Consider the following 56,187-nt stretch of genomic DNA (forward strand, 5'->3'; position numbering starts at 1 on the left):
CCTTCAAAAATAGCAGTTCTGGGTCAAATTTGATCAAACTGTTACATGGGCATGTAGAGAACATTCATATGACACACAGGAACATGAATTTCGATTTTTAGAATTTTCTGTGATTTGTAATTGATCTTGCATTTTCATGCATATCTACATATAGTAAAAGACTTCAATTTTGTACATAAGCTGATTTCAAATTGGCATACATGTGACTATTTGAAATTGATGTTTGTTTCTTTTTATCTTTCCAAGACTTGAGCAGGAATCTGGATATTATTTCAACATGAAGTACTTCAAGGAGGAAGTGCAAAATGGGAACTGGGATGATGTTGAAAAATATCTTCGTGGATTTATTAAGATTGAAGATAAAACTGAAGATTCCTTGAAGATTTTCTATACTATCAATAAAGAGAAGTACCTGGAGGCGTTGGATAAGTAAGTGCAAACAATAAGAATGAAGCATATTTGTAGTTTTTTTTTTTTTGAAAACTTGGTAGTAGCTTTGTAGTTACATGATGTGATTTTAATTGCCACATGTTAATGTTTAAATGGAGGAAGTCCCTATATTATTGTTTCTATTTTGCTAGGGAGGATAGGGCAAAGGCAGTTGAAATCCTTAACAAGGATTTGAAGGTGTTTTCTTCTGCTGAGGATTTACGTAATGACACCGAACTCCTAACTGTGGAGAATTTCAGGTAGCCCTATTGACTAAAAAAGCCCTGCAAATATTTTGCTGAAGCAAGCATTATTATGATAATTTATTTCTTCTGTTTGTTATTAGGGAAAATAGGGCTCTTTATGGGTATAAGGATTGTAAATGGGAAAGAGAAAATATGCTTGCTCAACTCGACATGTTAATTAAATTACATCCTCTATTACGTGACAAATTGGAGTTTCCAACTATGAAGAGCTCCACGTTAGTCAGTCTTATCAATCAGAGGTGATTTAATTGCTCCATTCAATTTTTATATGCATTATTAATACTGACTCTCCACTATACACTCCACTATGTAGTAGTATCTGGTTTGGAAAAGCCTTGTAATTTCTAATGTTTGTTCTATGGCAGCAACAATTGCAATAACCATGAATGCAAGAACACCAGCCTAATCCCCAAGAACAACACCCGTGGGCAGCCTAGTGGTGCACATGGAGATGAGTTTACTGAGATCAATCAACCAGCTCAATGTATTACTGAGATCAGTCAACCAGCTCAATGTCACTCGTTAAACCTCACAGAAAACTTGGGTAATGACAAGGTACTTATATGCAGTACTAACATGCAAACCAATCATTTTGTTATATATCTGTAATTTTGTAATTTGTTTCATGGTTCATGGTTAAGCTTTGTTGATACTTGTTATTGATATTGCTTATTGTATTTTCTTGATCTTATTGTATAGATTTCTGGGCTTGTTTATGCAAATTCTGGTGTTGCATTGTTGGCTTTAGCATCAAATGCCTATCATTTACTTTGGGAATGGCCTGGCAATAAGCCCAACTCAAGAGGACAAGTAAGGGCAACTTGGCACTTTTTGCTTTGTTGTACTTATGATGCTTCTGTAAAGTGGAAGAGCATAGTTGAGTATGATTTTTAAATATTAATGTAGGCTACAACAAGTGTTTCTCCACAGCTGTGGAAACCACCTAAGGGAATTCTTATGGCAAATGATGTAAAGGGCAGGAATCATGAAGACGCAGTGCACTGCTTTGCTTTGTCCAAAGAAGATGACCATGTTGTGTCTGCTTCAGGAGGAAAGGTCACATTGTTTAACGCGAGCACATTCAAGGTATTTGTGTTTTTATTTTGTTCGGTAGTGCTTGTAATAAATCTTCCTCATTAACTCCATTGATGTTTCGAAGTGAACGTGCCAGTATAATAATATCATTGTAGGCCGGTATATTTGTACCAAAAACAAAATAAAACTAAAGATATACCATTGATTTCAGAATCGATGGTATAAGTGAAATTTTGTTATCTGTTATGCTATCATTGAAGATATCTGAGTAATGTTTAACATGCAGCCTTTGAAAACATTGATGAGTCCACCACCAGCAGCCACATACCTTGGATTTCATCCTCAAAAGAACTACAGAATTGCCGTAGCGATGGAAGATTTTACGATTCGAATTTATGATATCACTGATGATGTATGCTAAGATCAACTTCAACCTTCCTAATTTCATCTATAGTTCTTAACCATGTGAGTATAAAAGGTCGATAATTTGTGTATGTACCTTTTCAGAAATTTTTGGAGGTACTCGAGAACGGTCACTCAAAGAAAATTACTGGCTTAGCCTTCTCAGGTGTACTAAATATTCTCGTCTCCTCTGATGCCAATGCTGAGGTTTACTCTACATTTTTATTAGACTAAACATGTGCGCGCACTTTAGATATCTTTTTTATGCCATATCTTTACAAGTGTGTTTATTATTGTCACAGATTCAACTATGGAACGAAGACACTTGGAAAAAAATGAAGAAGAGAATAGCTATGCCTATGCCTTATTCAGGAAATCCAAAATTTGGAAACTCAGCTACAAGAGTTCAGTTTGATCGACTTCATGTCGATGTTCTTGTTGTGCACGAGACCTTCATCGTTATTTTTAATGCCACTAAGCGTGAGTTTATTGTTCAGGTACTTCTCTTGCCCCTTGCTAACTGCTGCTTGTTAAAAAAAAACAAAGGCCTAACTTAGAAATGTTTTGTTTTTTAGTGGCTGCTGCCACATGAGAATGATGCCCCAGTCACATATGCCACATACTCCTGTGACAGTCAGCTGGTATATGCCACTTTTAAGGATGCCACTGTGTGCATTTTCGATGCTGAAAAACTCAAAATCATATGCCGGATTCTTCCATCTTCTTATGTTCCTCGTAATCTTAGGTACAGTTAGTGTTAAAGTGTGATATGTTGTCAATGCTACTTTTTTTATTTGTCTTTTGTATCTGAGCACAGGGTTTGACTCATTGTTCTTTGTTTCTAGTGCAAATGTGCATCAGTCTGTTATAGCCGTGCATCCCTCTAAACCAAACCAGTTTGCAATTGGTCTAACTGATGGAGGCGTGTATGTGTTGGAACCAGTAGAATCTGAAGCAACATGGGTCGCTGCTCCACCAGACCAAGCCTAAAATATGATTGTAATGACCCTCCCCTCCATCTTCCCTCTCTCTCTCTATCTAACAAAAATTTAGGACATATGTAAATAACCTGGCACAGATTGGGATCACAGTTGTGGTTAATGACACCGCAATTATGTTGTCTATTTTCAGTTTTTGTAATTTTATTGGTTGGCTCGGCGGGGGTGGTATTTCTGAATTTCTAGTCAGGTAAATCTCATATATATAGCATAGGAAGAATAATTTTCTTTGATTTTATTTCATTTTCCAAAATTTGTGTCAGTTCATACTCCAATAATCTAATGTTAAGTGAAGTGTCAAGCCAAGATTAACTTACATAGAGCAAAAAAAAAGGCCCGTGTCATGCTATTGTACTGGTACATCTGATATGTGCTATTGCAGCATTTGACAGTTCTGAACCCGACATGAATGGTATCTGTACCATAATGGTGATAATAAATTTATTACTACTATCAGTATTAATGACAGTAACTCAAATTATAATGGTGATAACCTACCTCATATTTGCATCAGGTTTTAGCGGGACAATCTACTCATCGGTGGTCTTATTGGGCGTCTGTTATGGGACCTAGTTCTCAGTGATGACTCTTACTTCATGAGAGATTTTTGGCTTAAAGTACTTTGACAAAATGTTCAATTTCATGTCTTTAGGCAACCCGGCTTTCTAGTTTTTTTAATTTCTTCTATAGGTGCTTTTCTGTTTTCTATCATTCTAGCTGGTTATGTGTACGATGCAGTTGCATTGATGGCTCAAGTGACACTTGTTTTGGACCAAATTGTTTTAGGGTAACATTTTTTGTATTGGCTGCCCGTTGTGCTCTTAGTACAGTTTTGAGCGTGGTCTTAACATTTTTTGTATTGGCTGGCCTTCTTTCTTCCCTTGCCAGCTTCCAGCACTTGTTTACATAGTTTCATCTCAGCAATATTACTTTCTGCTGATAAGATGACCATTTTACCCTTCTTCCTTTCTTTTCCCACATTTACTTTACCTTGACAATTTCTTACTTCAGCCTTTTCATTGACCAGTAGAAGCCAAGGGGAATGAGAATTGCCAAGTTTATGACATTTATCCCATTTTCTTGCTACACTAGCAACTTTAAGACTAATTTACATTTCTATATCTCACAAGTTCAGGGAGGCAGCTTTGGTTTAAATATATAATAGGTATGTTTGTTTATTTGCCTGTGTCATATTACTTGTTATTCCAGGAAAGAATAGGTTAGTATTAGGTATTGTTATTGCCTTTTGTGGTTTTTAGAAGGCTCTTGCTGACCTATAATTATTTTTCTATTTATGATTTCAGCTTATATTGTGGTACTGTTGGTGCAAGAACCAGCTGGTTCAGTACAAAACCCTTAGATTTTATCATCTGTGAGATCTAGAAGTAGTTATTTTCCTTTCTCCATCCCTATATAACTTGCCCTAGCATAAATCAACCCAGATACGATAGTTAAAAGCTACTAATTGCTTTTTAATGCAACAACTTTGATTATGACAGTGCCCTTGGGTTTGGCTTTTGGGCACTTGATGCCCTGGCTCTAGTTCTGATACTTTTGTGGAACATATGAGCTACTATTTTTCTTTGAATTTTTCATTTCATTTTCATGTAATTATGCTGTCTCACCAAACCTTGCAATGAAAGGGTTGGAAAATTAAACAGCTCATTAAGCATTTAGGTTAAAGCACTACTGCATAACTCATAATTAAGCTTTCTTTTTTAGGGTAAAGCATTGTTGCATACTCATAATTAAGTTTCTTTATCTGTGAGCGGTTGGTACTGATTGTTTATAGAAAAGTAAAAAAAAAAAAAAAAGGAAAAAGAAAAATGATAGATGTGTCTACATTTGCAACTGAACTGACGCATAGAATAGCCCCTGATAAGTTGAGCCGAAGTTGTTGTTTTCTGACATTAGATAGACCAAATGCTGGTTCGTTGCCAACTTAATTGGAGTTAAATAATCTAAAACAGTAATGGTTGCAACAGGCTCCACTTCTTTGGCCAACTTTGGGGCCAATTAAGCTTTGTAGAGATAGGAGGGAAGATGGAGATTAAAGGATCTGACGAGGGAGGAATAGGTGGAGGAAGAGGGGTGTTGATAATAGGAATTTCAGCCATGGCGTTTGCCTACGGCTCTGATACCATGAAAACGTTAATTAGATAAATGTGAGGATGAGAAGAAATGAATTTTATTATTTCTCAATTTCTATATGTTCTGTACAGAAGCATCCTATTGCTTATATAAAAAGCGATCTAAGCTGTGATACATGGACAGCTCATGCAATCTATTATAAATGGTAAATATCAATCTAATATCAATCTGATGGATTGTCATTTAAAAGCTCATGCAATCTATTGTGAAGCTTGATCTTCTGTGGTAGGGTTGTTGTGCATTAGTGTTGTAATAAGTGTACTACAGTACTAGCATGTTCATTAATTGTCATAATATATGCAGTGATTGCCTTGCCTTTCTCCACTGATTCTTCAGAACAGAGAATTAAATTTATATAATTGGGTAAAGATTTTAACAAAGCAGTTTTTGCTTCATGCAGCGCACAAACCATATACATCCCTGTTGGTGACTTGATGGGTATATATTATGAATTGTTATCATCTAGCTGATAAAATCCTGCATATATATATATATATATATATATATATATATATATATATATATATATATATATATATATATATAGGGTCTGTCTAAATTGCTGCTGGCAACATTTCAGCAGAGGTGCTGCCGGGGCTATATTTAGCCGTGTGATGTCTAAATAACAAATCCAAACCGTTAGATGTTTAATCTATATTATAATCTACTTGGAGACCAAATTTTACATTTTTTGGAATTTTTTTACTATATATTAAGCTGGTTTGAAAACCGCTGATTTAAGTAAATTTCTGCAGCATTGAAATCAGCGGTTTTCAAACCAGCTTAATATATAGTAAACAAATTCCAAAAAATGTAAAATTTGGTCTCCAAGTAGATTATAATATAGATTAAACATCTAACGGTTTGGATTTGTTATTTGGACATCAAAAAATAGAAAAATGGGCGGCGGCACCGCCGGCAGCAAATTAGCCACAGCCTATATATATATATATGAATAATTATAACAATCCCCCCACCCTTGTCCCCCCATTTATCCCCGCACTCTCTCACTTCCTTAATTGTCATATCCCCTCACTTATTTGGCTAAAAATTTCCATTTATCCCCGCATTAAATTAGAGTCATTTAATACCAATCCCCGCATTAATTATGCTTTCCTCTAATAACAATTCCCGCATTAATTATTCCTTTAAAAATAATTTCTGCATTAATTATACTGTTATCTAATAACAATCCCCGTTAATAAATGTTTATTTGTTATTTCTGAAAAGTATTTTATCCATGTAACATAAAGTATTTATCCATATAACATAGAGTATTTATCATTATGTCTGAGAATATTTATCATTGATGTTTACTGTAAGTTGCAATTATGTTTGAGAAATATTTATCTATGTAACATAAAGTATTTATCCATGTAACATAAAGTATTTATTCTTATACATGAGAGTATTTATCATTATGTCTAAGAGTATTTATCACTGATATTTTACTGTAAGTGCAATTATGTTTGAGAAATATTTATCTATGTAACATAAAATATTTATCTTTGTAACATAGAGTATTTATCCATGTAACATAGACTATTTATCATTATGTCTTAGAGTATTTATCATTGATGTTTTTATTGAAAATTGAAATTATGTCTGAGAAGTATTTATCTATGTAACATAAAATATTTATCATTATGTGTGAGAAGTATTTATCATTGGGTGAGGTGATTGTTTATTTAATGGTCCCCAATTGTGCGGGGACAATCCAAAAAAAAAGGAAATTTTGTGCGGGGATAACTGACGAGTATTTATGAGGGGATTGTTTATTTAATGGTCCCCAGTTGTGCGGAGACAATTAAAAAAAAATAGAAATTTTGTGTGGGGACAATTAATGGATTGATTTATTCAGTCATAAATAGAGATCATTGCATAGGGATTAATACTTTGAAAATTCAGGATAAATACTTTGATGCTTCAAGTTAAATACTAACATTTTTTGCAGAGTATTAATGATTGAGCGGTCCCCCCATGACTTTTTTGGCAGTTAGTGCGGGGTTTTTTTGCGGGGATAGACCTGCGGGGATTTTTATCATGATCCTATATATATATATGAGTTAGGCTGGGGTGCTATGGATAGCATAGAGGCCTCTATGCTACGGCTCAATATTCGAGTTTTCAAAATCCAAACGGTCGATCCAAACCGTTCATCTTATTCTCCATATTAATATCTGCTTGGAGACCAAATTTTACATTTTTCTGAATTTTTTTACTATTTATTAAGTATTTTACAAAATTGTTGATCCAACGGTGGCTGCACAAAACAGTAAAACCGTTGGATTAGCGATTTTCAAAGTGGCTTAATAAATAGTAAAAAAATTCAGAAAATTATAAAATTTGGTCTCCAAGCATATATTAATATGGAGAATAAGATGAACGGTTCGGATCGACCGTTTGGATTTTGAAAACTTAAATATTGAGCCGTAGCTCGGGAGGCCACTATGCTATCCATAGCACCCCAGCCTAACTCTATATATATAATTAGAAAGGATGGCGCATATATATATGTCAAATAATGAATCTACTTTGAATTTCTCCAAATACCGGGACCGGGATTTCTAAATTTATAGTAAGACAGCCGCAATGGTAGATGAATAACTATATATATGAGGAGGTTAAAATGCACCCTCCCTTTTGTGCTCCTAATGTGCACCCTCATCTCATATCTTCATTTTCAAAGTTCAAATAGTCGATTCGAACCTTCCAACGTGTTCTTCATATTAAAATGTGCTTGGAGTCCAAATTTTATATTTTTTGAAAAATTTTACTATTTTTTTAGAATTTTTGAAAACATCACTTTTGCTGAATTTTGTATTATTGTTTAGTTTAATCAAAAATTCTGAAAAAATAGTAAAAAATTTCCAAAAAATGTAAAATTTGGTCTCCAAGTACATTTTAATATGAAGAACACGCTGGAAGGTTCGAATCGACTATTTGAGCTTTGAAAATGAAGATATGAGAGGAGGGTGCACGTTAGGAGCACAAAAGGGTAGGTGCATTTTAACCCACCTCTATATATATATATATATATATATGAGGAGGGTTCAAATGCACCCTATCTTTCAAATCCTTTTTCTCTGTTTTCAAAGTCCGAATAGTCAATCCGAACCGTTAGATGCGATCTATATATTAAGATGTGCTTGGAGACGTCCAAATTTTACATTTTTTGGAATTTTTTTTTACTATTTATTAAGCCACTTTGAAAATCGCTGATTTTACATTTTCTGGACCATTGGATCAGCGATTTTCAAAGTGGCTTAATAAATAGTAAAAAAATTCCAAAAAAATGTAAAATTTGGTCTCAAAGCACATCTTAACGGTTCAGATTGACTATTCGGACTTTGAAAACAGAGAAAAAGGATAAGGTGCATTTGAACCCTCCTCTCTATATATATATATATATATAGGACTTGGCTACGGTGCTATGGGTAGCTAAGAGACCTCCCGTGCTACGGCTCAATATTCAACTTTTCAAAATTCTAACGGTCGATCTGAACCGTTCATCTTGTTCTCCATATTAATATATGCTTGGAAACCAAATTTTACATTTTTTGGAAATTTTTTACTATTTTTTTAGATTTATTGAAAATCGCTGTTTTTCAGACAAATCTGGACCATAAAAAACAGCAATATTCAATAAATCTAAAAAAATAGTAAAAAATTTCCAAAAAATGTAAAATTTGGTCTCCAAACACATATTAATATGGAGAACAAGATGAACGGTTCGGATCGACCGTTAGGATTTTGAAAAATCAAATATTGAGCCGTAGCACGGGAGGCCTCTTAGCTACCCATAGCATATTAGCCAAATCCTATATATATATATATATAGAGTTAGGCTACTCTGCTTTGCAAAGCAAACAGCCATCCGTGCTTTGCATTTTGATCCCTTGGATTGTCTTCAAGATTCGTGCAAAACCAATCTGATCAGATTAAAATCTTTCGCTGAAAATTAAAAGGGGGGCGGAACTGGACCCTCCAGTTCAGAGGATTTCGACCCCTCTTTCTTCCTCCCGTCCCCTCCCTTAATTTCTTTCTCACGCGACCAGCCAGGAGGCGATTTCAGCGGCAACCAGCGTCTCTCACCCGACCCAGCGGCGACCAGCGAAACTCCCGCGGCTCTCCCCTCCTTCTGTCACGCGACTCACTCTCCTTCCCCCACCATGCACCTAGGGTTTCGGTGACAGCGGCGATTTGAAGCCTTGATCTGAACTCTAGACTATGTTGTAATTTTATTCTCTCTAGACTATGTTTTAATTTCAAGATGTTTTCATATGCCTTGATCTGAACTCTAATATTCTGTTATTTCAGAGGATACGGAAATTCTACAAGTTATTCTACATTGATGAAATATTCGGAAATTTACATACTGCCTTTAAACTGACTTACTTATTTCCCTTTTAAAATAAAATCAGGGGCCTTTTCCACTATATATGACTTGCATCCATAAGAATTTGAATTATTAGTTGTTGTTAAACAGATGCATGTATTGTAGAAGGTAAACTACCTTCCTGGTGCATTTTTCATAATTGTAAGGGCCTAACTGCTTATCTTTCAATATCCAGTGTGTTACCAGTTATATTGTTTATTTCAATCTAGACGATTCAAAAGCATGAGCTACAAAAATCATTCTATTTTCTACAATAGAGAATAAATGATGATAATTTGATTTCCTTCAATGTATTGAAGTTTTGGTTTTTTTATTAATTGTTAAGCTATCAGCTTAAATAATTTATGGTTTGAAAAAAGGGCATATAGGCTTATAGCTCATTGTATTTTCCTATCTAAGTTTGCTGAATATTTTTTCTCATATTTTTTTTAATGAATACAAAAACAAATGACAGGTACGAGAAAAACGTTTTCATCTATGGGATGCAGTCATAACCTGACAGATAAAGGTGAGGAGCTATAAGAGATACAACACCAACTACCAAGTCATCCACTGGAGAAAGAGTAAGAGATTAACAACAAACAAATATGGTTGCCTGGCACCTGCTCCATGATGTCACGACGGCAGTGCTATTGGGCAATTAAAATTTGTTGCTGCTGATTTTGTTTAGCTATTAGGTTGCTTAGGAGGCAATTTTGCTGAGGGTATTTTGGAAATTGAGTTGTACATGCATTTGTTGCTAAAACATGTGATCTGACTATCTATGTGCAATTTTTAAGAGGTTTTTTACATGTTTTCTATTAAGGTGGTACAAACTGTGTATTATGATTTTTAAGTGCATGTCAGATTGTTGTATGTTTCTCAATTGAAGAACATTAACTTTATAAGGGCATGTCAGATTCGTTTAGAAGAACATTCAACATGCTGTTTAAGCATGTTTAAACTTGTATTACACTGTTTTTAGCATGTTGTTCCAAAAACCGTGAGCATGTTATATTAAAAACTGTTTTGTAAATTTTTACATTAAACATCCTCAAAGAACAATACACTTCAAGAACAATATGCATGATAACATAATTCAAGAACTGCTATAAGCATGTAGTAGGGCAAATTTATCATAACAGAAGGGCAATTTTATAAAAATAAGAATACATCACGATTTTGCTAAAAATAAATAAACATGTACATCACAAGTAATTAAAGAACTGTCATAAGACACATGTAATCACAAGATCCACAACACACTTGAAATAATTATTGAAATAATAATTCCATACATCATCATCTAATTAAACATCAAGCACTACAGGAAACTTTAACAACAGTATCTTCGATATCTTTTGCAGAGGGTTCGACACATCTGCATCCCTTCGTTGTTGATTCTACTTTGACTACTCTTATTGCCTAGTCAAGTAAAAAGATTGTTATCAAAAGAATATTACAATTAAACCATGCCTTTGTTCTAGCTTGAACTGTTAAATGGGCTCTAGTAATATTACCCCAACCAATTCTAAATAATGGCAATCAGAAATGTTTTTTTCTTTCGCAAGGTTCTAATACAGTGGCACGTTGAATTCCACATAAAGCTTAATTTTTTTCTAATTAAATTTGATCAATTCAAAAATCCATATGGATGAATAAAATTTATTTTTTTCTAACTAAATTTCATCAAGTCATAATAAGGGCAATCATCCATTTGTACCAACTCATATATACTGGTAACACACTGTACCAATCAAACCTTCAACCAAACCTGAAGTTTCTAATTCAACCATACTCGCAATGAAATTTGCAATGAAGTTTACAATATAACAGCATTTATGAAACCCTAAATAGGATATTTTATTTCCTATATACCATCAGAACTATAGGGCCCATTAGATTGACGTGTAGACGTGTAGACGTGTAGTGGACTAATTGATCTATAGATCTTCTTGCCTTGTCAAAACATGGGCACAAAATGAATTTCCTAAATTATCCCAAGCACACAGTAGCATACTGTCAGCCAATAGAGACAAATTTGCCAAAATATGGAAGAATAAACCTCAATTATCGACAACTGTAGAAACAATATGAATATTTACATAAACCCCAATTAAATACTATCTCCTGAAAAAAAATAGAAAGGAAAAAATCAACAAGAAAATTACCTCTTCCGATCTCTGAGGTGGCGCCGAGAGAGTAGGGTTGTGAAATAGTCAGGTTGAGGTTTCCTCTTCCGATCGGTGGCGTCGAAAGAGTAGGGCTTCAAATCGCCGCTGTCACCGAAACCCTAGGTGCATGGTGGGGGAAGGAGAGTGAGTCGCGTGACAAAAGGAGGGGAGAGCCGCGGGAGTTTCGCTGGTCGCCGCTGGGTCGGGTGAGAGACGCTGGTTGCCGCTGAAATCGCCTCCTGGCTGGTCGCGTGAGAAAGAAATTAAGGGAGGGGACGGGAGGAAGAAAGAGGGGTCGAAATCCTCTGAACTGGAGGGTCCAGTTCCGCCCCCCTTTTAATTTTCAGCGAAAGATTTTAATCTGATCAGATTGGTTTTGCACGAATCTTGAAGACAATCCAAGGGATCAAAATGCAAAGCACAGATGGCTGTTTGCTTTGCAAAGCAGAGTAGCCTAACTCATATATATATATATATATATATATGGTCTAGCTAATTTGCTGCTGGCAGCATTTTAGCCGGAGGTGCTGCCGATTTTTTTTTATTTTGTGATGTCCAAACAACAAATCCAAACCATTAGATGTTTAATCTATATTATAATCTACTTGGAGACCAAATTTTACATTTTTTGGAATTTTTTTACTATTTATTAAGCTAGTTTGAATACCGTTGTTTTCAGTAAATTTCTGCAGCATTGAAATCAGCGGTTTTCAAACCAGCTTAATAAATAGTAAAAAAAAAATCAAAAAATGTAAAATTTGGTCTCCAAATAGATTATAGCATAGATTAAACATCTAACGGTTTGGATTTGTTGTTTGGACATCACAAAATAAATAAAACGCGGCAGCACCGTTGGCAGAAATGCTGGCGGCAGCAAATTAGCCACAGGCTATATATATATATATACTAGTATCATACCCGTGTTGCAACGGGGACATATTATAAAAAACAAATATATCAATGAAAATAATAATTATCTAAAAATTAAAACACATGTTAATAGAAAATTTATATAATTCTATATTTTTAATTAACTTTAACCGTGATCTCTGATAACAATTTGATGATGTGATGATTTTTTATTTTTAAGTACCAATGATATCAAATAATAGCTCTATTTGAATCTAATATCAAATATCATACAACAATCCAATATCAACATATAATATGATATCAAAAAACATAAATAAAAAGTGTTATCGTGTGTATGTATAGGATATACACACACACATATATTATAAGAAAAATATATATTCACACACACGTTCCAATTTATATTCTTCTTTGTTTCCAATTTAGAACACACACACACATTGATATATTCTATATCGAAAATATATTCTAAATTGCCCACACCAATATGTATAGAAACAAAGAAAGAGAAATAAGGAAATAAAAAAAATTCATTGTGATCCGTATAGAAACAAAGAAGTAAGGAAACAATAAATAAGAAAATGGAAGGTGGAGTCTTTTCAATTGAAGAGGAGAAATATGGAAAAAAAAAAGGAAAACGGATAAATATATCGCTAAATTTTAGAATTTATTCAATTTTAATTGTAACGTATCGTGTGGCAGCATATGTGATGGGTATGTTTTTAACTAAATTTAGACTTCTATACATAAAACAGATGCATTTAATCAAAAGAAGACAAAATATGTAATTGGAGAGCTGAGATCAAATCCGAAGTTTCATCTCTCAATCGTAGCCGTTGGTAGATCGGACACCCAACGTGCTTAATAATAGAATAGAGATATATATACATATATAGTAGCTGAGGATGGCAATGGGCAATGGGCAATGGGCCGGACACCCCTCTGTCTCTGATCTATTTTTGGATTCCTCTCCATATATTCAGGGATGGCAATGGGCTGAGCCCACAGGTATTTTACTAAGCCCATGTCCAGCTTGCCCGTTAAAAACTGATGGCCCACCTACTCGGTCCAATCTGATGGGCTTGAAAATCTATGCCCGGCCCTCCCATGGGCCTTTCCTACCAAGCCCATGCTTGCCCGTCCTTGCTTGTCCCAGTCCATGGGCCTACCTAGCCCGCCCATACCCAGTGGCTCATCCATATTCAACCACATCAAATGAACCGTACAAGAAACAAAACAATTCGTAATGTGATTTTTCTAATGGAAAAGAAAATAATTCATAGTTTAATAACAAACAACAATGTGATTTTGCTACTGGAGCAACAAAATAATTTATATTTTAATAGCAAATAAAAATGGCTAGTCTGCTTATTTTATTTAACATAAAGGCTCATGGGCTGCATATGGGCTTCGACATAAGCCCAGACCTGACCCGACCCGTCTCTAGGCCCGTCCTTACCTGACCCATCACAGTGTTGGGCCGACAAGATAAAGGGCGGGCCGGGTGAGTAAGACCGGGCTGTCGGGCCAATTGGGCTTTTTAGCCATCCCTACAAATACTTCCTCTAGCCTTCATTAGAGCCATTCAAAAACCAAAACTCAAAATTAGAAACATAATTAGTCGCCATGGAGTATAATTAGCCAGTATAATTAATTATGTCACCCCTAAGTATATATAGTCCTATCTGCTTTCATAATATTTTTTTTTTCTTTCAAAATAGTATCTTGTAGCTCCTATATATAGGTACCAATTTAGTTGGCCAACAATACCCCTTCATTTTATTTTTATTCAACACAAATCATAAACGTTGGTGTCTATACAATTTCTATTTTTAATTTGTCCTATATATAGTCGGATATTATTGTCTGTAATTAGTATTTTCTATTTTTTTCAATCCTTGATAACCAAGGCATTCGCGCTTATGTATCTATAGATATATATATGCTTTAATTAGGTCATATATATGTACAAATAATTTTATTTCTTGTTAAATACCAGTATATTCTGATAAAATGCAATTCGTCCCATCAATAGTAGAAGAAAGAAGAATGGTAGCTCTTAAGGATGCTAAAAGTGTATCATCAAAGTGGCCTGATTTACCAGCTGATTTGCTCCGCCTCATCTACAGAAAACTCTACGATACCTTTGACTTCATCAACTTCCGTGCTGTGTGCAAATTGTGGCTTGCAGCTGCTCCTCTCTTTGAACACCCTGCTCAATTCCCGTTTATCCTCGAGCGTGAAACTTTACACAGCTCCGAGTTAAAATTGTTTTCGCTTGTGAGCGGCAAGACTCGCAGAATTCAAGTGCCTGAAGCTTGCAACAAGTCATTCTTTGGACAGTCTCAGGGGTATTTGGCGACATTTAAAACTGGAGCCAATTATACTGATACCTCCGAGCTGACCCTCCTTAATCCATTCACCAGGGCTGAGGTTCCCCTCCCTTTCCACGGGTTCAGATGTTATAGGCCCCTCCATGTTGGTGCTGATCCTATCCAAAATTCAGATGATGTTGTAATATATATGAACACAGACATTGCATGTCGATTTGTGGGGTTTTGGAATAATGAAGACAATATTAATGGATGGTCTTTAAAAGGAAGTTTTAATATCCGTGCAGAAGCGTACAACAGAGGGAGGCTATTTTTCTGTAACTTTGTAAATTCTAGCATAACAATTTTTGAATTGACCACTGGAAACAAGTTAGAAGCGAGGCTTCCCTATAACGACTTCAGAAAAAATGATTTCTATAGCCTAGGTGAGGGAGCTGCAGGTGCTTTCCTTGGAATTCAGCGACACTTTCGTCCATGCCCTGCAGAAGAATATTTGTCTATGGAGATATGCTGGTTTGAGGTGTACCAGCTTTGTGAAGATCCTCCATCATCTCCATCATCTCCATCTCCATGTTGGGTAAAGCTGAGTGACATGAGCGATCTAATCATATTTTTAAATGAAGATACTAGTGGTTTTTGTTTACCTGCTAGTGATTTCGAGGGAGTATTTAAAGGCAACTCCATTTACTTTATCGACTGGCATCCTACTGATAACACTAGAAAGTTAATTGGTCTTTATGAGTTGGGAAATCACAGCTCTCAAGTCATGATCGGTCAAATTGAATCAGAAGGGACCTGGATTGTGCCTAATGTCTTCTAATGTCTTCTAATGTCTTCTAGCTCTAGCTAGCTAGTGTCTAAGATTATTAATTGTATGTTATGTTATTGTATTTTGCCACATTAATTATTATACTAGAATTAAAGTGTACTTTGTGAAGTCCATCGAGTTAATTAGTGTTAAATTAAAGTCTTTTATATATGCGTCTTAATTTCTAATCAATTGATCCAAATTTTCATATTGCATTTGCAGATTTGCTGCATATATTATGATATATAGAATCAGATTTATTTATTTGTCAGTGTCTGCATTGCCAGTAGTATAAGAATCAAGATTCGCAGTAGTATTTTATTCTAACGGGCCTAATAACCATTACAAAAATATACTCCTAAATATAATCTACGTACCCAGTTCTCCTTTTTTTTTATGCACCTTAAAGTCCATTTGGATATTCTATAATGCATATTTTGCTTAAACACATTTGCATATATAATACCCAACACATATATACTTGTCTTTTTTAGTATAAAACAACAGCTCACATCACAATGTGGCATTTTTTAATAAAATTAAACATATTTTGACAGTTATCATATACTTGTAGCTCCTACTAATGTCTAAATTCATATGTATTATGAACTGTTAATTGGATTCCGTAATTATTCAAGCCGAATATTTTGCATAATTAATAAATATGGCCGGCCTATCGAACTAATTAAATAAACAATTAATTGTAGTCTAAAAGGTCCAAAAAGCTCAACCTAGTTACTGTCAGAAAGCCCAAAATATTTTCATGAAATTTTTTATCTTCGTACAACTCTAATATCGATTTTTGTCAAGGCTTCAATATAATTGAATTAAATTATCGACACTTAAAAAAAATGAATAATTATAACAAACTCCCCACTCTCATCCCCCATTTTTCCCGCACTCTCTCTCTTCCTTAACTGCCATATATCCCCCCACTAATTTCATGGTTAGTGGGCACGGGTAAAGGTAGAGGTTGGCAAAAACCCGGGTCGGGTATACCCGCCCGTACCCGCCGCCCGGGGTACCCGTGCCCGAGCCCGGGTATGGGTCGGGTACTCGGGTACGCGGGTACGGGCAAAAACCAGACCGGGCCCGTTATTTTGGACCAATATCCGACCATACCCTACCCGAGTTTACCCGTACCCGACTACCCGACTACCCGTACCCGTATACCCGAGTACTGTTCATCCATTTCAAAATTCAAAAAATCTGAATTTTTCCCCCCCAAACCAACAAAAAAAACCAGAAAAAATAGGAAAAAACCAGAAAAAAAAAACCAACAAAAAAACAAAAACAAAAAAACCAGAAAAAAAAAACAGCAAAAATAAAAAAAAAACAAAAAAAAAACAGCAAAAAAAAAAATACCCGTACCCGTACCCGCCTTACCCGTCAAGGGTACACGAGTAAGGGTATAGGACGGGTAGGGTATGGTTTTTGAAAATTATACCCGCCATACCCGTACCCGTATACCCTTGTACCCGAGTATACCCGTACCCGTCCTGGGTATACCCGGGGTACCCGTACCCGCCCGAGTATAAATACACTAGGTAAAGGTACAACGGGCGGGCATTGGTTAAATCTGGTTCGGGTTAGCTCGGGTTTGTTCCAAAAAAAACGTGACTGGCCCGTTTCATACCTGTACCCGTGTATACTCGGGCTCCGGCACGGGCGGACCGGTCCCGGTCCCGGCTGACCCCCAGTGGGTATTGTCAAACCTCTATGTCAATTAGAAGGGAGTTTTCAATGTGAAGAAATTTACAGAGAAGAAGACGAGATGGAGCTCCGGACGGGTCGAGGGAGGCCTGTGGAGAAATTGACGGAGACAGAAAGAAGAGGAGGGGAATGAGAGAAGATGGCAATGGAGAGAGGGGAAATTGTAGACGGTATAAGGATTGGACAGGTGGCGAGGGCGAGAGGCGACAATGTAGTTTCATTTCTGGGAGCAATTGAAGAGACGGAGGAACTGTTGATTTTAAATCAGACGGCACAGAGTAGGCACGCGTGACTGACGTCACATACATTCAAAATTATGGTATTTATAATACCCTAAAAACAAATAAAATTAATGAATATGCCTTTGATTTATTTTTATTTTTTAAACTGCCCTGATCGTCTAGCTAGGGGCCAGTGGGGCGGGCCCCCCCCCCCCCCCCCCACTCCCCCCCACCAAGTGGAGCAGTCAATCTTATTTTTTTAGATCTTAATATTTTCATTTAAGTAATTTTGTGGAGTTTTAATTTTTCTTGTTTAGAGTGTATGCCAAAAAATAAAGACATTTGATATATTGATGAGTGATGTTGTAACTCTTTATAACTTTGACTTGATTTGTCAGTTTTATATCACAAGTCTAAAGATAACACTAATTAAAGACTTGACTTTGATTCTTAATAATTTATTTTATTTAAATATACACAAGAAAATATGGTTAGATTGCCTCAATGGTATTAACTTCTTTATTTATTTATTTTTTAGAGAATAATTGGAGAGTGAGAAAGAGAATAATTGAATTATTTGATTATTGTCAACATATACCATTTGCTTGACTAATCAAACGCACACAATAAATAGTAAATGCATTTTAAAATAATTATATGGGTAATTCTTGAATAATCTCTTAGGCTTTTGAAAAAATCTAATACTGGTCGTTGTATGTCTACCGTTGATAAAAAAAACTTAAACTGAATTTTTGAGACACTAAACGACGTTTTTTTGCAATTCTGATTTTGTTGGGTGCCCAAAAAAGAATCCCGGGTCATGGTCCTGACCGTCTCATCCCCCCCTTTCCGAATTGGAGTCATACTTGCAAATCCAACTTTCCTAGCCAAAGTTATGGTTGTTTAAAGTTTTTTTTTTTAAATGATGCTTTCGTGCAAAAACACCGATAACGCACCGATGCTTTATGCCCCGCTTAACAACAGAAGAAGTGCATCGATGTTTCATTGCCAAAACATCGATGATGCACCCATACTCTCTAAATGGTCATAACTTTATTATTGCCAAAACATCGATGACACACTCATGCTCTCTAAACGACCATAACTTTAAAATGCATTTACTATCTATTGTCTGTGTTTGCTTATTTTTTTTAATGAATTATGGTTTCATTTATTATTCAAAGATCATTGAAATTATCTATGATTGTTTAATATATGTCATTTACATGGTAATTTTTTTTTTCAAAATTCAAAACCGTCTCCTCTTAGATTTCACATAAACTTTTTTTATTGATGTTTTCTATGAATTATGGTTATATTTATGATTCAAAAATCATCGAAAGCATGAATTATGGTTATATTTATGATTCAAAAATCATCGAAAACATGAATTATGGTTATATTTATGATTCAAAAATTATCGAAAGCATCTTGTTTGAAATAAAAAAATGGTTATATTTATAATTTAGAATTTTGTTCTAAAAATTATTTAAATGAAAATATTAAGATCTAAAAACAAAGAAAAAAATAAAGTTGACATCATTGAGGCAATCTAACTATATTTTCTTGTGTATATTAGAATAAAATAAATTTGTAAGAATCAAGGTTAATTTCTTAATTAGTGTTGTGGGCACTTGATGCCTTAGGTCCTAGTTCTGATACTTTTGTGGGACATATGAGGTACTATTTTTCTTTGAATTTTTTATTTCATTTTCATGTAATTATGCTGTCTCACTAAACATTGCAATAAAAGGGTTGTAAAATTAAACAGTTCATGAAACATTTAGGTTAAAGCACTGCTGCATAACTCATAATTAAGCTTTCTTTTTTAGGCTAAAGCATTGTTGCATACTCATAATTAAGTTTCTTTATTTGTGAGCAGTTGGTACTCTGATTGTGTGTATAGAAAAGTAACAAAAAAAAGGAAAAAGGAAAATGATAGATCTGTCTACATTTGCAATAGAACTGACGCATAGAATAGCCCGTGATAAATTGAGCCCAAGTTTGTTGTTTTTTTTACATTAGATAGACCTAATGCTAGTTCGTTGCCAACTTAATTAGAGTTAAATAATCTAAAACAGTAATGGTTGCAACAGGCCTCCACTTCTTTGCCAAAATAAATAAATGGATCTCTGGATCAAATTAACTTTCAGGCATATTATTAAGATGTGATCTAGTATTTCTGAAAGTAATAAAGTGAAGTAATTATAATATGTTTGTGTTTAAAAATACTCAGACAGTTATGCCTTGTTCTGAAAATTTTGTCCCATCCTATCATATTTAGTTATTTACTGGATACATTTCAGCAGTGCAGTACGGTTAGCTACATGAGTAATAGTTACAGGGGATCTGCGCAGTGAATCAGTAAAAGTAAAAGAGACATTGAGGCGTGGTGTGGTGTAGTGTACTAGTGTTGCTCACATGGACCTGATCTGATCTTGATTTAAAAGGTGTTGAGACCTTTTGTCAATAGTGCCCCACATTCGATCACGGGCACTTAATTTCATAATTAATTTCGTTTAATAAAATGATAAAATCACTTCTTCGATCGGTTCTTCCCGGCCCATTGAATATTGATGGAATTAATGTGGATAATTTTGTCAATATATATCTAACAGGACGCAAAATGAAGGCACCGTAATCTCAAAAAAAAAAAAAAAACTTTTGCGCATGCCTAGCTATTCATTGAATATTATATTGATGGATTCTTTAACCAAACTGTCCCATATATATATATAGGCTAATATCAAAACGTTTGCACCAACCCCTCCCGTGCAACCAAGTCATTTTCCGATTTGCAAAGTCCAAACGACCGATCCGAACCATTAGATGTTTAATCCATATTGAAATGTTCTTGGAGACCAAATTTTACATTTTTTGCTATTTTTTTGCTATTTATTAAGATGGTTTGAAATCGCTGTTTTCCAGTGGTGCAGAATTTTAATAAAAACAACGATTTTCAAACCATCTTAATAAATAGCAAAAAAATTCCAAAAAATGTAAAATTTGGTCTCCAAGCACATTTCAATATGGATTAAACATCTAACAGTTCGGATCGGTCGTTTGGACTTTGCAAATCGAAAAATGACTTGGTTGCACGGGAGGGGTTGGTGCAAACGTTTTGATATTAGCCTATCTCTCTCTCTCTATATATATATATAGAGAGAGAGAGAGAGAGAGATGGGCTATGGTGCATTGCAATGCATGGAGGGATTTGTGCATTGGACCATAAATCTAAAATTCAAAATCCAAATGACCGATCCAAACCGTTCATCTTGTTTTTCATATTAATATGTGCTTGGAGACCAAATTTGACATTTTTCTGAATTTTTTTACTATTTATTAAGTATTTTACAAAATTGTTGATCCAACGGTGGCTTAACAAAACAGTAAAATCAGCAGCCACCGTTGGATCAACAATTTTGTAAAATACTTAATAAATAGTAAAAAAATTCAGAAAAATGTAAAATTTGGTCTCCAAGCACATATTAATATGGAGAACAAGATGAACGGTTTGGATCGGCCATTTGAATTTTGAATTTTAGATTTATGGTCCAATGCACAAACCCCTCCATGCATTGCAATGCACCATAGCCCATCTCTCTCTCTCTCTCTATATATATATATGTTTTGTCTTATTACCCCAACATAAAATAGAGATACATTCAATTAAATGACCAACATATGTTGTCTTATTTTTTACTAGTACATATTAATTTTCACAGTAAATGCAGCAGGCACCGGCGCACCTTCTCAGCTGTTAGCACGCTTCTTCAGCTTCTGAACAAACTCCAGCAACCCCTCATACGAGGTGCCACCTGGTGCCGCTGCCCACCGGGCTTCCTCTCCGACCAAATGTGCCGTTACCATCAACCCTTCATCAGCCATCATCTCCTTCACCTTCTCCGCAATCTCTTCCCCGGTGACAATCTTCTCCTCGCCTTGCCAGCTCCAGTTCTCCGGCCAAATACCGAGCCTGCTCTTCACCACCGGAACTGTACATGTCGGGCAATATTAATTAGTCACACTTAAAAACAATCAATCACACTATGGGTAAGCTGAGAACATGTCGGAAAGATGGCGAGACTCAGCCAATGACACGGTGGGGGAGATGGAAACCATGCTGACTTTACATAGAGAGGAGAGCGAGGCGGCGAGGCGGGAGAACGGGATCAGATGCCCCATTCCGGCACTAGGTATTAGCACCACATGAGGTGCATTGAGCATATTTTCTAGCAAAGCCATTGTGTATCCGGTTATTTTTTATTTTTTTGGTTTGTGAGGTTCTGTGAATTATGTTGTACGTACCAGTTCCTGCCGGGATGCTTATAAAGGAAATGAGATGCATCATTAATTGCACCGCATGCAGTAATAGAAAAGAGAGGATCGGAATAATTAACCAATAATTTTGTGGAATTAAACGACGTTGTCAGGAATTTAGTACGGTGCTATTTAAACTTTTAATGCTTGATAATTACATGCCGTCTGTCTATCTTTCTGTACGTTCATCTAGCTATAGCTAGCTTGTCTTGTCATTTGTCAAGGTAGCCAGCTATCTAATATATAGTTATCCTCAGTTATCAATTAATTAATTAGCTAGGGTCTAGGGATAATAAAACTGAGGTCATGTTTTTTATTATTGGTCACTATCTTGATGGGGATCTGAATCTGATCAAAACATATATGCATCAAGGAATTAATTTGTCAAAACATTAATTTAGTAATTAATAAATTACTGTCTTTGGCTAAATTAGCTAGGCTAGCTGCAAGTTACATTTTGCCCAAGTGAGTCTATTGAAATTGAGAAATATATATTATTCCTGAAATATATCGTCGATCGGCAAATTAAATATATATATTTTATGTCTGATGTACGTACGTAGTTCGTAATTTCGTATATCTCATGCGGCCGGGGTTTGAGCTAGTTAGCTAGTGTGATCATCTTCTAATACAATTATATATTATATATATATTAAGATCCATTAATTTTTATTCTTGTGAATCATGTGATCTTCAGTATTGTCAACATGGACATAATAATTTGTTCGGATTGACCACGTCTCTCTTGTATGTTGTATCTAAAAATTGCACGTCCCAAAATTATAATTCTCCTCTGGATATATATATATATATATATATATATATATATATATATATATATATATTCTCTTCTCTTTCCCTTCTCCTCCAAATTCCTTTTAAATTCATATCGTTCTTAGTGTGTATTTAAAAATGTAAATGAATCAAATCATATCGTACGTAAAATAATTAAATCGGAGAGAAGTTTAGTATGAAATAAAATTGTGTGATTCTTATATACACTGATATTCTCCATACAATCAAGCTTAAAAGGCTTTTACTTCAAGCGAGTGAACAACACAAGGAGACTGATTAAAGACGAACTCTGTTATTACCCACGAATTATCGAGTAAAAGCTTAAAAGGTACAAGTTATCTGTCGATATTTTTGAATTCAGCACATAAAGTGATTTTTTTTATCTCTAATTTCTAAAATTTTGAGTTATTTTCTGTTTTATATTAGTTTATATTATGTACCATGCACACATATCAATACCAATTTGACTGGTTCAATATTTCCATCTGATTCAATTGTTCTTGCTTAGATAGGTGTTTTTTTTTAAGTTAAGAATTAGCTTAATTTTAGTTATAGTCCTTGAATTAATTAACTAGATAATTGCAGCCCGATAATTGAAATTGAAGATGTGAATTCTTTTCGGCCATTTTTATTAATACCCTCTAAAAAAAATTAAAAAATAACCTCACATCCTAATTATTTTCAAAACTAACCCAACCGCCAGGCCCACGAGCGGCCCAGTAAATTATCAAACCGCCTAGCCCTCGGGCGGTCTCCTGGAGATCAAACCCCCCCCCCCCCCCCGCCCCCGCCCCCCGCCTCCCGCCTCCTAGGGATCAAACCCCCCCCCCCCCCCCCCCCCCCCTCCCCCACGGGCGGTCTCCTTAGGGGACCAAACCGCCCCCTACGGGCAGGTGCCTATTTAACCCGATTTTTTCTCTCTCCTGTCCACTCCAACCATTCTATAAACTGAAATTTTACTGTTTGAGAGAGAGCTCCAAGCGATTTTACTGTAGCAACAAGTTTTTTTTTAGTTACTGTACAATTACTTTAATCCTTACAAAATTATTTTTTAAATGTAGTTGATATGTTATATTTCGATTTGTTATGATTATGCTATAACAAATGAGTTATTTTTGTTTGAACAGATACGCTTGCAAATAAAAATGATGGAATGTAAAATAGAAAAAAAACATAAAAGCCAACATGAAATATAAAATAAAACAATCCCAAACATATAATACTACAATCCCAACGTCAAAATACTACAGTCAGAACTACAACATAATAAAATAACTCTGCAATCATTTTCGTTTTTTTTTTCTGGAGGGATCCCACTTAGGAGTCGCTACACCTTTGTCATCCCGGTACGGCTGCACGCGCCTCTGTATCTGTCTCTGCGGACTCACATCTCCACTCTCCTCTCCCATATCCTCATATCCTCCATCCGGACTCTCTGCATACATGTGCTGGGTACCTGTACTGGTTGTCCATGGATCAAATAAACCAGCTGACTGCGCATCGGCCGGGCCTGTATGCTGCTCCCATGTATCTTGCTCCCAGCTTGGAGGATAGGTGGCAGGAGGCGGTGCGCCAAATAATGCAGAGACAAAGCCATCTGCAGTCTGAGATGCACTCCCACCGGCCTCATAGTCGTGCTCCATCTCCACTCCATATCGTGGTATGTGGGAGCCAATCACCTCTGCATCTGTATCGAACGGGGGTAGCTCATCCAACGAGGTGCTCCATCCTAAATTAAAATAATGTTAGATTTGCTACATACAAAGAACTCTGCAATAAATAATATAAAGCGGTAACTAACCGGGCCAAGCTCTACCGGCACTCCATATTTATTTTTATAAGCGTCCCATCCTTGGGTATTCAACTCCCAATTGTGGAACGCCCAACCTGAGTCATCATCTGCATAATGGAAAGCTAACTGAGTTAGAACAAATTATTCGAGGAAAATAAAACCATTATGTGTGTCCTACTTTTAATATTAACTTGTAATTACCTGTAGGAGGTAGCGGCATATCATGAGCTTAGATGGCCTCTGATTGATAATCCAGATTTTGTGGCCTCTGGTTGATGTTCTCCCCAGCATCACGCAGCATGCCAACGAGGCAGCCTTCAAAACCGCCTGTCTCCACGATTGGTGCAGTGTGCTCGAGCATTTGGCATCATATATATCGCTAAGCATCCTTCGCCATGCACACCAGGCTGTGTCTAACTCCTCTCATAGCTGTCAAGAGCTGCACACACCATGATTATAACAACAGTAAGAAATTAAAATGTGCAATTTTTAATTAAAGCATGTTTCAATTGTACTTACCGCGCGAGCATTGATCGGACCCCATGACATGTAATTACTAGATGAATCCATCAGTCTACGTCGAAGGATGTCGCCATAATGGCCCGTAAGGTAGACTGACGGCATGCCCCATCTCTGGTACCAGACGGCATATCTAAAATCCCCGGGACCAGCACCCACTGACGCTATCGATGGCGGACTCCATAAGTGCTGCTCCGGATGTCGAGCCCAACCGTACTGCAAGATGAAATGCAGCCTCACCATAAGCATGACATCATTCTGTATTTATTATCAATTTGTCAGACTCAAATCATGTCATTTTTTTAGTACTAATTACATTAAGTATAACAATCACGTACCTTAATAGATGCCAATGAGACACGGTGCTTAACATGATAGGTCCATAGAAGAGGACTAAATGTGTCAGGATCATCCGGTGGATCCATAGTCCCGGCCTGAGACGACGTACCAGTTGTATCCTCATATGACGACGGGCCCTCTCCAGTCGTATCCACCGAGGACGTGCTCGCTACAGTCGAATCCACGACATCTGGACCCGCTGCAGCCGGATCTGCTGCAGGCGCAGCTCGTACTCCCCACCGTCTAGCCCTGGGCATACTGCATTTACAAAAAAATATATATTAATCAATCACAACTTAAGCAATTCAACAGTTATGGACAATAAAAACATATGATTTTTTTCTAAGATTAAAAAAATACAATTGATTAATAGTTATAAAGTATTAATGAATTTTTTTTATTGACACCGATTTTACAGTATAAAATTATTATTATTATAATATAACTATAATATTGATCTTGTAGCTTATTTTTTTAACAGTAAAACTATAATTTATTATAACAATATAACTATAATATATTATAATATTATTATAATAATTAATAATATGTATTAACAACATAGGATATTAATTATACAATTATAAATTAATTATATAGTTATATAATGTTAATAATAATTAATAATATATATTAACAAAATACGATATAAATTATATAACTATAAATAAATTATATAGTTATATATTGTTAATAAAATACTAATTATATACTATTTATATATTAATAATATCTATAATTATCACAATATTATTATAATAATTACTTAAACTATAATTATACAACATAATAATTGTATAATTTTTAATCATAAATCCTAACTCTAATTTTTTATTAACATCCCACAATTCAAGCAATTCGAGAAATTCAACCGTAAACCCTAACCCTAAATTTTTAACCATAAACCCTAAATCTTGAAGGATGATACCATTTTTCATTTTTAAAGCAAATGTGAGGAAACTTTTGTCATCTTGAATTGGTCAATTAATTTTCTATAATATAATTTATTGTATAGAGATTATACATTAACATTTCATAACATGCATGCAAATATATCAATGTATGTCACCAATAAGATGCATGCAAGCATTAATAAGATGAAAAAAAAAACATAAGATGCATGCAAATATTTTACAACATTTTATAACATGCATGCAAACATTAATAATGTGAAAAAATTTATCAATGTTGCTGTTGTCACCAACTATAATTATTTCTACTCGGAAATTACCAAAATTTGATTATAATCAACACCTAAATCATGAAATGAAGAGGGATCAAATTCTTTTACTTATTTTTTTTGTTTTTATTATATATGTCACCAACTAATCGAATCTAACAATTTAATCATAATTATTAATTTAATCACAATCACAATTACATTTAATCGAATTCAATCGCATTCAATCACATTCAATCACATTCAATCGAATCGACTCGAACAATTATATAACCTAATCACATTCAATCATTGAATCGAAAACTTACCCGAGAGAGAGGGAGGAGTGGCAGCGACGGCGTGAGAGGCATGGTGGTGAAGGTGCCGACGAGCGAGGGAGAGGGAGGGTGGCAGCAGGCCGAGCAAGCGAGCGAGTGAGCGAGGGGGCTGCCGGGCAAAGGCAAGGGTGGCCGGCCGACTGGGCTAGGACGGAGGCAGCTAGGTTTTTTTTTTCTTTTCTTTCTTTGTTCTGGGCGGGACGAAGGCAGAGAGGGGGTCAAGGGAGGGGAGGAAGGGGTTTAAGATCTGGATACCAGACCGTCCGGGGGGGGGGGGGGGGGGGGGGGGGGGGGTTGGTCTGCAAGAGACCGCCCGTGGGCCTAACGGTTTGTTTATTTACTAGGCCGCTCGTGGACCTAGCGTTTAGGTTATTTTTGAAAAAAAATTAGGATGTGAGGTTATTTTTAAAATTTTGTTTTTTTAGAAGGTATTAATAAAAATGGCCGAATTCTTTTGAACTCAGGAAGGGAAAAAATAAAGAGAAATTAAATAGATTAAATGCCACAGATTTAAGAAGTAAAACAAAGTATATAATACTATAACAAAGAGAACATAAATGTGCAACTATGCTTTGTATAAAATGCAGCAAGCACCGGCGCTAATGCTTCTATTTTATTTTTATTTTCAAGAAAGTTGTAAAAGAAGAGAAGACCAATATTTATATTTAACAAAAATATCACAAGATTATAATTTTAAAAATTGTAAAACCCGAATTGAAGTCTTATATGTGTCTATCTAATCAGCTAGCTAGCTGATCCATATTTTGATATTGCATTTGCAGATTTGCTGCAATATGCATGATAGAATCATATTAATTAGTAAAAGTTTGCATTGCGTGTTGTAATAAAACAAAATTTAATGTGACATGCATGTCATATTTTTTCCTGCCATGAATAAAAGGGGTTAGGTGATTAGGTCTTGCAAACTTTTATTCATGGAAGGAAAAAGAAACGCATTAAATTTTGTGATATAGAGGGGTTAGGTCTTGCTGTCGCTGACCTTAATTAATTAACAAGGAAAACGCATGCATATATAAATAGAGACATCCGAATTATTCATAGATATCTTAACCTCCTGAGTCCTGACTTGTACTAATATATAAATTCATTTGTATTATGAACTGTTAATTGGATTCCTTGAGTATTTAATTTAAGCCCAAATGCTTCGCGTACGTAATAGAGTAGACCTATCTAACTAAGCAAATAAACAATTTCGGCCCAAAAAGCCCAAAAAGCTTTGAAATAAATTTTTTTGATTTGTTTAAAAAATCTTTAACACTTATTACATTCTGTATTTATTTATTTATTTATTTATTTTTAAAAAAATATGAGGTTAAATAAAAGGAAAAGACATTAAATTTGTTTATCTAAAGCCCATTTGATGTTATGAGGTTGGGAATCCCTGAGATAGGAAAAGCCCCTAAAACCTCTCATTGTCAATTTGTCATAGGGCATAGGCTCATAGCACAGTAGATAGATAACACTCGAGGCAGCGCACATGGCGGCGTTATCAACAGACCTAGCCACCGTCTTCTTCGGCTTGGCCCGGTTACGCGCGACAGCGCCGATCGGCGGCCTCCGTTCGCACCTCCTCCCACTTCCCCGTACTAGCATCTCCGTATCATCTCGTTTGCACCTCCACACAGCCGCCTTTCCTAGACAGAGACAGAGGGCTGTTATCGGACCCCACCGGCGGTTTGCCACGTCAGTAGATGCACGGCCTACAGAGGAGGATGAGGATGAGGATGATGAAGATTGCTCCGGTGTGGAGGAAATGATGCCACCTGACAATCGCATCCCTGCTACTATTATCACTGGATTTCTTGGTTCCGGAAAGGTACAAGGGAAAACAAATTCACCCCATAATTTATTTATTGATACTTCAATAATAATTAAGGATGGGTCAATTTGTTTTAATTGAGTCGTAAAACATCAACTATTAGTCAGGAAAATCAAACACTTCAGTCATTTTTATTAAAATTAGCTTATACTTCTAATACACAAGCTATATGCATCACCAAGCATTGCTGTTTATGTCGCGTAGCGGTTTCAAAAAATGTTTTTGCTATTTTTATTTATTTATTTTGTTGACAGACTACTTTGTTGAATCACATCTTGACTGCCAACCATGGGAAGAAGATAGCTGTTATTGAAAATGAGGTATCTTTTACTTCTATACTTTGTAATTCTATTTTTTTTTTTTTACTTGGGTTCAAAAAGAGGCAAACAGAGAAGCTGGGTTTTAAGTTTATATAGCTTTAGTTTTCCTTTTCCCTCATTTTCTTTTGTTATTTACTGGCTCTCACTTCATTTTTTTTTCCTCTCTCATTGTATAGTATGGAGAGATAGACATTGACGGTTCATTAGTTGCGGCTAAAACCACTGGAGCTGAAGATATAGTAATGTTAAACAATGGTTGTTTGTGCTGTACTGTAAGGGGTGATCTTGTTAGAATGATTGATGAATTAGTTGCTAAGAAGAAGGGGAAGTTTGATCACATTGTAATAGAAACTACAGGTATTGAAATTAAGGATTTTATTCCTCTTTTGTGATTAATACACATCTTTAAGTATCTGAGGGCCATATCAAGAAGGATAGAGTCAGATGTAAAACTGAATTTTGAGTTTTGTTTGGACAAGGTTTGATGATCAAGCATCTATGTTTCTAAGTAAACAGTAGTTGCTTAGAACACCTAATTCTGTGCTTGCTTCTGTTCTTTTAAAGTATTCAGATCCTTGCTCATAGTTTACTGTCATTTAAATTGATCACAGGTCTAGCTAATCCGGCACCTATTATCCAGACATTTTATGCTGAAGAAAATATTTTCAATAACGTTCAGTTAGATGGTGTTGTTACTCTGGTTGATGCAAAGCATGCCGATTTCCATTTGGATGAGGTGAAACCCAAAGGTGTGGTGAATGAAGCTGTCGAGCAGATAGCATATGCTGATAGAATTATCGTCAATAAGGTACTTTTTGTTATATTAACTCAGCATACATCTCTTATTTGACCATAGTGCAAATAAGTAAAGCCTGAGAAAAAGATATTGGTACATGCATCTCTAAATCTATACTGCAACTGGTTTTGTGTCTTCGATTTTCTCATGTTCAGTTCAGAAAATAAAACTTTTTATGAGAATACGTTATGAAGTTCCTTGGTATAATTTCAGTGTTATCTTACTGGTTATATTTTGTTTCAATCCAGACTGACCTTGTTGGGGAGAAACAAATTTCTTCATTGATACAGCGTATCAAGGTAAGTTCTAGCACAAATTTTACATATCTTTATTTGTGATGGGCCGAGTACTCCTACAAAATGGATTTAATGGGTTGTTTTTATGTCTTATTTATATTAAATCTTATGAATTAGGAGCTTGTCTGGGTTTTTTTGTTTGTTTTAAAGGAATATTTAGCTTAAATATCTCTGATACCTAGTTATCTCAGTATTGTACATTATCTATGATAAATGCAGAGTATAAACGGAATGGCTCATCTGAAGAGAGCTGAGTATGGTCAAGTCAACCTTGATTATGTTCTTGGTATTGGAGGATTTGATCTGGAAAGGTAGTTTCCCTTTCTTTCTCTTTTGTTTTCTTTCTTAGGCACTGACATATGGTAACATTACTCTGTCTTCTCGGATTAATTGAACTAAATTATCAAATTGGACCTTATTGCACTCCGCATGGATGGGTTCATCCTTTGTTGTTGTTACTTTCAGGATTGAGAGTGCTGTTAATGCAGAGGCCTCACATGAAGACCATAAACATGAACATGATCATCATCACGAGCATCACCACCATGATCACGACCACGGACATGGTTTATATCACATTACTCAAAAACTGTTGTGTTGAACTTTAGACATGTAGCTGTTCATTAGTTTATTTTAAAAATGCTTTGTTGCATGTGGTGCAGATCATCATGGGCATGATCATACGCATGATCCTGGAGTTTCTTCCGTAAGCATTGTCTGTGAAGGGAATTTGGATCTTCAGAAGGTTAATATGTTCATTAATATCTGATTATTGTTCTTATTAATAGTTAGATCCTTTCAGGTTGCCACCCTCTTGATGTTTCATTTCTCTTTTTTCTCGCCATATTCATTGGTAGACTTTTATAGCTTCATATGGGGTAATGTAGGATATTTGGAGAATATTTTTGCAAATTGTGAAAATTTGATCTATGACACGTATCAGTGCTTTCTCCGAATCAGTCTGGTCTGTAATGTGCATGTACCTGTACCTGTACTACTACATTTTAGGTTTAGAGGGACAACCTTAAAGCTTAAATATTGTAGTGGTTGATAATAGAAAAAAAAAATTTATGATAATTTTTTTTTTGGTGAAAAAGAATGACAAGGCCGCCAATCTAACATAGAAACTAATTACTAGAGTTTAATTATGATCTGTCCCTATACTATCTACCATACAATTCATCAGTACCAAATCATGGCACCAATACATGCCACTTAAAATCATCAAAGAGACAAAACAAGAGTACATTATATTTAATTTGACATTTTGCTTAAAAATCTAACTAAACTGCTTTTCTATAGTTGTTGCCTTCAGCCTTGTTGTTTTAACCCCTTCTATTTCTCTTGTATTGCTGTCTCAGTAGATGTTGAGTCATCACCGGTGGCATCAAAGTATTACTTTTTATAACTTTGGTGCAATAATTTTAATGACATACACTAAGGCCTGGATATTGTGTGTGCAGATTGATATGTGGCTTGGGAATTTGTTATTGGAACGGAGCGAGGACATATACAGAATGAAAGGGATTCTCTCTGTTGACAGCATGCCAGAGCGATTTGTTTTTCAGGTTTCTTTTGGTGCTCTCTTTTACGTGTCTTAAAAGTTTGTCCCTTATCGTGAATAAGAAATTTACATAAACAAATAATTTATGATCGAGGTTGTTAGTAACTCTTTCATATCTTGTATTTTTGCGGGAGACAGGGAGTGCATGATATATTCCAAGGGTCTCCTGAGAGACCGTGGGGTCCCGATGAACCGAGAATCAACAAGATTGTTTTCATAGGGAAGAAGCTTGATGCTCAAGAGCTAGAGAAGGGATTCAAGTCGTGTTTGCTATGATTCTTCATATTACAAATGATCAGATGAGATTGTACTTGCTGGATTTTGAATCTTGCAGATATTGAAGCTTTAGTTTGACCATAGAGCTGGTATACAAATTTTGACTGCATAGACTAGTACCGCATCTATGCCTACTACTAATTTTTTTTTTCTTCTTTTGTTTATTAAACCAAAGAATGCCTTTCTTTGGAAAGAGAAATGAGGAGATCAATTACATTATATGTGAATTTAGGATTACTATTATCCACTATATTTGTGGTAAGTGTATCAGCTCTTACTGAGGTTTACAGAAATGACAAACTTATGAGACTTGAAATTCTGAAGCTAGTGATATTGTTCATCGTCAAATAAAACTACAGTAAGGTTTGTGCAACATTTTTTTATTTTTATTTTTTATTGTAGTAGGTGAAACCATTCAAACAGGATACATAGCTAGTACCAAACCACTGGTACATGGCACCTGACAAATGTACAGTTACATAGCTAGAGTTATTACAAAGTTTCATTTTATGCCATCACATCTAGAACAAAAAAGCCTTCATGAAACAAACCAAAACATCACAGAATTAACCTAACAAATCCAAACATGCTAAACATCACAATATGAACCTAACAATGTCAGCCAATCAAAAGCTTGCAAGATAACATCCAATATTATAGATTTCAAGGTGTAGGGCCCTTGTCACGTGTCAGCTCCTCCTTGGTTTGTGCAACATGTAAATAGCTTATAATAATTTTTTTTCTAGTCCCGCCCTTTTAAACATAATGATTATTATATTTATTTATCAAATTTAAGATGTACGAAATTGACCTGTGAGTTATATTAAATACACATACTCAATTGAAAGCTAAAATGAAATTACCGATTGTTTATCATTTTTAAATAAGTTATATCATATTTTCTAATATTCAAAATCAGATTTCAATACTCCCTTCTATTTATATTTCATAGTGAAAAGTTTAAAAAAGTTATTACATAGATTGCTCTGCCCGGTCTTGTTTTAACTATTCTGGTTTCACAAGCAATTACAGATGTGTTTTTTAGTGAACTATGTAATTTTTTTTTGTATGAGTTGGAGATCAAGCCACTTAATACATTTCATCAAACTCTTGTGTAATTATGTATTAGATAGGCCCAAATAATTATCTAATTATTTATATTGAGAAATAAATCGTATAATTTATCAAATTAGATAATTGTGTTAAGATGAAAAAATAGACGGATCTAACTTTTATTTTATTAGTAACAATCTTTTCAATATTATTTTCACTAAATATGTATTCGGTTTTGGAGTATATTAGCGTCAAATTTTATATTCATAATATGATGAATTTATTAAAATTATACTCTTAAATACTATCTCTAAATAAAAACAACCTTTTGTTTTAATTAAAATTGTTAAAATAGTTGTACGTACGTTCTCCTCCTCACACTCAATCTCACTATGTATCCTTAATTAGACCTTAGATCTAGCTGTCATAAATAAATACAAGTTTTATAATTTATAATTTTAATAATTTTTTAAGATGTTCATCTTTTCTTTTGATAGAATTTATAATTTTTTATAATTACATTACTTTGTTAATTTTACATTTTTTTTTTCTTTTCTTTTCAGTATAGTTGATACTTCTTTTAGCAATTTTCACGGGCAAATGCTAGGGACCTTTTATAGCTATTCTTTCAGGATATCTGCTTAGATAATTAAGTTATAATATGAACAAAAATATGAATTCAAAATAACATTACATGTAATTAACAAACTAAGAAAACTAAACAGAATTAAGAATCACTAAGTGGAGCTTGATCTGCACTTTAAAAATGACATATATATATTCTACTTCTTAATCAACAGAGAAAAGATTGAGACGGAAATAATTCTGGACATTTCTATTAATGTCGCTTCCTTCCACTTGAGCATAACTTACCACAACGCGAGCAGTTGCAAATTCCCGAGCAGCCGAGCAACGCATCGTGTTCTCTCGGTCGGTCCACTCCTGGCGGTCCCACGTTATCTTTATAACCCCTCCGGTTCCTGACACTTTAATCTCCGTCGAACCTTTGAATATCTTCCACTGGGTCTCCACTTCCACCACCTTCCTCCCGTCAATCCACACCATCATCGAATACTCCAAACTCCGCGTAATTTTCACCGCAAAATCCTTCTCCACTCCTCCTATAAATACTTTTGTGCTGTAGATACATCCCCTGAGGTGAACTGTTTCCTCACGTGAGACCGGGATGGTCACTACACGTTCCCGTAGTGCTGCTGCACAGATGTGATTATAACCTTCCTCCTCCATGTCTCCCAACAATAGTAACATCTTTCCCTCCACAGCAATACAAAAGTAATACCCCGACATGGGCTGTACATCCTTTGATGCATCATACTGTGCATTAGTGAAGTCCCATGCAAACTTGAGCTGAAGAGACGGGGTCATGCCTCTTCCATTGAGCATGAACCACCTCAAACCACAGCGCTGTGAGGGGAGAAAAGGGGAGAGACGAAAGTTAAAGAACGGAACATGTTGATTGTCAGCGAGGTTTGACAAATGGTGGATTGAAGTTGATGAGGAGGTGGTTGAGGCATTGATGGAGATGTCAATTTGGGGTAAGAGGGTGGTGCCGGTGATTGCACGGGACCACGTGATGTTGACATGGCCAATGTCAGTGGCGTATTCCACCTTCCTCTCACTAGCCATGGCTTGCAGTTGAGGCTTCTTTCTAGTAAAGAACACTGGAAAACACATCTTCATCTTGCAAAATTGAGAAGCTGTGGCTTTGAGCGAGAGAGAGAGAGAGAGAGAGTTAGAAGAAAGGTAAGATGGTGCAAATTAAAGAAGGAAATGAGCATTAATTAAGGTTTCTATAGAAAGGCTCGATCTGTTACTGATCTGACAACGTAGCAGTTGTAGATTCGTAATTACTAATTACCAATGGGAAATTTTCCTAAATTCGGGTATGGTCTATTGGCAGATACGGCAATAAAATTTAGAGGATTCATGTTGTATCTACAATATCTTCAAAGATTGAAGAATATTTAGTTTATTTTATACTGTATTTAGGAATGCAAGTATAGTATGAAATAGAGAGAAATATGGAAAGATAGTACTAATTGTATTTGGTGTTAGAGGCTATTTATTCCTCTTGACCTGCTGTAAGAGATGCATGCATGCCAGTAGTGTAGGCAAGATACACAAATTGTAAAAATTATTCTCATGAAATAATATTGGATGGAAATTAATAGAGTTTCTTGGGAGTCTTGCGTTTCTATTTTATGAATGAATTATGAATATGGTCGTTACATTTCCAAGATTAGTGATTTTTTGAAGCTAGAGGGGTATGAGTGTCTTTTTTTTTAAATGCCATAGGTCATGTTTCATCGTTACTTAAATTTAGAAAGATCAAAATCTTATTCGTCATGTTTTCTATTTTATTTAACAGTTTAAGTCATGACTTAAAATTTAGTGGTCAAAACAGATCGGATTCGGAGCGGATAGTGGTAAAGTTATATCTATATCTGTTTTACTTTTGAAATACCGATATAGATACGGATTGAATTAAATATTTATTAGAAAATATATAAATATTATTAAAATAATATCAAAGTTCATAATATTTATCTAAGAAGTATAATGATGAATTATATAATTTTTTTTATAATATATATTAAATTATATGGTATATATCTACTATTTGAATACAAATAATAAAACGAAAAATATGTATGTATCCGTATTCACATAGTTATTTAAATATCAGATATTTATATCTAATTTTTTAATGAATCGGATATATGCACTCTGTTTTCACTACTACTTAAATTAGTTTGTATGTAGATATATGATATTGAAAAATAAATTTTTATTTATAACAGTAAGTTCTATAGATGAAAAAAGTGAAGTTAAATTTTTTTGAGAGTTGGTTTAACTTATTTTGCCGCTATTTCAACTTATTTTATTTTACAATTTGTTTAACGGTTTAAATATAAAATAAAGAGTTTACTTCACCTCTTATTCTCCAATCAAACATGATAGTATTCAAATCTCACGTTATTTTGACAATTTACAAGTTTCCTTGTATAATGTGTTTTATCGTTGAAAATATATAACGTTATTTAATCAAAAATTAAATATGGTAGGTAATAGAATTATTTTTAAAATAAAAATTTTTAGAGTAAAGCATGTAGACACACTACATCCCTATTCTGCTTTAAGCATAAATGAACTCAACAAGTCATACACTATATATATATTCTAATTATACCATATGATATGAGAGGTTATGGTACTATGCATAATGTATATTAGTCTGCGCTATGGACTCAAATTTTAGATTTGAAAATTCCAATGGTTGATCCGAACCATTCAACATGGTCTGCAGATAAATATGTAACTAAATTTTACATTTTTGTATAATTTTACCTTTTGATGGGTAGAAAATCACTTGATCTGAAAATTCTGAACCATCCAAAAACAATGATTTTCTATCCATCTAAAAAAATAGTAAAAAAAGTTTTTAAACAATGTAAAATTTAGTTTACAAGTAGATATTTATATGAAGACTATATTGAATGATTCGAATTGACTATTTAGACATTGAAAATTAAGATATCAACCCGTGGTACAGACCAATCCACACTATGCATAGTACCATAGTCTCACTCATACCATAAAATCAAAACAAAAACAAACAAACAAACAATTTTTTATTAAAGAAGTGAAAGCTAAAAAGCTACTATGCTGCGTAATATTTTAATGTCGAAACAAAAACACTATGGTTAATCTATTTTCAGAAAATTTGAAATATATAGTACTCAATTGGTTTTGAATTCTGATATAGTCCGATCAATAGAATGATAAAAGATCGATTACTTTCTTTGTGAGGGGAAAAAATAGTTTACTACTTTTTATTCATGTTTAACTACCTGTTCTTTGTACTTCTTGTCGTCTAAGTTTACATGTGCGTGTTTATTTTCATGGTTAATTTCTTTTGTTGTGGGTATCTGCATGCCATTGAGAGGTCAGTAAATAACTAATTACCAAGCTAAGTGGCCCCAAGATGTTCAATTGAAAGCCAATTTTACGATAGGTCATTTATAACTACTGTACCATTTGATATGTGTTATGCATACACCCTCTGCAACAACAGTTGCTATTCGATTTTATAAACTCTAACTTCAAATCATTAACTACAGTTTTCTTATTAGCAATAACTGCATGTCCGTATGTCGGTCATAAAACAATGCATAGAAGTTGAAAACAATGAATACAAAATCCCCGTTCCACAAATTCAAATCAAAGAAGAGAAATCAGCACTTCCAATCTTTTTCTGAGATTTTTGTCAGAAAATCTAAGCCTATTTACGCATTGTTCTAACTTCTAACAGTAGTGATGTGAATAGTTTACCCACCAGTGTCTCAAGTTATCCCGGGCTAAAATTTCGGTGGCATTAGGGTCACCAGCTCGACTCCCAGTTTGGGATGTTAGCTGTTGCTTCGTTCACCATATTTACAAGAGTTGCCTGATAGTATTTTACAAGGATAGATTTTATAATCCAGATAAGAATATAAACCCTTAAAAAATATAATAGGAATATAAAAATCAAACCCCAGAAATGAACAATCCAAATCACTAATCATGTAAATTTGGATTAAATAACCATGATTGTGTTGATTAAATAATTAGCTATTAGATAAGAAATGCATACCACGCTTTGAGGAACACCTTTTGGAGGCAATGATAGATTCCTTGGAGGTGGTGAGCTGTCATATGATCTTTTATCAAACCTCCATTCTCCAATTTTCCCATAAGTTAGTTTTCCCTGTTACAGGAGTAACTACATTTACAAAAAAAAGATTTTCCAGTATAGAAGAAAATTATAATAGATTGCACCTTACCCAAAAAATTGTGAAATGGATTCTGTTGCAGTAACACCTAACATATGGCCTTTTGCAATTAGCACCCAACATTTATCATATTTGTGTTTCTACCCAGCACTTTTTGGATGCCAATTTCCATGTAACTCACTAAAGTCCCTTTTATTCTTCTCAAATTGAACTAAAATCAAGGTAAGTGCATTTAGCATGTTGGTATCCATGTTATTGAGCTACTAATGAAGAATTTTAAAGTATGAATATATAGGAAATTTTAGTCAGTTTTTGCTTGATTTTACATTAGTTTGGACAATTTTCATGCTATTTGCAATCACAATGAAATATGTATATTGGTCAAAATGCCTCTAATGACTGGTACTTGAAAGGAGAAGTGGTTGCCGTGTCTTTTGTGTACATATATATAATAAAGTCTGATAATTTTGTCATCTAACTAATGAAGTTGGGATTAGTTGGAAGATTTAACAGAACTCCAGAAGAAAATCTCAAATAACCAGGTTTATAAAGATGCAGGACACTAATCCTTACTACTTGCTATATGCCATATACCTCCATAGTATAGTCGCATCCGTAAGTGTAGTGGATTATGAATTTTTCACCAACTTCCAAATCCCAAGGTGGCTTCAATGACACAAGTAGAAATGCTAGATTAAAATTGACATTATCACCAATTTTTTTTCAGAATAAGGGTGGTCAGATAAAGTGGAATCACACCTGAATCATGAATTCCTTATGTAAGATACTTCTGACTCCATGAAGGGCAGATGCTACTGCGTACGCGTACCTATATATTTATTCGAGGATATTAGTTGTAAATGACAACTTTAAAATGGATTGCCTGGAGAAATAAGCATGCATAAAAATTTGATTGTGATCAGAAATTACATCTCAAGCACCCAGCCAAATGATTTATCAGCATCTGGGTCTTTCTTCATTGCTAACGAGATATTCATCCATGTCGGTGCAATTTTTTCAAGAGATTTCTGGGAAAGAAAATAATAAATTTGATAGGCATGAGTTTGCCCTGATTCAACTTCATGATCCAATAAAACATAAATTAAATAGAAAATTATTAGAAAGTATGGAAGAGTTCACGATATTGTACTTCGGTACCATACAATCAGGTGGGCAGCTGCTATCCTAAATAGTATCAAAACTAATAGCGGTACTTCTATATCAATTTTTGTTATTTTAGCTTGTTTTACTTGTCTTGACTCAAAAAACTCTTAAGCAGGACCGATAGAACTATACATATATCTACTATAAAAGACTAGAGATAGACCAACACTAACAAGACCCCTGGGTCAAGAAAATAATAAATTCTATAACTGCGGGATCCACTTCTGGATTAATAAGAAAAAAAAGGCATGGTTACCTTCTCAATAATAACTGGTGAGTTTCCAATTGGATCAATAGTATTTATTGGACCTTTCTGCTCTGGAAAATATTTACGCAAAACAAGTTCATACTTTTGGGGCTCAATATAGAAAAATGGAAAAGCCGCTGCATGACCATCTACAGACAAATTCGGTATAGGCTTGACAATTATATGATCTGGCTCTGACATCAGGATATATCTGCATGAAGTAAATAAGAACACAAAAGTATTCATTCATTGAATCCACTGGTGAACAAACTGGTAATGAAATAGAGCAAGTTTATAACTTACTCTTCAGGTATATTGGCCGTTTGAAGCCACTGAACAAACGCCCAAGGTCTGTTTAGAACTATATAACCCTGCCATTAAATGAATCAGATTAAGAACTAGATATAATTGTAGATAACTTGAGGTTGAAACCTATTTGCTGGTTCATACTACATAAAATGGGCGAACAGTGCTGATCCGAACTCTCTTTTATAGAACATTGAAAATAATAATACTTAGCCATACGTCAGTGTCTCCGGTATTGCTGAGTCAATAAAAAATAATAGGAAAGAAATTTTCAGATACCTTTTGACGGAGTAAAAATTAAATTCCATTATTGCAATGTGATTTTAGCAATTGATCCTGTCAAATTCTGTACTTATTTAGTTTGCATCTTTAGTCCAACTAATATCATTCTGAAAGAGACAGATACTTGAAGGGCTAATCCCCAGAAAAGATACAAGGTTTATCAGTAAAATGTGTAAAAAAAATAATAATAATAATTAGCTAGGATTAATCTTCAATTATAACTAAGTGGCATGATGCAGTAAGCTTGACCTAAAATTTTGGCGAAAATTGTAGAAATTATTTAGAATCGCACCTGATCCGTACCAGCAGGAAGTGGGTCAGCCACAAAGGTTGGGATCTCCTCCATAAAGGAATCGGGGTTCCCTGAGTGTAAGATCCGAGTAAAGCCACCCATATCAGAGCCGAGCGGAGTGTCTCTGAGTTTGTTGAACCAGTAATACATGACCCTGCACTGCCAGGTGTTGTAAACCGAATTGGAGGCTGTGACAGCGGTGTGAAAGGCGCGTGGATTGTGGGAAAAGGAGAGGGCTCGGTGGAAACGGCGAGAGGAGGTGGAGAGGTCGGAATGAAGGCGAGAGTTAGTGGAGAAGGTAATGGCGTTGTATGTGATTAGCGCCACTGCGATGCATATAAAGAGATAGGATAGTAGGCTCCTTGTATACCATGGCGATGCCATCTCCAAAGTCCAAACCTCTCTCTCTCTCTCTCTTCAATTTTAGAGTACTCTTGTCTTGTCTTCTCTTGGCAGTCAGCAGTCAGTACTCAGTAGTATTCCGTAGGACTTCAGGTAGAGGACTAAGAGGAGAGAGAGGTCTTTCCAATTTTTTTATTCCTCGTCGAGTCGTGGATAGGAACTCAAAAAGAAAACATGTACGGCCGGGACCAGGTTTAAATACCCGAATCTAAAGGCTCTAGGCTCTACCCTCTGGCCTCTAGCCTCTAGCCTCTAGCCCTGGCACATGGAAAAGGAAGAAGAACAAATTCAATCCTCGGCATCAATTAGTTGATACATAATTTATAAGGGAGTGCTGTCTTACACGCAACAATTCTAACTACGACAAATTTTCTCTGTTTTATCCTCCCTACGCTCTCTTTCTTCAATTAATGCTGATTCTCTTTTTCCCGATTGACTCATTTCGAAAATTTATAGATGAATATACGCTAAGTTGTAATTTTACAGTACATTGTTTGTTCTTATTTGTTAAATCTTAATGTAATTTTACCGTACATTCGTGTTTTAAAATGTGTGCTATCTAATCTAAGCATCCTAAATTACTGCGGTTGATTCACAAATGGAAGTCATTTTCCATTAGTCACGTTTCATTGAGTGTGTTTCAAATAAATCTTAATCTTGCTTGCTAAAACATCTTTCTCATATTCTGATCTATATCTCCATTTTTATATTAAGCATGTAGATGTTATGATTCGTCAACAGCAGCAAGTAAACTATGAAATTTCAGATTGAATATTAGCCCTCAAATCAAATAATTTGTCTTTTTTTATTATTTTTTATTTACAAAAGTCCAAATTTATTTAGACATGTAATCGTCACATACAAATTGTATTATCTTTCTGATTAGTCCTGATTTCTTTTTATTTTGAAATGTCATGTAAGAAATTTTTTAATTAATTGATCATGTCTTCGTTTCTTTCTATTTTTTTATATCAAATAATATCATTTGTCATTTAATATGTTATTTAAGGAATGTTATTTACATGTAGATATCATTTAATGAATATTATTTGTTATTTAGTCTAAATTTTCTTTATAAAATTATGTTATTTTGTATGAATTTTTTTCTCTCTTATAATTAATGTGTTCCTTTTGCAACGTACGGTACAATACAAGTATTCATCTAATGCATAATTTTTTTTTCTATCTCGCTATCAATAAACTGACCATAATACTTTTTTCTCTGGACACGAAAGATAATTGTTATATGGTCAAGTTTAAATTTTAACCATTGAATATACGCTAAGTTAGGATATATATACCTTAAACATAAATATACGCCTGGAGTCACTTTTAAGTCTGAAATATCTCTTGTCGTTGCTATTGCAAGATTATGTGTTTTATTTATTTATATAACATTCAATAGACAAATGACATCTTTTATAATTAACTATTTAATGGGTAGGTGGCATTGTTGTAACTTTTATAGTTAATGTTAAATTAATATGGCCATAAAGTACCAATTAATTTGGTAGTTGACTTGGTCGGGGGCGAACTTTTTTTTTTTTTTAAGAAGAAATCTAGAGCTCTAGCCTCTATATTCCATTAATTGGCTAGGAGGGAAATAATTACATGGGGAGATTATCTTGTGAAATTATATACTAGCTAGTAAGTTTCTATTTAGATATTGTACAGAGAACAGATGAGGCAGCTAGCTTAGCTTAAAAACTATGTATGTATCAAATGGATATGATCTGTCGATTGAAGTCTACGTACGTCAAGTTTTGTAATAGGAGCGGCTGGTTGGTTAGGTCTTATCGTAAAGCAATTAACTTTTAGTAAATGCGAAATCAACCTGGCAAAACTGACACTTATGTTGACACGAACCATTACTCTTGCAATTTGCAAAGCTAATTAAAGTTCATTTTAGCGACCAAACCTACCTAGCTAGAGTCTGATCATAACGACGTCATATCGCCTATATATTTATATATATCTCTCTCACTATGCAAAGTTGAAAACTCACAATCAAATTCTAATAGAGAGAGACGGAGGACAGTCTGCGACTATGAACTTGTACTACAAATATTACTAGTCCTTGCATCATATTGGCGTTAAGTACGTGTACTACAAATATTACTAGTCATGTATTATAAATTAGTTTTATTTTATGTATACTTTTTTTAACAATTAATAATAAATCTGTATATGTTTTTCAGCATTAAAATCTGTAGATGCAATATGCAGTGATTTTTCACATGCATGAATAAAATTGCATTTAAAAACACTGCCGACAGTAATGCGGTACTAATTAACTCCCACTGTCCCACAGACAAAAATCATTTCGGTGCCTATTTAGATCATCGGAGGTCCACTTTGAGATTAGTGCCTGGTAACCTCGTTAAAACGGACGGTTTTAACGATGCAAATCTCATTCTACACAGGAGAGTACCGCACTGGATCTTGTTCAACAGATCTGAACCCTCATCACATCACATGTACAGAAGCATACCCAATAACAAAGCTCTCAAAATTCAAACTCAAGCCAGCCAGGTTACAAGCATATTTAAAAGATATATAATTCTAGTACAAATTAACTTTTATGAAACGATCATTTGATATCTCAAAAAATATGAATCGTTAAAAAATATATGTTCTTCGCCATTTGGAGAGATGTACATTTAAATCAATTTGGAGTTTGATTAATAATCTACCAAAAAAAGTCATTAAAAACCAACCATTAAAAAATTTAAATTGCTTGATGGAAAGTTAAAGGACTTCCAAATTGGCCCGAATGTGATTATCACCTTATTCAAATAATTAAAAAGACATCTATAATACAAGTAATTAGTTTGAACAATATTTTTGAAGGTTTCAATTGAATGTACCATAACAACTGAATCTAAGCTAGAATTACCCATTCAAAAACCATGACAAGTCTTGCGAGTAGGTTATTCTCCTTGCAGTTTCGTGCACACCATGGTCAGAGATGTGAGGGCAATCCTTAACCACCAATGAATCTAACAACTTAGAATCCACAAACGGTTTCAATCCATGATTAGTCACACCTAAACACCTACAAATGGTGAGATTGGCCAAGCACTTTAATCTTAACACAAACCCAATTCCCAAATCAGTAACTTTCTGGCACCTTTCAATTTCCAGACACTCCAAAAATGGCGCTGAAGATAGAGCCTCCATTGCCGCATCATCGAAGAACGAAGCACTTTTGAGCACCAATACCCGAATTGAACAGCTGTTAATCACTGCTAAAATTCCTTCAATTGTGATTGACGGTACTGTTGAGAATTGAGAGTCGCAATATGCTAATTCAACCTCCTCAAGCATGGGACAATTGGTACCAAGTGCTCTAAAACTTACATCTGTTAAAGTTGACTGGTAATTACTTGACAGTGAAAACAGCCGAAGAGAGATACTTCTCAAACCACGAGAATTCTGAGAAAAAGCGATAACATCACTATCATGTAATCCAGTACATGTTTCTAAGTTGACCTTCTCCAAGGAAGCACAACTGCCCAGTAGGAAAGATAAACCCCTTTCAGGTTTTATAACACAATTTACCAAAGAAACCTCCTTTAACCTTTTGCAGTTTATTTGACACTGACGCCAACTCTCCACTGAAAACGAGTTGTGGCTTTTTGGGTTCATATTATGTGGGTCCTTTATGAACTCCAACCTTCTGAGTCTCTTCCACCCAGAACCCAGTTTTACCATGCTATCCTCGTCAATACCCCGGCATTTTACAATACAGAGATCCTCTAATGAACCCATTTTACCAATATACTCCAGCCACTCAACACTTGTCACCTTCATGCAATGGATTAAATGCAGCGTTGACAAGTTTTTGCAACCAACCACTACCGAGAGAAGCCCATTAGAACTTATAGCGGGCGCAAAGTTTAATTTCAAGGAGGTTAGTTTCTGGCATGAGGTCAAGCACCTTAGACCCGAATCAGTAATAAATGAGCAGAAACTTAGGGTTAGCTCAGTAAGAGAGTGGCAATTTCTAGAGAGAATCAAAAGGGCTTGGTCATCCAGTTGTTTTCCAAAAGTTGAGATCCAGCCCGAGTAGGTAATTTCAACTTTTGTTAGGTTAGAGAAACGACGGCATAGGGAGGCCAATGTGTCGGCTGCCTGGTCCAACCCGCATCCGACCCGAAGTGAGTTTCTGAGATCTGATTCGATTATGTAGAAGTGCTTTGATACAAGGGAAAAGGAGTTCCGGTCTGAAATTCTGGCAAGTCTTCTGACAATGTCAGAGATGAGTGCTTCAGGGAGATCCTCCATTTGAACCTTCAAATTTTGAACGATTGTGAATTGAGGGTTGAACTTTAACACGTGATTATAAGGTTTAGGGTTTAGGGTTAAATTACGAAATTTGTATATGAGGAAATTCGCATGGAGATACAGATTGGATTCTACCCAATGATATGAACAAGACAAGCATATAAGTGGGATCGTTACCTTCCTTATAGATCCTAGGGAATGAGCTCTCGAGACCTTTCAATCCCGCCTTGAAAGAATTGATAGCAACACTTGATCGAATTCGAATACAAATTTCCTCGATCGTTTTTAAAATCCGTAAAAATTTGGAGCAATTCCGGCCATTCGATTTCGCAAACAGGAGAAAAGCTCTCTCTCTTGAAACCTTTGCCACTTTCTCTCGCATATCGCATTACATTATTTATTACAAGATGGGAAGGAGAAAAATAGATGACGAAATTATCCTTGGAGCAGAAAGCTAGCTGGAGACTGGAGTTAACCCACTCCTAGCGGAATCCGAATCCTCTGCATTAACTCAAAAGGGAATCTTTTCAGTTAATCAATCTTAACTGTCCAATCTGATTTAAAATTCGTGCACACTAGATCTGCACTAATATTGAAAGATTGTACGGTTGAGATTGATTAACTCAAAAGATTCCCTTTTGAGTTAATGCAGAGGATACACATTCGTCTCGGACCTCGGTCAATGTCTTACGTCCGGATCCTCTCAAAGTAATAAAGTTTTGCTTTTGATATCTGGACCGTCTGATCAGAATCGGGACCAATCCGACCCGCCATGAATTGCACCGGGTCCTTTAATATTCGTGCAGGTTCTAATCAGACGGTCCAAATATAAACAGAAATATTCTGTTACCTTAGGTGACAATCACAGCGTGTCTGTCATGTCACATCACGTCACAGCGTGTCATGTATTTCCTTCTCTAGTCTGATTGGCTGACTGCCTAACTATGCTCTCAGTTTTTTTGTTTGCATAAAAAAAATTATTGTTAAATAACAAATATGATTGGAAATTTTTTTAGGCATTAATACAGAACTGCAATAGTTTTGTAGTTCTTTTGAAAATCGCTAAAGAAATCATAATAATATTTAAATCCATCTCATAAAAAATTGAAGATTAAAAATATCGTAGTATCGATATAATTCTTTTTAGGTCTATTAACTATTCCACAATAGTTCTCTTATATTTTTGTAAAAATAAGTCATCATCCTGCTGACCTGCTTAGATTTGAAATATAAAAATTATTGTTAATTCTAAACATTTACTATTATTTTTATAGCCACTGCCCACTATATGTGATGGTTTAACCGGTCTGATAGTCTATCCACTATAGTATATGTGATGGTTTATCCATCGACTTCAACTAGTTGGCCTGCATTCTCGTTCTTTACAATAAACAAACAATATCAGTAATCAAATTTCATTTGATATTAGTTTTTACTAGGTGATGTTTTTTTTATTGCTACTTGCTACTTGCTACTTGTGATCTAGACATAATTCACTCTTATCCATAACACATGATACTGATTGATTTAAGTTCAATTAAATTATACGATAATCACCAAACTAAACGACAAATGCTTATCCCTAGATCTTACCTTGCTGAATTTTACATGTACTACACTAGTTGTAATTTTATCATTCTTACAATTGCCAGCAATCTCAAGGTACTCCCAGAATGAGAAACGACTTCTTTTGATATTATACAAAGGGTACTCAGACATTCATCGCTTGTTGAACAATACGGCTAATGATTGGGAACTTGACAGCCCATCTCCTATAAGCTGCACCAAAAAATTTCATAATACAACTTAAAAATCTCAACATACCTAATAGCTCCAATCATCCATATAATAGAAACATGAGTATCAAACCTGAGATTATCATTTGCTGTTGGTCAAGAAGCTCTTTGTCATTTTCACCAATCTTCTGCAATAACACACGAAACATTCTCGTTAGCCTCTGAATATTTAGAAGAAAAAAGAGTGAAGAGATTTGCACAAAAAAACCTCACAATTTATTAAAACCTTGTTATGAAAGACATCATTTTTTTTCCAATTTCAGAAAAAGATAAGGAGCCATTGATTTAATGAAGAAATGCAAAAAATTGGCACATGCAATTAGTGAGCATTTAACACAGGTAACATAGTTACCAATGAACTTGCTCATCGACCTTCATCAACTTTGTGATACAATGACTACAAGCAGTTCACAAAAAAATTGAACCCTTGTCTAAAGATCAACTGATTACATTATTTTGAGAACATTTAATAAATAACTAAGATGTGATTTTCTGAAGGCTCAAATCAAAAGCATAAATAATACATCATTTCTTTAGTGGTGCAGATAAATTAAAGATGTTATTTTCCTTTTTTTCTTTTCTCAACTTCTTCATGAATGTAAGGTTTCCATTGATCTTGTTGAAAGATAAGGGGACTTTGCAATTTCTTCAATCCTTTTAGTATAATTCAAATTTCCAATAACAATAATTAATGAAATTCTTGGATACTTTATTTGTATATTTTTCCAATCGAAAATATAATAATCCAAATAGTAGTGCTAAAGCAACAAAGAAATTGGCAGAACCTGATCCAGACTAGCGACAATAAGATAAGACAAGCTCTCAAGGGCACTAATGTCAAAATCACAATGGCTCAAGAGGAATTCCTCTGATGTTAACTCTAATATCAAAGCACACACACCTGACGCCACCACGATGAGTGAAGGATCACTTGATTGGACTATAACCATGTCAGGCAAAAATAAGAGAAAAAGAAAAGGTGTCATTAGCCAATTCCAACCTTCCACAGAACATATACCAACTTTCTTTTCCTTATTTAACCAAAAGCATAAGCTTGGTCCATGACTACTCAAATTCATGGAAAGAAGCATCTTACAATGATTTTATTTTACCAAGTAAAGAAAAAGATATACTAAATGAAAATGAAAATTGACAGATTTAGCATTTTTTAGATCAGTTTCAAAGGTTTGGATTTGTCATTTGAAGCAAATCTGACAGCTTTTATGTCTGTGCGTGCGAGCGCTTGGATTTGTCATTTGAAACAAATCCGACAGGTTTTATGTCATTGTGTGTGCACGCACTCGTGTGAAGGAAATTAGAATATACCAGCCCACAAAGGAAGCACTCTTAGGATTTTGAGAAGGCCATTATCCACTTGAATTTGAAGACTTTTCTTCTGTTAAAATATATACAAACTCATGAGACGGTTGTGCAATACCAATATGGATGCAAGCTTCTTAACTAAAAGATAAAATTTCTAAAATCCATGAGAACCTACATTGCTTAGGAAATTAATGATGGTATCACATGCCAAAACAATTGTACCAGCATCTTCATTGGTAACTTGATCTAGCTCAATCAATTTCAGGAGAGAATCAGCAACCTGCCACATAAAATTTTAACTTGTTAAAATCATAAATCAATGTCTGAATAGATTACCCTTTAGTGTACAAGTTCACTTATGTGTACCATCTAAATATTATTGTTAGAGTGAGGCTATGGTACTATGAAATTTGATCTACAAGTACAATTTCATATGGAGATCATGTTAAACGGTTCAGATCGATTGTTTGGACTTTGAAAATGGAGATATTGATCCATAGTACGGACCAATATACGCTATGCATAGTACCATAGTCTCACTCTTCTTTTTAATGAACTTACAGTTTTGTATCCTTCAAAAGAGGCCAGAGTTCTACATCCATCAGCCTCCAAGGTTATTTGTGATAGCATTGGAAGCATGAAGCAGACTGAATAGAAGGGGCTGCCAGATCATCATCCCAAAATCGTATTATATTAATCATGAGAACGACTGTAAAGAAGAACAAAAATGGAATAACAAATTCACAGACCTTGATTCATCTTGACCTTCGAGGGATAGAATATATCCCAATAAATGTGTAGTTTTATCCTTGCATGCATGAGGTGCTTCTGCCAGATAACTGAAAATATTGTTATTTTATAACAGAACATTAAATTGTTGCAGAAACAATTCTTTATTTATTTTGTTTTGCAAATCACCGAACATTTTGAATTTGAAGGGTTATCTGCAAGTTGCAACTAACACCAGAACAATAAAACCCAAGAGGAGACCAAAAAATGACTACGTTACTCCAACAAAATTCACAAGCTCATTAAAAATTAAGGAGTATTAATCAATATGTAATGGTCTAAACCTTTTTTTCATTACAACAATATTAACAATATGCAATAGGCAAATTATCCAAACAATGTTGACGATTGTCATGTGTGCTTTGCAAATTTGCTAAATACTGAGCACTTTTTGCAACATCAACTACTGTATCTGATGGAAATGCTTGATTTTAGTGCAGGTTTGTTACTGTAAAATAATTGTAAAATCTAAGGTAAGAAGAATAATCATGAAAACAACTTATACAAACATATATTTCAACATATAAAATGAGTTGACGACCTACCTTCCAATTATTCTTACAGCTGCTAATAGATCATCCCCTTTCCTCTGGTTATGGTCCTGTGAAACAATCCAGTTTATAGCTTTTTCCTTGCATTACGTTCAATGACTAAAAAATTTAAGCAAATAAAGAATATAATTTATAGTAAACCTTCGAATCCTGTAAAAAATCGAGAACTATGCCAATGGTCTCATTCAATCCAGAAATGGCCTTCATTATGGTGCTTTCTCTCATGACCTGACCTGCATAACATTTAAAAGGGTGCAAGTTAGCAAATACAAAAGTATAGAAGACTAAATAAAGATACTACAAGAAAAAATTTGTAAATTAAGACAAGTACTCATCATACTTACGAGGAATATTTGTCCCTCAAAATCTGATTATTTGCAAATAACCTTTAAGCATGGTTAATTACTGTATAAAGTGACTATATTTTCCTGACTTTCCCCCATTATAAAACCAACAAGTTCAAAATCCTAACCAATATATCTTTTACAAAACCTATATCTTTTACATGATTTTTGTTCACTTTGGTGTAAGAAAAGCGCTTATTAGAGGTAGGGGCAAATTCAAAAACAACATGCCATTTCTATCAAGGTTTTCTTCAAGTAATGCAAATGATGTTCAGTCTAAGTTGCAGAGAGAAGTTCTGAATGCCAGTGAAAAGTCGAAGAAAACATTGCTTCTAGTTGCAAAAGAAAACTACCACATGAATTACCTTCTGCCCCACTAGAAATCATTTTGATGAACTTTTCCAAGAGGGAGAATGCTATGGCTAGACTCCTTTGCTTCTGTTGTATAGATTCTTGTCTACTTGTACTACTTTTTGGTGATTCATCATACTTTAAATAAGCAAGCTCGTTTAAAAGAACAGCAATTTCAACTCTAGCTGATTCTAATATAAGCAGAACAAACCTAAAAGTAGGAAAAAAAAAATTATAAAACTGCTGAATATCTTTTGATAAATTTACAATGTTACTTAACTACACAATGAAATAAAAAAGACCCCTTCTTTTCGATAGATTGAAATAACTCCCTGCTTTGTTATGCATTAGGAAAACCCGAAAAAAAAGATGGCTTAATTGTATTCATATCTTTGCCTTAAAAATTGAACTATGCGCTCAATGCAAAAACCGACAATAGAACCCTTATAAAAAATAACTAACTTCTTTTATAAATTTCTTTAGTTCACTATTTGGCAACGACTAATAAAACTATATTAATTAAAATCAGTTCTTGCTTTTCATTAGGCTGAAGGAGCAAATACTAACTAATGATGTGAAATTCTTTGATTTAGCAATGAGGAAGACGGAAGGTTCTTTGTCGATATTAAGATACAATAAGGGCTTGTTTGTAAATTCCTAAATAGAGAGAGAGAGAGAAAAGACATGTTTACTTGTCTACAGGCATAACCTCCTTCTGGGACGATATATCACATTCTTGCAATAGCCAGTCTTCTCCGAGTATAGACATCATGCAGTCTGCCAAGAGTAGAGCTTGAAGCTTCTCGGATGACACTAATAACAACAATTAGATAAAGGAATGATTGGTAAGTAGCCATGCATAGCTGCCTCAAGAAAAAAATAAAAAAAATAAAACATTCAAACAAGAAAGATAGAAATGACACATATAATACACCTATGCGATTTTGGAGAACAGATGTAATTCCCACACGGATATGAGCGGCCCAAAGTCGAGGAGTTGTTCTTAGCGCATCATACAACAGCTTCATAAAGACATTAGACTAAGGTTATGACATACCAGAATAATTAATATATATTGTGATTACATCTTTAAGTCCTAAGGGAAATGAAAGGAGAGTGCAAACCAAGTTTTTTAAGGAGAGAAGAGAAGAGAGCATGTGCAAGGCATCAAACTTGATGGCATTATGGAGCACACAGAATAGTCTTGCAAGACAAACAACCTAAACCAACAAATATGTACAAGTTAAATACATTAAAAAAAGAACAGCATCATGCTCTACTAAAATGGACCTACAGTTGTGTCAATATTCATACAGTCGTACCTCTGGAGCACTCGCACATAATTATTCAGTTTCAAAAAAAAAAAAGTAACGGTTATATTTTTATGAATTTTGAACTACTTGTACCATGCTTGCTACTCCTTGTATGGTTGCTGTGTTCAACACATCCACATTAAGCTTGTTCACAAGCAGTTGTAGAAGCCTTGTAGAAAGCTCCAAAGATTTAGACTCTGATAATAAGAACCAAAAAATCATCACAAATGTAGATGAATATATAAAGGCATACAAGACATGATTTTTCAGAAGTTGTCAAAATACATACCATCAGGCAAGGTAGAGATATTTGAAGCTAATGCATCCATGACTTTAGGCTCGTAAAATTTGGTTATTCCCTGTTCTGATGCCATAGCTATTAGTAATAAAAACTCAAAGCATTCCTCAGCAACTGATTGTTCTGGCCTGCATAACCACACTTTGTCAAAACTGGTAAATCAATTTCTTGTACAATAAGCTTGATTGAGATTAGTGAAATTCAAGTAAATAAGGATAGGTAGAACAACCAGAAGAAACCAAATAGGGATCTAATCTTACAATTTGGAGACAATTTCTGCTACTAGGGGCACCATATCAACCATCTCCGTCAAGGAAGCAATCTCTGACACACGAGAAAATGCAGCTAGGACCGTTACGGATAATCGCAGATACACCTCTTTGTCTTCTCCGCCCTTCTCATTTCCCATGCCTGGATGCAGAACAAAATTGTACAATAGCAAGAAATATATCATATCAAGAGAAAACCAAACAAAAGGCCTCCACAATATAAAAAATTGCAAAAATCCCCAAGATATTTTGAGAGTTGCAAAAGAAAAGAAAAAAGTACTTTGATGAAAATATTTAAAGAATAAAAGTCTTTAGAGTCTTTAGTACAAGCTCTGCATTGCTCTTTGAATATATGATCAACAATCAGAAATAACATTAATTTGACCCATCAAAAAATTACTTCTATTAGACTCAGTGATGCAATATTTAAAGTACTAAAAATGACAGAGAATCTTGAACAGGTAATTACTAGTCAATTAGCTTTTCATTTCATTACATAATCTCTCATCTGATGCATGAGAATAACAGTGTAAACCACAACAACAATTTGATTTATTCAACATTGCGCATTTTTGAAGTCCCAAAGGTGAAGGGGTTTTGCAGTGTATAAGTAGTACAGGCGGTGTGATGAAAAATATCCCACAACCTAGCAAGCAAACAGAGAAGAAGAGAAATACCGGTCATGAGAAGCCGGCGAAGGAAGCGAAAACCGACAGCTTGATACACCTTGACAATTGAGTCAGTATCGTCTCCTTGACAAAATTTGGTAGCAAGAAGGAGGCCCGCAAGCTTCTGCTCGTCTCGTTCGCCTCGTAGAAGCTTCAAACAGTCGTTCAGTGATGGCGCGGCGGCGGTAGTTGCCTGAAGTAAGTAAAGAGAAGGTGAATAAAACTGGTACAAAGGGGAAGGGAAGGGAAGGGGAAGGGGAAGGGGAAGGGGAAGGGAAGGGAAGGGAAGGAGGGTTTAGATAAAGGAGAGAGTAGAGTACCATGGTAGAAGCGAGAGATGACCAGAGGGGAATTTTGGAGGGGAAAAATGGCGGAAAGTTTTGTTCCAGGAAGTTTTTCCGACTGCGGGAGGAATTCTGTGACTGTGAGCCGTGAGGCGAGAGTTTAGAAACTCCGCGATAGGCGATAGCTCAGCCTCAGCTCGTGTATTACTATTGGGTTTGATTGCGGTCCAGAGGAAAATGTATTGAACGGGCTGGCTAACTGGATCCAATTAAACCCAATTCATAAAAAAATGGATCCAAATGGGCAGCTGATATTTTCTAAACCAGCTCCAGCACTAATGGAGGAGAACTAGTGGGACCCGGACGTGGACAAAGTCTTTTTTCAGAGAAGAAAGATTCAGAAGTGATTTAGGGTTAGGTCTTGGCAATTAGCGGAGAAACTTTCAACTAGTTAGGTATTTCATATTTCAAAATTCAAACGGTCATCTTATTCTTCATATTAATATGTACTTGGAGACCAAAATTTACATTTTTCTGAATTTGTTTACTATTTATTAAGCATTTTACAAAATTGTTGATCCAACGGTGGCTACTGATTTTACTGTTTAGTTAAGCAACCTTTGGATCAACAATTTTGTAAAATACTTAATAAATAGTAAAAAAAATTCAGAAAAATATAAAATTTGGTCTCCAAACACATATTAATATGGAGAACAAGATGAACATTTCGGATCGACTGTTTGGATTTTGAAAAGTCGAATTTGGACAATATGTATTCCGGCCCATATACATTTGAATGCACATTAGTCATTCTCTCTATATATATAGAGAGAGAGAGAGAGAGAGAGATGGGCTACGGTGAGTTGTGAAGTAAAACGTGTTTCTACTTCACGCCGTATTTTTATTTTGAAAGTCCAAATGACCGATCTGAACCGTTAGATGTTTAATCCATATTGAAATGTGCTTGGAGACCAAATTTTACATTTTTTGAAATTTTTTTACTATTTATTAAGCATTTTTTAAAATTGTTGTTTTACTGTGAACAGTAAAATTTTATGGACAATCAGATCAGCGACTTTCAAAATTGCTTAATAAATAGTAAAAAAATTCCAAAAAATGTAAAATTTGGTCTCCAAGCACATTTCAATATGGAGAACAAGATGAACGGTTCGGATCGACGTTTTGAACTTTAAAATCGCAAAATATGAGCATGAAGTAAAATAGTCGCTTTACTTCGCAACTCACCGTAGCCCATCTCTCTCTCTCTCTCTCTCTATATATATATATATAGAGAGAGAGAGAGAGAGAGAGAGATAGGCTAATGTGCTTTCGGTAGCATATGGGCCGAAATACACACGGTTCAAATTTGAAATTTCAAAATCCAAACGGTCGATCCGAACCGTTCATCTTCTTCTCCATATTAATATCTGCTTGGAGACCAAATTTTACATTTTTCTGAATTTTTTTACTATTTATTAAGTATTTTACAAAATTGTTGATCCAACGGTGGCTGCACAAAACAGTAAAACCGTTGGATTAGTGATTTTCAAAGTGGTTTAATAAATAGTAAAAAAATTCAGAAAAATGTAAAATTTGGTCTCCAAGCAGATATTAATATAGAGAATAAGATGAACGGTTCGGATCGACCGTTTGGATTTTAAAATTTCAAATTTGGACTGTGTGTATTTCGGCTCATATGCTACCGAAAGCACATTAGCCTATCTCTCTCTCTCTCTCTCTCTATATATATATAGTTAGGCTGGGGTGCTATGGATAGCATAGTGGCCTCTATGCTACGGCTCAATATTCGAGTTTTCAAAATCCAAACGGTCGATCCAAACCGTTCATCTTATTCTCCATATTAATATCTGCTTGGAGACCAAATTTTACATTTTTCTGAATTTTTTTACTATTTATTAAGTATTTTACAAAATTGTTGATCCAACGGTGGCTGCACAAAACAGTAAAACCGTTGGATTAGCGATTTTCAAAGTGGCTTAATAAATAGTAAAAAAATTCAGAAAATTATAAAATTTGGTCTCCAAGCAGATATTAATATGGAGAATAAGATGAACGGTTCGGATCGACCGTTTGAATTTTGAAAACTCGAATATTGAGCCATAGCATAGATGTCACTATGCTATCCATAGCACCCCAGCCTAACTCTATATATATATATGAGATGGGCTATGGTGCATTGCAATGCATAGGTCATGGTGTGCATTGGACCATAAATCACCGATTCAAAGTCCAAATGACCGATCGAAACCGTTCATCTTGTTCTCCATATTAATATGTGCTTGGAGACCAAATTTTACATTTTTTGGAATTTTTTTACTATTTATTAAGCCACTTTGAAAATCGCTGATCCAACGGTGACTGTTTGGAACAGTAAAATCAAAAGCCACCGTTGGATCAGCGATTTTCAAAGTGGCTTAATAAATAGTAAAAAAATTCCAAAAAATGTAAAATTTGGTCTCCAAGCACATATTAATATGGAGAACAAGATGAACAGTTTGGATCGGTCATTTGGACTTTGAATCGGTGATTTATGGTCCAATGCACACTATGGCCTATGCATTGCAATGCACCATAGCCCATCTCTCTCTCTCTATATATATATATCTAGTGTTTGGTAAACGGGCCGGGCCGGGCGGTCCGGGCAAAACCCGGGCACGGGCACGGGTAGCCACGGTCACGGGCGTCACGGGCACACGGGTACAACGGGCCGGGCATCACGGGTTTTTTTTTCAAAAATCCTGCCCTGCCCGTTTAATACCCGTGCCCGTCACGGGTTCGGGGGCAGGACGGTCCGGGTACGGGGGGCCGGGCGGTCCGGTCCGGTCCGGGTCCGGACCGGTTTTTTTTTTTTTTTTTTTTTTTCTGTTTTTCTGTTTCTGTTTCTGTTTTTTTTTCGCTTTTTTTTTTGTTCTTTTTTTTGTTCTGTTTTTGTTCTGTTTTTTTGTCCTTTTTTCTGTTTTTTTTCTGTTTTTTTTTTCTGTTTTTTTTCTTTGAAAATCAATCAATTATAAATCCAAATTCATACCTATTAAAATTCATTTGACATAGTAATTATATTTGTTAAAAATAGGTTATAACCTATTTTTATAACCTATAAAAATTCTGATTTATTTGTTCACTCTCCATTTGAAATATAAGTAATTATATTTGTTTTTGAACTCAATAATTTTTGTTATAATTAACACATTTTAATTGCTTATGTAATTATATCTTTCCTAT

General features: G+C 34.9%; 7 protein-coding genes and 2 long non-coding RNA genes across 10 annotated transcripts in view; 4 read left to right on the plus strand and 5 right to left on the minus strand.

Annotated features, from left to right (window-relative positions):
- The window catches only part of LOC144553279 (protein TPR3-like), a 4,003-nt gene extending 881 nt beyond the window's left edge, over positions 1 to 3,122 (plus strand). Inside the window, exons 2-12 of the mRNA XM_078301375.1 lie at positions 247 to 429; positions 582 to 689; positions 776 to 934; positions 1,061 to 1,250; positions 1,395 to 1,505; positions 1,602 to 1,781; positions 2,017 to 2,142; positions 2,238 to 2,339; positions 2,435 to 2,629; positions 2,708 to 2,877; positions 2,978 to 3,122. Of these exons, the coding sequence (XP_078157501.1) occupies positions 247 to 429; positions 582 to 689; positions 776 to 934; positions 1,061 to 1,250; positions 1,395 to 1,505; positions 1,602 to 1,781; positions 2,017 to 2,142; positions 2,238 to 2,339; positions 2,435 to 2,629; positions 2,708 to 2,877; positions 2,978 to 3,122 (1,669 nt within the window). The remainder of the gene's footprint in view (positions 1 to 246; positions 430 to 581; positions 690 to 775; positions 935 to 1,060; positions 1,251 to 1,394; positions 1,506 to 1,601; positions 1,782 to 2,016; positions 2,143 to 2,237; positions 2,340 to 2,434; positions 2,630 to 2,707; positions 2,878 to 2,977) is intronic.
- A 6,161-nt stretch (positions 3,123 to 9,283) lies between these two features.
- On the plus strand, positions 9,284 to 10,567 carry LOC144553031 (uncharacterized). The gene is made up of 2 exons (XR_013511305.1): positions 9,284 to 9,516; positions 10,135 to 10,567. It is a non-coding gene; the product is annotated as an uncharacterized LOC144553031 (long non-coding RNA).
- Positions 10,568 to 10,761: 194 nt separating this feature from the next.
- On the minus strand, positions 10,762 to 12,133 carry LOC144552389 (uncharacterized). The gene is made up of 2 exons (XR_013511114.1): positions 11,831 to 12,133; positions 10,762 to 11,084 (listed from the first exon to the last, which is right to left on the minus strand). It is a non-coding gene; the product is annotated as an uncharacterized LOC144552389 (long non-coding RNA).
- A 2,622-nt stretch (positions 12,134 to 14,755) lies between these two features.
- On the plus strand, positions 14,756 to 15,859 carry LOC144553280 (F-box protein SKIP23-like). Its single transcript, XM_078301377.1, has one exon. The coding sequence runs from the start codon at positions 14,756 to 14,758 to the stop codon at positions 15,857 to 15,859; it is 1,104 nt and encodes a 367-aa protein (XP_078157503.1).
- A 12,631-nt stretch (positions 15,860 to 28,490) lies between these two features.
- Positions 28,491 to 32,508, plus strand: LOC144553585 (uncharacterized). The gene is made up of 10 exons (XM_078301813.1): positions 28,491 to 28,880; positions 29,138 to 29,203; positions 29,380 to 29,560; positions 29,815 to 30,011; positions 30,248 to 30,298; positions 30,515 to 30,606; positions 30,761 to 30,861; positions 30,958 to 31,040; positions 31,759 to 31,863; positions 31,998 to 32,508. Exons 1-10 carry the CDS (start codon positions 28,542 to 28,544, stop codon positions 32,133 to 32,135), a joined length of 1,353 nt encoding a protein of 450 aa, XP_078157939.1. The 5' UTR covers positions 28,491 to 28,541; the 3' UTR covers positions 32,136 to 32,508.
- Positions 32,509 to 33,977: 1,469 nt separating this feature from the next.
- LOC144553281 (uncharacterized) lies at positions 33,978 to 34,835 on the minus strand. The gene has a single exon (XM_078301378.1). The coding sequence runs from the start codon at positions 34,833 to 34,835 to the stop codon at positions 33,978 to 33,980; it is 858 nt and encodes a 285-aa protein (XP_078157504.1).
- A 2,460-nt stretch (positions 34,836 to 37,295) lies between these two features.
- LOC144553579 (hydroxyproline O-arabinosyltransferase 1-like) lies at positions 37,296 to 40,775 on the minus strand. 2 transcript variants are annotated; one of them, XM_078301802.1, is made up of 8 exons: positions 40,273 to 40,763; positions 39,696 to 39,763; positions 39,402 to 39,603; positions 38,912 to 39,009; positions 38,741 to 38,810; positions 38,576 to 38,647; positions 37,843 to 37,956; positions 37,296 to 37,656 (listed from the first exon to the last, which is right to left on the minus strand). In XM_078301802.1, exons 1-8 carry the CDS (start codon positions 40,654 to 40,656, stop codon positions 37,591 to 37,593), a joined length of 1,074 nt encoding a protein of 357 aa, XP_078157928.1. In that variant the 5' UTR covers positions 40,657 to 40,763; the 3' UTR covers positions 37,296 to 37,590. The 2 variants fall into 2 exon arrangements, with proteins under 2 accessions (XP_078157928.1, XP_078157930.1); XM_078301804.1 differs by lacking the exon at positions 37,296 to 37,656 and having other exon boundaries at positions 38,555 to 38,647; positions 40,273 to 40,775.
- Positions 40,776 to 43,417: 2,642 nt separating this feature from the next.
- LOC144553580 (RNI-like superfamily protein) lies at positions 43,418 to 45,343 on the minus strand. Its single transcript, XM_078301805.1, has 2 exons — positions 45,139 to 45,343; positions 43,418 to 44,967 (listed from the first exon to the last, which is right to left on the minus strand). The coding sequence occupies exon 2, from the start codon at positions 44,959 to 44,961 to the stop codon at positions 43,567 to 43,569; it is 1,395 nt and encodes a 464-aa protein (XP_078157931.1). The 5' UTR covers positions 44,962 to 44,967; positions 45,139 to 45,343; the 3' UTR covers positions 43,418 to 43,566.
- Positions 45,344 to 46,452: 1,109 nt separating this feature from the next.
- On the minus strand, positions 46,453 to 53,108 carry LOC144553581 (neurochondrin family protein). Its single transcript, XM_078301806.1, has 18 exons — positions 52,984 to 53,108; positions 52,673 to 52,856; positions 51,987 to 52,137; positions 51,718 to 51,854; positions 51,522 to 51,625; positions 51,240 to 51,335; positions 51,050 to 51,137; positions 50,808 to 50,928; positions 50,130 to 50,326; positions 49,562 to 49,653; positions 49,415 to 49,470; positions 48,830 to 48,919; positions 48,642 to 48,741; positions 48,256 to 48,360; positions 48,084 to 48,153; positions 47,543 to 47,697; positions 46,831 to 46,885; positions 46,453 to 46,740 (listed from the first exon to the last, which is right to left on the minus strand). Exons 1-18 carry the CDS (start codon positions 52,984 to 52,986, stop codon positions 46,673 to 46,675), a joined length of 1,872 nt encoding a protein of 623 aa, XP_078157932.1. The 5' UTR covers positions 52,987 to 53,108; the 3' UTR covers positions 46,453 to 46,672.
- Between the last annotated feature and the right edge of the window lie 3,079 nt (positions 53,109 to 56,187).

This window comes from Carex rostrata, chromosome 4, assembly GCF_964058835.1.
Source record: "Carex rostrata chromosome 4, lpCarRost1.2, whole genome shotgun sequence".
Classification (NCBI taxonomy): Eukaryota; Viridiplantae; Streptophyta; class Magnoliopsida; order Poales; family Cyperaceae; genus Carex; species Carex rostrata.

Excerpts from the sequence above, each read along its gene's own strand:
- LOC144553280 (XM_078301377.1), top strand. The coding sequence starts at position 14,756 with ATGGTAGCTCTTAAGGATGCTAAAAGTGTATCATCAAAGTGGCCTGAT.
- LOC144553585 (XM_078301813.1), top strand. The coding sequence starts at position 28,542 with ATGGCGGCGTTATCAACAGACCTAGCCACCGTCTTCTTCGGCTTGGCC. Across the intron at positions 29,561-29,814 it reads CATTGTAATAGAAACTACAG|GTCTAGCTAATCCGGCACCT; the intron begins GTATTGAAATTA and ends AATTGATCACAG. Across the intron at positions 31,864-31,997 it reads CAGAGCGATTTGTTTTTCAG|GGAGTGCATGATATATTCCA; the intron begins GTTTCTTTTGGT and ends TGCGGGAGACAG.
- LOC144553281 (XM_078301378.1), bottom strand. The coding sequence starts at position 34,835 with ATGGCTAGTGAGAGGAAGGTGGAATACGCCACTGACATTGGCCATGTC.
- LOC144553579 (XM_078301802.1), bottom strand. The coding sequence starts at position 40,656 with ATGGCATCGCCATGGTATACAAGGAGCCTACTATCCTATCTCTTTATA. Across the intron at positions 39,010-39,401 it reads CACCAGTTATTATTGAGAAG|AAATCTCTTGAAAAAATTGC; the intron begins GTAACCATGCCT and ends TTTCTTTCCCAG. Across the intron at positions 37,657-37,842 it reads AAGGTGTTCCTCAAAGCGTG|GCAACTCTTGTAAATATGGT; the intron begins GTATGCATTTCT and ends AAATACTATCAG.
- LOC144553580 (XM_078301805.1), bottom strand. The coding sequence starts at position 44,961 with ATGGAGGATCTCCCTGAAGCACTCATCTCTGACATTGTCAGAAGACTT.
- LOC144553581 (XM_078301806.1), bottom strand. Across the intron at positions 50,929-51,049 it reads TGTTCTCCAAAATCGCATAG|TGTCATCCGAGAAGCTTCAA; the intron begins GTGTATTATATG and ends TGTTGTTATTAG. Across the intron at positions 48,154-48,255 it reads TCATTAATTTCCTAAGCAAT|AAGAAAAGTCTTCAAATTCA; the intron begins GTAGGTTCTCAT and ends ATATTTTAACAG.